Source organism: Archocentrus centrarchus, chromosome 2 (assembly GCF_007364275.1).
Source record: "Archocentrus centrarchus isolate MPI-CPG fArcCen1 chromosome 2, fArcCen1, whole genome shotgun sequence".
Classification (NCBI taxonomy): domain Eukaryota; kingdom Metazoa; phylum Chordata; class Actinopteri; order Cichliformes; family Cichlidae; genus Archocentrus; species Archocentrus centrarchus.
Window position 1 is genome coordinate 9,345,003 of NC_044347.1, and position 72,089 is coordinate 9,417,091.

Genomic DNA, 72,089 nt, shown 5'->3' on the forward strand with positions numbered 1-72,089 from the left:
AAGAGAAACTCTGATTTCCTAAAACAACAATCTCTACAGAAAATCTCATCTGGGTTGTCTGGAAGTTTCTTCAGCTGAAGACCACAGTGAACTTGTTTTCCATCATCAGACAACAGGATGAGAGCAGATTGCTGTATCAGGATCAAGAGTCACTCCACTGCATACTGCTGGACCCTCTTCAGATCAGCTCAACAGTTCTTCAAACTCTTCCTGAGTGTCTTCTTCAGCTGATCCCAGCTTTACCAAAGCTCTCACCACAGTCCCTTCATATAATGATGGTGGATGCTGACCTTGTCCAGTCCTTGGTGGGTGGAGCAGCTTTCAGGTTGAGAAGCTCTGGAGTGAGGTGAGGTGGTCCTTAGAGTGTGAGACTGCTTCACCTCAGAGCTTCTCTTCATCAGCTCAGAGATTTCCTGTTCCAGATCTTTGATAAACCTTCAGCCTGTTTCTCTGTTGTTTCCTGTTGTCTTCGATCTGCTTTATGAGCTCGTTCAGGCCTCTGTCACAGACTCCTTCAGAGCAGTGAAGACCTGAACACCTCTGCTTTCTCTCTGTCTGCAGCATCTTACTCATCTTCACCGACTCTTGATCTCCTCAATCTTCAGTCGTCTCTTCTGGATCATCTGTTGAATTTCAGCCTCAGTCTTTCCCCAGTTCTGCCTTCTTTCCTTCATATTCTTCTATCAAGGAACAACTCATGAGTCTTGTGGTCTACAACAGAGCAAGCATGCAGACACATGTCTGGTCGCCAGTCTTACAGAACAGCTCCAGAGGTTTATCGGCTTCATGCACACCCTGCCTTCCGTCTTCTCCAGGATCAATCAGAACTGATGTCTTTTCAGCCTTTCATTGTCAGATGAGGCACTCAGGTGAGTGTGACAGTAAGCGAGGTCAACACACCAGGCAGGACTTCAGGGCCTTCAGTTTGGTTCCAGTGCAGACGTCACAGGGAACTTCTCCTGGTTTGCAGCTTGTTGCTCTGAGCTGCTTTTCTTTTCTCTTTTTTTTTTTTTTTGTTGTTCGCTGGCCCTGGCCTTTCTGCTGAGCTTCATGTTTGAACTGAGCAACCATCTCAGAGATGAAAGTGTTGATGTGCAGCTCAGGTCTGGTGTAGAACTCCTTCTTACACAGAGGACACTTGTATGGGAATTTATCCTCCCAGTACTGAGTGATGCATGTTCTGCAGAAGTTGTGTCCACATGGTGTGGTGACTGGAGCAGTGAACACATCCAGACAGATGGAGCACAGAAACTGATCTTCAGATAGAAGACAGCTGGCAGCAGACATGTCTGCACTCTGAGTGAGAAAGAAAAGAAACTGATTTGAGTTCAGATTCAGTTTGAATTCTATTTAAAGTGGACCTATTCTGCTTTCCCTTCTTTCCTGTCACATATCTCCTGTTCCAGTGGTGGATGTTCATGTTAAACATGACCAAAGCTCAGACTGCTCTAAACACTCAGTGTCACACAGAATATGACTCTTTCTCTCTGTGACATCATTGTGAGCAGGATTGTCAGTCTCATGTTTTCCTCCTCAGACTCAGTGGATCCAATCAAACTAATAATACAAACAGTTTAACGTGCCAGAATTAATTCGTCCTTCCTCTCTCAGCTGTTTGGTCAGCTGTGCCATTAACTTCAGTATTTAATGTGGAATCATCTCAAACTTCAACAGCACAAAATGCTGACATTTAAAAATAATAACTATCCCTCTGCAGTAGATTCTAAGTAAACTGTCTGCTTTGATGACTTTGACCCACATCCGTACAAGAAGGAGGAGACTGAGATTTACTGAGATCAGCAGCAGACTTTGAGACTTTGAGTGAATAAATGTGTGAAAATGACTCGGCTCTGTGTTTTACAGCATCTTGGACTTCAGGCTCTAACTGTGAATGACACAAAGAATGACATCAGACTGATCTGCTCACTCAGGAGTGTGGATGTGAATTTTAAGCACTGCATCTTTATATAAACTGCATATTTATATTAAAGAGAGGAGGAGTTTGGACTCTAAAACAGGTGATCGTGATCATCCTTACTCACCAGTGTTGGACAGAAGCTCTGCTGTTGAGGACGAGGATGAGCTCACTTTGATGCTCCTTTGAAGACAAACACATCTCTGAGCTGCAGTTCCTACTTTAACTTTCACTTGTGGGTTTTGAAGCTGAAGTTCTTTCAGATGTTGCTCCGCCTCTTCCTCCAGTGGTTCAGCAGTGACTCTTCACTGTGTGAATTTACCAGGAAACATTCAAACATCGTCTCAGCTGAGTTTCTGCCTCTCCCTCATGGACCTGTATGTGTTTACATTTCAGTCACATTGAGCAGGTTGAAAAGCTGAAGGGAAATCTTTGCCCTCAGTTTGGTTTGACTGCTCAAACACTGTTCTGCTCTAAAGCTGCACCATCAAGTGACTGAAACAACAAGCCAAACAGACTCATTTCTGTTTGGGTTTCATTCTTCAGTTTCCCAGAACAAGAGCAAAGTTAGTCAGACCACAGAGACACATGAAACCTGGAAGGATTTTTAAAATGTTCATGTTTGTGTAACTTCTGCCCCAGTTATTAGAAGACCAAAGACATGCAGAGCATCCTGACTCATGACACCACACCCACACAGGCGGAGATCAACAGGAAACAGAAAGCAGCAGAGACTCAGACCTGAGTCTGTCACTGTTTGTCAAACCAACATTAATAATAATAATAGAAATAAAAGACAGCTCAAAATAAATACATTAATTAATGAATAGTTTGCGTTAAGATGCAACTTTAAGGAAGTCACTGAAAAAATGTGGTCTGAGGACCAGAGACGGCTGATGGAGCGTCTCAATCAGATGCTAATGTTGTGTTTCATCTCTAATAACCTTTGTGGACATGTAATTGTAATTTTCTTGTACAAAGACTGAGTGTGAACAAAAGAATTAAAATGTAAGCCGTGTCCATGATTCAGGTCATTATCATGCTGATGGTGGGAGCTGAAACTCCCCACAGCTAACAGAACAAGATTGTATCCACACTGTGAGCACAAAGGAGCTGTTATTATTTTACCTTTTGTCAGTGCTGAAGCCTGTTCATGCTACATTGATCCCTTTGCAAAGATTTCTTTCAGCAAATATCAGAAAATCAGTTTGTTTCAGAGCTCAACTTATTTTTTTCCAGAACAGTCTTGATGATGAGAGATGAGATTTCTCAGGTGATCTTTTCTGCTTCCATGTTGATCCAGAAAAAATGCAGCTGGACTCAGTGAGTCTGAAAGAGCACTTTAGCTCTGAGTAAATTATTGGGGAGACGAGATCCTGACAGCTGACAATCTAGAGATCGGCTCTCTGAGATTAACGTGTATTTCAGTAAAACGTAAATGCAACAAAAAAAAAAGAGGGAAAAAAGAGAAAATGAAGACGAGGAGAAAGTAAATTAATTAAAAGGAAATAAGTATGTGCTGTTTAATGAAGATTGATTTTGTTTTCTTATCGCAGGACAGAGCAGGAATCAGGGAGAGAAAGTGTGACAGGCAGGGATGAAAAATTATATTAATTAAACGTCTGTGTCAAAATGACAGACCAATGAAAATGAGACACAGCAACACCATCAACATCACCAGACCTACACCAGGGCAGATTTGGCTAAATACTCCACACGTCACCTCCACCAACCCTCAAAAACAAGCTTCAACATCAACCAGCGCACACAAGACACTCCCAGAGAGACGGCACTGACATCAACGTCCCCTCATGTGAACAGATTGGGAAACTCATTTTTCTCCATGGAGGAATGAACAGTTTGGATGACAGCATCACCTCAGTGCTCATGCTTGAGGTCGTGGGTCTCAAAGTTTTGGCTCATTGACCACAAAAACACCCTCCAGACCCCAAAGAGGACAGTGAGGAGTTTGTGGTCCAACTCAAATCTTTTCTGGTGGAATTTAAATCAACAGCAACTGAGATAAAGACTGATTATTTGAAAGTGAGGACAAACCATCTCAACACAAGTCAACAACAAGTGGCCAGACAACGATATCACCCCCAGGCTTACAGGGAGACCAGCAGCATTTACAACCACTGGAATCACGCTGTGTAGCAACTTCACCACCGTGTGGCCACAGAGATTAAACTTTTGTGGAACAGGAAACTGAGGCAGCCATGGACTATTTAAACTGCCTGATGGAAATGCATTCAAAGCATAGATGGAGAGATGCCCCCAGACCACAAACTTCCTGTACACATGCAGTGTGTACAGCTGGACTTGACTAGATCGTCTGAGGCTGAGATTTGCCACACATGGAGCTAAAAGAAGAGACTGAGGAACACAAGAAGACTAAACTGAAGCAACACCCCACATGACCTGAACTCCTGCAGCATGTGGGAGAAGCAGACAGCAGCAGAGAGGAGGGGGAAACGATGATGGATTAAAGATGATCCTTGAATGCAGGAAACTGAGGCTGACTGACTCAGGGTGGAGGCTGAGAAGGGGAAGGGTCCTCGAGCATCACAACAAGATGAAAATAACACACACACACACAGAGAACGCTGTGTAGCCACACACTACACAGGCAATGAAGAGCAGCTTACACTCATAAACACGGCCATATCTCTCATCACTGCTAAAACTGAAAAGCCTGACAGACACACCTGTTACCAAACTCTGAGTTTTTCCACTGCTCACAGACACTAACTCTCCAGGCTGCTGCTTCTGAATCAGTGATCAGTCAATAAGCTCAGTGGTTAATATATTAAAACTAAGCACTGAACAGATTTACAGTGTGAAGACTGAATGGATCTCTGAAGGATGCATGTCTGCTGTAAAACTGTGTATTTATTAACTGCTCATTGGTTATGGTGTCAGATTGCTGTCCTCTCAACTTGTTGGATGCAGATTTATGTGTAAACTAGTTGATTGTGTCGGGGAAAGATTGTTAAACAAGTGAACAAACTGTTGGAAATGTTACGAGTCAGATTCCCTGCTGTATGCATGAGTGGAGACTTCAACAGACCTCTGCATTTAGAGTTTGTGATGAACTGATGAAGCACAACAACACACAGATCTATTTACGTGAAAGAAGACTCACTAAGAGTGCACGTGTTTGAGGGAGCTGATGAAGAGTAGGAAGGAAAGTGGTGCATGGAGAGGCAGAAACTGAAATGGTGTGGATAGATAGTGTATCTGGGACAGAAGATAAATGTGCAGCCTTAGAGATTCTCACTGATGAGCTGCTTTTTTTTAAGCCTCTGTGAGAACATTCCTCATGTTTCTCTTTCAAAGGCTGAACAAGAAGCAAGATGATGTTTAACGGTGCTCTGAAAGAAAACCTTTTATCCCTCCGGAGGAGCCGACATTGTTGCAGATGTTGGTGATTTAATGATCTGCTCTCCTTCTAAGCAGACCTGCAAGACCAACACAAAAGTGCTGTTGAACAGTCACAAGGTGTAACTGACACATTTTATTTTATATCTAATCTTTTCTAGTGTTTCCTTTGGGTTTATTATGTGTAGTACTACCTGTCACCACCAGAGGGTGTAAAAAGGTTAAAAGAAGGCCCGTAGGAGTAATGCTGCAAGATTATGGTCAGTTTGGCAGAGGAGAGAAAAGAGGCTAAAGGGAAGAAATTAAGCCTAATTCCTTTTGTAAACACACAGCCAACGAGGTATGTACCTGCTTTTGTTATTCAATAAGAGTTCATTGTTATTTTGTCTGTTTTATTCAGTTTTCACGTGCTGCATTTTTAATAAATTCATCAGTTTGAGGAAACACTTGTGTCTGGCTGTGCTTCGGGGGAATTACACAAGATGAGCCTCTACAAGTTATGGTGGGCTTCAGAGAAAGTCACCTATCTGGGACACGTGATCATGTCAGACAGTAAGTCCTCTCTCCAAAAGGGTTGCAGTGATTCAATATATTCTAAAACCACAAACAAATAAAAAAATGACTAATTTTTTTGGCATGATGTCACACTGCTGCCGGTGGATACCCGACTATGCTGTGCGAGAGGCTCCACTGTCAGCGATGAAACATGGGAGGGACTGACTGCTGATAACAGACTACAGTGGACTGATGACACAGACAAAACCAACTCTGTGACTACCAAATCCTGACAAACCATTCACCCACACAGTGGACCAAAAGCGTGGATTCATGACCTGTGTTTTGTTCCAGGAGCATATTTCTCATTCTACCTGGACTCAGTAGCAGCAGAGCTTCTTCTTTACCTGTGAGCAGTAACAGCAGCTAAAAGGCCGACCTGCAGCACTCACCGCTGGCTGACTCTGATCTGGTGGTCTTTGTGGATGATTCGGCATCACGCAACCCACCAGTTAAAGTCAAGTAGGATGTGCAGTGGTCACAGAACATAACATTCTAGCATCAGGCTCATTACCACCTCACTATTCAGCTCAAGCTGCTCAACTTGTAGCATTAGCACAAGCATGCAAAATTCCCTTACTACCACACTCACATTTACACTGATTCTAGATATGCACATGGGGTGGTACATGATTTTGGCACATTATGGAAACAACAGTTTTTCACTGATTCAGGCAAATCCACTGCACATCGCAAACCTGTGGCTGCTGTGCTGGATGCCTTTTTACTCACCAAATATCAGTGTGAAACGCACACTAACCCAGACTCTGTTTCTTTAGGCGAGTCCAGATGCAGCAGCAGAGACAGCATCTGAACAGAATGTGGAACCAGACCACAGCAGTAACATCAGAACCACACTAACTTCATCTGCTAACACACATTTACAGCCAGTCCAGAGCAGGGCCACCCCAGAGGAGAAACGGGTATGGAAACACCAGGTGAGGGCTCCTATGGTCCCAGTGATATACCTCCTCTAACATTTCTTTTCACCTCATTATGCTAAACTGACACATGGGAAGGATCAATTTAGGGATGGTACAACAAATATAACCTTATTGGCTCACAAAGGGCTTTCAGACTTACTCAAACATTTTGCAGTTCTTGGTAAGAATCTTGGTACAAGGATTCATGTCTGGAAAAGCTGTTGGATCATCTACAAATAGGTTTCATGGAGCTAAAACCACGTGGAGGTAAAAAGTATTGCTTGATGATTGCTGACATGGGTAGAAGTTTTCCCTCCTAGCAAACAAGATGCAGGTGCAGTGGCCACAGCCTTCCTGTGAGAAATCATTCCAAGGTGGGGAATTCCACAGGTACACAGAACAGTCTCTGTCAACTCATTAACTTTGATATGTGTACAATCATTACAAACAAAAGAAACCTTAAGTTTAGAAAAACAATCATAACTGCCGCACACAGGTACAGGTGTGAGCTAAGGTAAGCTAGCTCCTCCTGTCTTGGCAGCATGTTTCTTAAAGCACACAATAAACATAAATAAATATTCCATTCAGATGAACTACTGATCGGGTTTTACCGTTAATTATTATGCCAAATATATGGAACACGTGTGATTTTTATTATTTACTAACCTGAAAAAAATCAAGAAAGTGATGAGATGGACGAGAGCAGCATGTTTCCCTCTCCCGCTTCTGCAGAGTCTGAGGACGGTAGCTGAAGCCACACTAAACCATCTCACCAGGGTGATGGTGCCTCTTTGTAGCGTAACTTGGGATAGCATTACACTTATCTTAAAAATTACAAAACTAAGTCCCTAATTTAAAAAAATTCTAAACAAAATATGCACAATACCACAACATTAAACCACATGTGACCACACATTATGGTGTGCCACATGCATGAAGCTGTAATCAAAACATTTTCTAATAGCAGATCAGTGATCCACAGGATGTGTTTGAGCATTTATGCAGAGTCACTGTGGACCTTATAAACTAAACACTCTGACCCCACAGATCAGCTGTAATACAGCCAATCAGATCCCAAACATCCACCTCAGAGGGTTTTATCTACAGGAGGAGCTCAGCTGCACACATCTGGCTGCTTCTCGATCTATGACTGACTTTTCAGTCACTGTCAGGAGATCTCAAACATGATGACTCCATGAATTTGGTCTCAATAAAGAACAAGCTGCGCTGGAACTGAAATATGGAAGCAAGTACCTTCTTCCACTCAGTGTGGTTTTTCCTTTTGGGAAATCCATTTGGAATAGCACTCAAATGTTTGTGTGTGAGACCTGAAGGACTGGAGACTTTATAGAGGAGGAGGAGGAGGTCACAGGCCGGAGGATGGAGGAGACGAGGAGGTACGGAACAGCTCAGTTCCTCAGGTCGGGTTTTATTGACCTTCATGTTAGATTAGGGAAGCTTTGATACCATGAGGGAGGTGGTTTGCTGGACTGATGAGGATCCTGTGTACAAACACCTGACGCTACAAAATCACTGAAACAGAGAGCTGTGAATCTAAACTCAGTCCTCCTTACACCAGTTATGCTTCATGTAACTCCCAACGCTGGATCACACTGAAATATAAAACCACAAAAGTCAAATAGACACACACAGACAATCATCAACCACCATCTCTGAAAAAGGCAGGTAGACAACAAGGTAGCTGATATCCAGAAATGGTAAATGAACTAGTTCTTATATAGAGCTTTTCTACTCTGTTTTGAGCACTCAAAGCACTTATACAACATGTTTACATTTATTCCATTCACACCCATTCATACAAGAACTTCCATGATTAACTAAGCTAGGTGCTTTTTATTATCTAACATTCACACTTGCGGTTAAGTATCTTCCCCAAGGATACATTGGCATGCAGCCACTTAATCTGCCCAGCTTTATGTGCAGCTGTGTGCAGATGTACAGAGTCCACATCCAGAGGTGCACAGCCTGAAACCCTGAGCTGAGGGATCCACGGCTGACTCGTCCTGTGGAAGAAAATGACTGTGAGCTCCACAGCGGCCTCACAAACACACACATGCTGATTTTGCTGATTTTGATTTAAAGAGTGATAAAAGAGGAGCAGAGGAAATAAGAACAAAATAAAGCCAACATGTGATGAGAGAGAAGCTGGAATAAAGAGAAACTCTCAGAGTGACACACTGAAGCAGCTCTGATGAGCTCAATAATCACTAATCAAACACACACACCGGTTTAAATGATTTCAATAAAGCACAGCAGAGACTGAGCTGGCCTGGCTCAGAGCGCCCTCTGCTGGATGTTCACTCAAAGTGCTGCATTTACATTTCCAGCAGTCATCTTAATGCAGCTGAACATCAGAGAGGAACCATAATGATAATAATGAACCATCAAAGGAGACAATAAAAGTTCATATTTTTATTTATGTCATTGTGAACAAGCGTGTTGTACATGTTAAAACAGCAGAAACAGTTTCTCCATCCTGTTTCTGATCTTTAACACCAGCTGAATGAAAAGAATCAAATATTAACAGTACATTTGTACTCATATCTGTATACAGTATCTGCTTTAATGTCTGTGCCTTTAAACACTGAAAGAAAAGAAAAGGAGAGTTTCTACTTTCTCACACTGGACTTCCTCAAATGGATCATTTTCTTCAACTTGAAAACACTTTAACAAAACATCAACTAAAGCTCAGCTTACTGCTTGTTCTGCAGCTTCTGACCGTATCTCATGGTCTTCATCAGCAGCTGCAGTTGCTCAATTCTGTTTTTAGGACTTCTTCTCTGTGTCGGCTTAAATGTTGAGATTAATCTGTAATTAATCCAATTTCACCATGGAAACACATCAGACTGATTGATTGACTAGGACAGATGATCAGAGGAGCAGAGTTTTTACCACCAGCATTACCACCTGGACAGAAGAATGGGTGGAGTTTCTTCAGTGAAGGAGCAGCCAGTAAAGGAGTAGATAGAGCTGCATCACCTACATCATAAAAGGAGACCAGACCCTCCTCATAATCCACAAACACCCCCACCTTCTCAGGACGAGACTGAAAGAGAGAGACGGACTTGAGGGTCATCAAAAGCTTCACAATATTTCATTTCCTGCTACAGTCCAGTAAACCATTCTCAGGACTGCGTGTGATGCGTCCTTCCTGTTGACTGACTCTGTGGCCACTCCTAAAAACCATTTAGTCTTTTCTTTAACCTGAACCTCAAAGTAAAATCTGCCTGAAGCGAAACTCTGATTTCCTAAAACACCAAGACGTTTAGAAAATCTCTCTGGGTTGTCTGGAAGATTCTTCTTCTCATCACCACAGTGAACTTGTTTTCCCATCATCAGACAGGATGAGTTTAGGATTTGCTGTATCAGGATCAAGAGTCACATCCACTGCATACTGCTGGATCATCTTCAGCTCAGCCTCAAACAGCTTCTTCATGTTTTCCTGAGTGTCTCCTTCAGCTGATCCACAGCTCTCACCACAGCTTTCACCACAGTCCCCCTCAGTATGATGATGGGTGGATGCTGACCTCTGTCCAGTCTTTGGTGGTGGAGCATCTTTCAGGGATGAGAACTCTGGAGGAGGTGGAGGTGGTCTTTAGAGCGTGAGAGCTGCTCCACCTCAGAGCTTCTCTTCATCAGCTCAGAGATTTCCTGTTCCAGATCTTTGATGAAACCTTCAGCCTGTTTCTCTGTTGTTTCCTGTTTGTCTTCGATCTGCTTTATGAGCTCGTTCAGGCCTCTGTCAACAGACTCCTTCAGAGCAGTGAAGACCTGAACACCTTCTGCTTTCTCTCTGTCTGCAGCATCTTTACTCATCTTCACCGACTCTTTGATCTCCTCAAGCTTCAGTCGTCTCTTCTGGATCATCTGTTGAATTTCAGCCTCAGTCTTCCCCAGTTCTGCCTTCTTTCCTTCATATTCTTCTCTCAGAGGAACAAACTCATGAGTCTTGTGGTCTACAACAGAGCAGAGCACACAGATAAATATCTGGTCGGTCTTACAGAACAGCTCCAGAGGTTATCGTGCTTCATGCACATCCTGCCTTCCAGGTTCTCCTTAGGATTGATCAGCTGATGTCTTTTCAGACCTTTCATTGTCAGATGAGGCTCCAGGTGAGTGTGACAGTAGGAGGGCCAGACACACCAGGCAGGACTTCAGGGCCTTCAGTTTGGTTCCAGTGCAGACGTCACAGGGAACTTCTCCTGGTTTGGCAGCTTGTTGCTCTGAGCTGCTGCTGCTGGCTTTCTGCTGAGCTTCACGTCTGAACTGAGCAACCATCTCAGAGATGAAAGTGTTGATGTGCAGCTCAGGTCTGGTGTAGAACTCCTTCTTACACAGAGGACACCTGTATGGGAATTATCCTCCCAGTACTGAGTGATGCATGTTTTGCAGAAGTTGTGTCCACATGGTGTGGTGACTGGAGCAGTGAACACATCCAGACAGATGGAGCACAGAAACTGATCTTCAGATAGAAGACAGCTGGCAGCAGACATGTCTGCACTCTGAGTGAGAAAGAAAAGAAACTGATTTGAGTTCAGATTCAGTTTGAATTCTATTTAAAGTGGACCTATTCTGCTTTCCCTTCTTTCCTGTCACATATCTCCTGTTCCAGTGGTGGATGTTCATGTTAAACATGACCAAAAGCTCAGACTGCTCTAAACACTCAGTGTCACACAGAATATGACTCTTTCTCTCAGTGACATCATTGTGAGCAGGATTGTCAGTCTCATGTTTTCCTCCTCAGACTAACAACTAACAATACAAACAGTTTAACTTGCCAGAATAAACTCCTCCTTCCTCTCTCAGCTGTTTGTCCAGCTGTACCATTAACTTCTATATTTATGTGGAATCATCTTTAAACTTCAACAGCACAAAATGCTGACATTTAAAAATAATAAACTATCCCTCAGCAGTAGATTCTAAGTAAACTGTCTGCTTTGATGACGAACTTTTTCTTCTTTCCTGTCGAGAGCAGCACTTCGCCCTTTTTGACATACATGGAGCAGGATCCGGATCTGCAGCGTCACAGATCAGGACTGCTGGATGGGAAAGTTTATCAACCGTAACAATACAAACAGTTTAACGTGCCCTCAGGCATGCAAAAGTGTCTGCTTTGAGAGGTGCGGGCAGATTCAGTCTCTTGCAGTCTTTTTTAGACTTCTGCAGGAAATCTACACTGTAACTTATGGCATAACCTGATGTTCACCTCCCCAGAAATGTAACTAACCTGCACAAGAGGTCAGCTTTTTTATGGATGCATGCACATTTGTCACTTCTTTGTTCATTCCCTCTCATCCACTGTGATAGTTCCTGCAATCTCCCTCCATTATGATGCTATGATCATTATATTGAGACAATGGTTGTTATTCTCTCGCTGATATATTTAAAAACAGTAGTGAAAAAGTAGCCATAAATGCAGCGGGTTACACAGTAATAGTAATAGTAATAATCTCCAGAAACTTAACAAATCTGCATAAGTGGATCACTGTCAGGGCCTGTTCGCTTAGATTGGTGCTCTGTTCTCCTTTTCTTGCTCTCTCCCTCTCCTCAGTGGTATGTGTCACGTTGGTGTCCTGCTTGGTGTACCGGAGACGGGGTTCCTGGGAGCTGATTGCACACCTGGAGAGGATGTGCACACCTGTGGCTCATTAGTTCGCTTTGCTGTGGCTTCTTAAGCAGCAGCGAGTCATTCAGTCAGTGCAGGATTGTCAGTCAAGTCACATCAGTAATTGGCTCCTGGTTAACTGCTTGCACTGTAGAACTTATTGCTATCACTCACCTGCTCTTCTGTCTACGATATTCAGCGGCCACCCGTATTGTGTGTGTTTTCCCCTGAGCGAGGCAAGAGTGAGAGGAGTGACCTGTTTGGAGAGCGAACCCCCTCTGGATCTGGAGATTCCCCTGTTCAGCCCTATAACCCGGATCGGACAATAAACTTGTGAACTGCTTTTCAGAATCCTGCGTTTTGAGTCCCACCCATTCACTCAACATTATGACAGCTCACATATTTGCTGGCGTTTTTCCCGTTACTGTGTGGTCGTGTTCCTGGTGTTTTATATGTGGTGCTGGCCAATAGAAACTAAGAAAATGCTGGACTTTTTTGCCTCCTCACTCTTGTTGTGTTGTTGTTGAGTGAAACAACATTTTTGGCTTTTAGCCCAGTTACTGGAACTAAACCCAACCAAGGTTTTCTTCACCTCTAAGGTCTCCCATATTATATCCCCAAATCTAAAAGAAAAATAGTTCTTTTGAAGAACTTATGAGAGCTATAATCCCATGGATCTGGCTCAACAGCATCATCTGTGCTGGCACAGATCAGGACTGATGGAAGTGTCTGATTTTAATGTTGAAAAGAAGAGCGACAATGATTTTGATATTTGTATAAAAAAAAGAATTTAGCAAGAGGTGCAGACTAGAGGTGGGGAAACCCCCACTGCCAGGGGCGGACTGGGAGAAAAAGTGGCCCGGGAGTTCCTGACAGACTGGCCCACTATATATATATATATATATATATATATATATATATATATATATATATATATATATATATCTGTATGTGTGTGTGTGTGTGTGTGTGTGTATACTGTATATGAATCTATACATGGCATGTAGTGTATATGACTTTTATTGTCATATGCACAATATTACTTCCAGCAATAATATGATTACAATAATACAATAATATGACATAACAAAATAACTAACAAACTTAACAACTTGACCCTGACAAAATACAGGGGAAAAACAACTGGAAAGCTACTGAAACCTACATTGTTCACTCAGTGAGTAACCTCTGCAGCAACCGACTCTTTTCTGCTACACCATCTATAATTTTATCACTCTGTAGCATCTTTAGGACATCTGTCTGAGTAGCCATGAGCATGAAGCCTCAAGGTGCTGTTGTGAAAGAGAAAAAGGTCTAATGTCTCTGGTTTGGGTCTGGTGAAATACTCAATCTCTGATTGATGGGCATCTAGGTCTTCCTCTTGAGTCACATCTCTCTCTGTAGAATCATCAGATTCACTTTCAGCCTATAAATAATTAGTAATTGTTAATTGAATTAATAGGCCTAAAGAACAACTACACAATCAGTAATAATACTAATACAAAAGCAATAATTAATGATATTAGTAGCTGGCATTAGTGCATCTTTATGGCAATGCGGACTTATTTTTTCACGTTTCAGTAGTGTCAACAGTGTCGCGGAGGGATCACATGATGAGTTAGACCCCCTCAGCAGTGTCAGTGTGCAACTGTCGTCTCTCTCTTGACTTGTCACTCATGGGATACAAACAGGGAGATGTAATTAATGTGGCATTAGTATGGACAAGGCTTTTCCAGTTCGTGACTACTTGTATTAATAAGTGACACAGCTGCTGTATGTTTTCGTAGTCCGGCCCGGATTTTCTGGGACAAGATTTTTTTTTCTGATCTCCGCTGCATGCCGTCAGCCCGCATCAGCTGGCCGGCATGCTCGTTCATGTGTTTACGGGCTCATTCCGCGGCCGCGCGCTAAGCAGATTTGCCTGACTGGAGCGGGGGAGAGGTAATAGGCACCGTTAAACAGCAGCGTGACTATGGGCCGGGGCCGCAGTGCGCGGCAATGGCTCCTCCACGGACTGAGTTAAACAGCCGGCGGCCCGGCGGCCCACTAACCCATCGGCCCACCGGGGAAATCCCCGGTATGCCAGTCCGCCCCTGCCCACTACCCCACCCCATGTTGAATTGCAGTTTGTTTACAGATTATAAAGAGAGGAGGATCCACATCTGGACTCTAAAACAGGTGATCGTGATCATCTGTACTCACCAGTGTTGGACAGAAGCTCTGCTGTGCTGTTGAGAAAGGCTGGATGAGCTCAGTTTGATGCTCCTTTGAAGACAAACACAGTTTGCAGCTCTCACTTGAAGTTTCACTTCTGGACTCTGACGCTGAAACTGGTTTTTCAAATGTTGCTCCGCCTCTGAGAGGCTGAATTGTCAATACAAAAGCATACAAAAGCATACAATACAAAAGTACCTGAGTTGGAGTTTCGAATAATAGAAGCCAACCTGCCTGCTATCATGGGAGGAGATTCATGGAGGGTCTTACCTACAATACAAAGAGCCTTGAGGCGACTGTTTGTTGTGATTTGGCGCTATATAAATAAAATTGAAAAGAAAAATTGATATTCAAGATGCCACGCAGACACAACCACATCATGAACACATCATCACAACCCATTCATACAAGCACTTCCTTCTACAGCTAAGTGCTTACTAGCTAACATTCACACATACTCATACTCTGACAGTTACATTGGAGAGCAACTCGGGGTTCAGTATCTTGCCCAAGAATACTTTGGCATACAGGCTGGAGCAGCCAGGAATCGAACCACCAGCCTTCTGATTACTTGAGGATGTGCTCTACCTCCTGAGTCACAGCCACCACCATGAAGACAAAATGAAGGCAGCCTAATTATAGCAATAAATCTATGTGAAAGGGCTTAAGCATGATGAGTTCCAGAAACTGAATGCATTACTTCATTAGCATCAGACCAGGCAAAAAATTTGGAGAGCTGACTGCATGATTTGCAGGCTCTTCAGTTTAGCAGTGAAGGCAAAATCCATTCTGAGCTGTCCTTTACGAAGGACTCTGCGTGGGAAGGTGGCAAATGAGCCAATAGCATGCAGAAGAATGTTTACAAGTTCCAGGATCTCCAGTCAATGAAATATCTCATGCCCATGTTGTCTGCCATCACTTCTCTGACAATTTGCCACATCAAAAGGCATCAGTCAAGAACCTGGCAACTAGCTGGAGGGAGAAGTGAGGAGATGTACATCCTAGGGCTGGGCTATATGGACCAAAAGTAATATCTCAATATTTTTTACCTGAATGGCAATATACAATATATATATATCGATATTTTTTCTTCCCATGAGGTATAAACAAAAAAGCACTTCAGAGTCAAAGCTACATGTCTCAAATGTCATAGACATTTTTATTAACATTCAGCTGTAGATGTACATGAGAAATTACTCAAAAATCAACTATTGGTATATTTAAATAATAATGTTCCTCAAATACATTAATGTCTTGTTTCCTCTATAAAAAGACTCACAGCTGTGTGATTAAAATGTAAACAGAAAAGTTACAGAGTAAAAGTAGTAAAAGGTTTACTTATTCTTTACAAAGCCAGTCTGGTGAAGTCTACTTCATTGGAAAGTACTTCCTCCTGTGTGTACTCCTGTACATCCAGTACTGTGACAGAATGAATTAACAAAATTCCATCTGCAGGATTTTACCCATCTCAGTAATCCATAGACATATGCGCTGACAGATCACAGCAGGGTCATTCTCTGAATTCGGTGCACTTTGGGTTCTCAGGTTACTGAAAAATAAACCTCAAAAAATAGAGTTTCTGAACATTGCAACTACTGAAGAACTGTTTGAACCTCTGAGAAAAGATGTTTTCCCACCTTATAAATGAAATCCCAAAGATTATTAGTTATTTCTTTGTTTCTTAGGTTGTTTTAAATTCCACCTGTAACAGGACAATTTCATTCTCGTGTGAGTATAACTCTAAAACATAATCAAACTAATTCTTCCAGTTCCTTTGTTGTCACCTGTCCCTTGTGTAAATTAACTTATTGTAAGTATATTTTATTTGATTCTAAATAATAATAATAATTTGACTGTCAAGTAGAATATGGCAACTTAATGTACAAGCAGTCTTCATAAATCATGAAAATACACTTTAGCATAAACATTAGATCAGACTTTTTTATGTTTTCTACTTGTCCTCTAAATTTTTGCATACAGTTCAACAAATATTAGTCTAATATTTGTTATTACTATCAAAAAATGTATAACAACATATCAAGTAACGGGGTTGAACACACTTTAATTCATTAAAACAAACACGAGGAAAGAAACATAACACTACATATATAATATTTAACATTGTTTTAAAATAACATCACATTTAGATTGAACGGATCTGTCTTGTGAGAAGAAAAAATGAAGGACAGCAAAGACTGAATGCTATACTGTATACAAAATCTGTTCCTCTGGAATCAGTTTAACAATGTAACAACATCACAACACAGTTACACTCTTAACTATAAATGTTAATATAAACATTTTATTAAAATTAATATTATAAAATATCAAATTAATATTTATATGTGCTTGAATCTACCATCTGTGCTATCTGCAGTTAAAAAAAGTGCATTGTTGTCAGCTCTTAAAAATGGCAATTGAGCATTAACTAAACTCTGAACTAATAATAGGTACTTGGATACATTTGAAAGTTGTCAGTTTGATTTAATTTCTAAGCTAAATTGACAGAACTGTTCTCACAGATTATAGAACATTTTAGTTTTGAAAATCAGACCAGGGGTTCACATTCTAGAGGGATTTGAATCCAGCAAATTTGGGGGCAAGTCATTAATTCATTTCAATGGTAAAACAATAAAAAAACTGATTTTATTCTGTGACTTTGAAATAAAATGTGGTACATCTTCAAATAGGCTTTCAGCCACTTTCTTAGCAATTGCACAGGTACCTATTCAATTTGGGATTACATTTACATTATGACCCTGGCATTAGCACATAATCTTGACCTTTAACCTTCAAGGTCACGTGGTCATGACTGTGAAAATTTATTCATGTCTGAAATATAGCAAGTAGTATATCAACATGAAGGGAATTTGACAAAGATTATGAATCTGCAAAGGAGAAAGGCTGATGGAGGCATATTAGCCAGCAATTACTTGTAAAAACCTCCTCCTAGTACAAGTCAAAACTTGAGTCCCATAATTATCAATAAGAACATGAAAATACACCTTTCTCTCTGCATTTGATTTAGCCATCTGATAGCCGCAATCTGAAAATAATAATCATGAAATAACATTTAGAGAAAAGGGGCTGCCTGACTTAAGAACAGCCCAACCCTCAACCCCGTAACAATGATTCAACCCCGTAACAGTGGGGTTTGTTATGGAGTTGAATGTTACAGGGTTGAAGATTTCAGCTAAAAGTAGCCATAAATCCACATTAGATAGGGTATGAAGCAGCATATGGCATGAGGAAAACAAGAAATTAATATTTTTTTCCAAGTCAACTCTTTGCTTTTTCCCAAAACATAGTAAATATCATTCATGCATGTAACAGTGCTGAAAGGCTGAGCTTGACGATGTTAGTGTGTAGATAAAAACAATGAAATGACAGACAGGGACTGCACACAAGGCCCGTGTGTCTACCTCTGAAGTTAAAGACATTTGTGATTTAGTGACAAGGCTATGTGATCAATGGTTTAAAAGGCCCTCTGATTTGTACAGAAGAGCCGTTGAATGCAAACTGTATACACAGGTGTCTGAAAATTCCAGGCTTCTGTTATTATGGAAATAACACATTTTGAGACACTTGATTCCTCCTCTAAGCCTCATGAAGGAACTGTGTTTTCAGAAACTGTGGACACTAAGACTGTCAGCTTTGCATCTGAAAAGCACAGATGGACAGGCCCACTCCTGCACCCGTTCCTGTTCTGCAGGTGGGGGCAGCCAGGTCCAAGCCTTTACACCAGTCTTCGGTGTCATCAGCTTCTCTTTATATATTTATATATAAAGCAAAAACTCGGGTGTGGGAGGAGTTCGGTGAGGCTATGGAAAAAGACTTTCGGACGGCATCGAAGCGATTCTGGCAAACCGTCAGGCGACTCAGGAGGGGAAAGCAGTGCTTCACTCACACTGTTTATAGTGCGGGGGGGGTGCTGCTGACTTCAACTGAGGCTATAGTCGGACGGTGGAAGGAATACTTCGAGGACCTTCTGAATCCCACTGACACGCCTTCTGTAATGGAAGCAGAGTCTGGGGATGAGGGGGATGACTTGACCATCACTGGGGGTGAGGTCACTGAGGTAGTTAAACAACTCCTTGGTGGCAGAGCCCCTGGGGTGGACGAGATTCGCCCTGAGTTCCTGAAGGCTCTGGATGTTGTAGGGCTGTCTTGGTTGACACGCCTCTGCAACATCGCGTGGAGATCTGGGGCAGTGCCATTGGATTGGCAGACCGGGGTGGTGGTCCCCATCTTTAAGAAGGGAGACCGGAGGGTGTGCTCCAACTTTCGGGGGATCACACTCCTCAGCCTCCCCGGTAAGGTCTATGCCAGGGTGCTGGAAAGGAGGGTGCGTCCGTTAGTCGAACCTCGGATTCAGGAGGAACAATGCGGTTTTCGTCCTGGTCGTGGAACCTGGACCAGCTCTTTATCCTCTCAAGGATATTCGAGTGTGCGTGGGAGTTTGCCCAACCAGTCTACATGTGCTTTGTGGACTTGGAGAAGGCATTCGACCGTGTTCCTCGGGGTGTTCTTTGGGAGGTTCTGCGGGAGTATGGGGTGTCTGGCCCATTGTTGCGGGCCATTCAGTCCTTGTACAACCACAGTGAGAGCTTGGTCCGTATAGCCGGTAATAAGTCGGATTTGTTTCCTGTGGGTGTTGGACTCCGTCAGGGCTGCCCTTTGTCACCGATTCTGTTCATAATTTTTATGGACAGAATTTCTAGGCGTAGCCAGGTGGCGGAAGGCTTCTTCCTTGGTGGCCTCAGAGTCACATCTCTGCTTTTTGCAGATGATGCGGTTCTGTTGGCTTCATCACGGGGGGGCCTCCAGCTCGCAGTGGAACGGTTCGCAGCCGAGTGTGAAGCGGCTGGCATGAGAATCAGCACCTCTAAGTCTGAGGCCATGGTCCTCAGCCGGAAAAGGGTGGAGTGCCATCTCCGGCTCAGGAACGAGTTCTTGCCTCAAGTGGAGGAGTTTAAGTATCTCAGGGTCTTGTTCACGAGTGATGGGAGAAGGGAACGGGAGATCGACAGGCGGATCGGGGCTGCTTCTGCAGTGATGCGGACGCTGCACCGGTCCGTCGTGGTGAAGAGGGAGCTTAGCGTAAAAGCGAGGCTCCTGATTTACCGGTCGATCTACGTTCCTACCCTCACCTATGGTCACGAGCTTTGGGTAGTGACCGAAAGAATAAGATCGCGAATACAAGCGGCAGAAATGAGTTTCCTTCGAAGGGTGGCTGGCCTCTCCCTTAGAGATAAGGTGAGGAGTGCGGCCATCCGGGAGGGGCTCGGAGTAGAGCCGCTGCTCCTCCACATCGAAAGGAGCCAGTTGAGGTGGCTCGGGCATCTGATTAGGATGCCTCCTGGCCGCCTCCTGGGTGAGGTGTTCCGGGCATGTCCCACCGGGAGGAGGCCCCGTGGTAGACCCAGGACACGCTGGAGAGATTGTGTATCTCGGCTGGCCTGGGAACGCCTTGGGGTCCCTCCGGATGGGCTGGAGGAGGTGGCTGGGGAGAGGGAAGCTTGGGCTTCTCTGCTTAGGCTTCTGCCCCCGCGACCCGGCCCCGGATAAGCGGAAGAAAATGGATGGATGGATGGATATATATATATATATATATATATATATATTAGGGGTGGGGTTTTAACGCATTTTATTCGCACTTTGCACTGTGGAACATTTCTCAGTGCACGAGTTCCAGGCATACCGATTATATCGATGCACGATGTCAAAAATTCAGGGGCCGCATCCTTCGAAGGACCCGGCCCACGGTCCTTTGCAGCCCACGAAGACCGCAAAGGCCGGAAGTGAGCGGCTAGCCTTCATATCAGCGTCGCCTGCCCTCACCTCTGCGTAGCTCATGTCACCTAGCAACCGTGAGTGTGAAGCACAGCTGTGTAAAAGCAGCTGTTAAACGAAGAATGAACTTTTTCTCCTTTTTGTGGTTTAATTTAAGTTTTTAATTCAAAATAAAATGTTAAAACAAGCATGACACATTTCAACATCAAGGAATACAGCTGAGAGAATGATTAATTTCCAACTATATTAAGTGAGACATTAATGTTATTTTCCCACCAGTCTACTGTGTAGTATACACTGTGTTCCAAATTATTATGCAAAAAGTGTTTAGGAGTGATAAGGTAAGATTTTTTTGTTTGTCAGTTAAAACCATTGATGGTGATGTGTGTCAGGGCTCTTCATATCACTGAAAGCAATTGCAGACACCTGTACTAATTAGTTTGGCAGGTGTGTCCAATTAAAGGCAAGACTACTTAAGAAGGCTGTCCCACATTATTAAGCAGCCTACATTTTCAGCCAAAATGGGAAAGAAAAAGGATGTGTCGGCTGCTGAGAAGCAACAAATTGTGGAGTGTTTAGGTCAAGGCATGACTACAATCAACATTGCCAAGACACTTCATCATGATCGTCGCACAATCAAGAAGTATGTAGCTGATTCAGAGCACACACGTGTGCGTGCTGATAAGGGAAAATTGAGGACTCTTTCGAACAGGCAATTACGTCAGGTTAAAAGAGCAGCTGCAAAAATGCCTTGTGATAGCAGCAGACACGTTTTTGAAGCTGCTGGTGCCTCCAACGTCCCCCGAACAACAAGATGCAGGGTCCTTCAGAGGTTTGCAGCTGTGTGTAAGCCATCCTGTCGACCTCCTCTATCCACTGCACACAAGCAGAAACGGCTCCAGTGGGCCAAACAATACATGAAGACTGACTTCAAAACTGTTTTGTTCACCGATGAGTGCCGTGCAGCGCTCGATGGTCCAGATGGATGGAGTGGAGGATGGCTGGTTGATGGACACCCCATGCAAACAAGGCTATGGCACCAACAAGGAGGAGGTGGAGTAATGTTTTGGGCTGGAATCATGGGGAGAGAGATTGTCGGCCCCTTTAGGATCCTTGAAGGGGTAAAGATGACCTCCATAATGTATGTGGAGTTTCTCAAACAGCACTTCCTGCCATGGTTCAAGAAGAAGAACCGTGCATTCCGCAGCAAGATCATTTTCATGCATGATAATGCACCGTCTCATGCTGCAAAGAACACATCTGCATCTCTGGCTGCTATGGGCATAAAAGGGGACAAACTTATGGTGTGGCCCCCATGCTCCCCTGACCTCAATCCCATTGAGAACCTCTGGAGCATCATCAAAAGGGGTGTCTATGATGGCGGGAGGCAGTTCACATCTAAGCAACAGCTCTGGGAGGGTATTCTGTTCTCATGCAAAACAATAGAAGCAGATACCATCCAAAACCTGACAAATTCAATGGACGAGAGAGTTCAGAAGCTCCTTTCGAACAAGGGGTCCTATGTGCAAATGTAACATCACCTAGAATAAAGTTTTGACTTGAAAACTGTTTGATTTCAGTTTGTAATAACCTGCTAATGCTTATAATTTCACAAATGACCTTTTTTTTTTTTCTTTATACAAATGAAAAGGTTGAAAACTCTGCTGTGCATAATAATTTGTAACATGTATTTTGGGCGCATTTTGAGTGTTTTATTTTTTTAAAAATATACTGTTATCATTGGCAGTTTGTTCAAAAATCTTTCAGTTGTACTCTAATAGTTGATGACTGGAAAATTACAATGACTGCAATTCATATAGGTAATTTTGGAAAATCAGAGACAATATTACTTGCATAATAATTTGGAACGCAGTGTACTGGTGGGAAAATAAACAAAATTTTGAAGTTTAAGCTTTTGTGTATTGATTCATTCGTCAACCAAATTTAAATTAATATTTATCATGTTAAATATCCTTCAACGTAACCTGACGTGAGCCTCCGGAGAAATCAAACTACATGTCGGGTCCACACAGCCCACACCTGTTCAGTGCTTGTGCGTTTCTGGCTGCTTTTTGCTGCAGTGTTTGAATTTATCAGTGAGAGAATAACAATCAGGAATAATAATCAAATTATCAATATAAGGACTCAAAAATGTCCGAAAATTCCTGGAGGGAGACTGCTGAGACTGTCGGAATGGATGTGAGCAAATGAAGAAACTGGAAAAACAGGGACAAATATGTTTGCAGCCAAAAAACTGAGCACAAAGAGCGAGGACCAAAAAAGTCCCAGCCAGCACCGCATATAAAACACCAGCACGCGACCGCAAGGTAATTAACACACACAATCCAGCTACACAAGCATATATATATATATATATATATATATATGTCACATTAAATAGTTGCACTTCCGGACCTTGACCTCATGAAATTTTGTCTGACTGGACCTCTTTAAATTTTATTTGAATACCCCTGCCTTAAGGTGTGACTTGGTTTGAAGTATACTGGGATGTCATGGTTGGAGAAAATTCTTCTGAGTTTTGCTGACAAGCTTGCCACATAAGGGATGACAGTGTTCTTCCTCTTGTCATTCTCTCTAGTTTCTGTTTGACTTTCTTTCCTGTGCATCTTGGCTGATTTGATGAAAGTCCAGTCATCTTTTTTCAAGCTCCAGAGACAAGGAAGTTGTCCGCATTTGCTCGCACAAGGAAGGACCAAGGAGCATGTTTATACCCATGATTACATGCACATGCCCATAAATAACAGAAGGAATGCAGATAAGGAGGAAGCTGGCAGTTGATACACTTTCACCAGCTGCAAGTAGTCCTTGGTTAAGTACAGTCTGTTCAAGGCAACTTGGTGTTTTCCTCCTCCTCATTTAAGCATTGTCTGCTCAACAACAAGAATCCTGAAAAACAACTTATACATAAACATGATTAATGTAAATATGTGATTTATTATAGGAGCACTAAACTTATTTTCCTAACACCTGAGGAAGGAGAATGAGTGATCTTCCTAGAGAAGCTCTCACCACCCTTCAGCTACTGTGGCATGGATTGTTTTGGCCCATTTATGACTAAACGGGCATAAGGAACAAAAACGATAGGTATTGTGTTTGCTCTTGTGCCATCCATATTGAGATGTTACACGATTGGTCAACTGATGTTCTCATCAGTGGTCTGCGTTGCTTTATTGCATTGCTGGGCTCAGTAAGACAAATTATTGTGACCAAAGAACCAATTTTGTAGTTGCCAAAAACGAACTGAATGCAGCTCCACAGGAAGTTGACACTGAAAGAGTGGTAACCTTCCTTACAGGAAACCAATGTGATTTCGCTTTTAACACAACTCATGCAAGTAACACTTTATCTTGGTGTACAGACTGGAATCAGCTGAGCTGCTGTTCTGATATTCACTGATCTTTGAGGATTTTGCCATTGGAGAAATGACCAAAGGAGACAATAAAAGTTCATATTTTTATTCATGTCATTGTGAACAAGCGTGTTGTACATGTTAAAACAGCAGAACAGTTTCTCCATCCTGTTTCTGATCTTTAACACCAGCTGAATGAAAAGAATCAAATATTAACAGTACATTTGTACTCATATCCGTATACAGTATCTGCTTTAATGTCTGTGCCTTTAAACACTGAAAGAAAAGAAAAGGAGAGTTTCTACTTTCTCACACTGGACTTCCTCAAATGGATCATTTTCTTCAACTTGAAAACACTTTAACAAAACATCAACTAAAGCTCAGCTTACTGGCTTGTTCTGCAGCTTCTGACCGTATCTCATGGTCTTCATCAGCAGGTGCAGTTTGCTCGCTGCTGTTTTTAGGACTTCTTCTCTGTGTCGGCTTAAATGTTGAGATTAATCTGTAATTAATCCAGTTTCACCATGGAAACAGATCAGACTGATTGATTGACAGGACAGATGATCAGAGGTGCAGCGTTTTTACCACCATCATTAACACCAGGATAGAAGAATGGGTGGAGTTTCTCAGTGAAGGAGCAGCCAGTAAAGCAGTAGATAAGAGCTGCATCACCTACATCATAAAAGAAGACCAGACCCCCCTCATAATCCACAAACACCCCCACCTTCTCAGGTCCAAATGGCTGAGGGAGGAGGACTTGAGGGTCATCAAAAGCTACATGAATATTTTCATATAATGCTAAAGTGCAGAGTCCATTCTCAGGACTGCGTGTGATGCGTTTCTTTCTGTTCACTGACTCTGTGACCACTCCTAAAAGCCAGCTGGACTTTCCTTTAACCTGAACCTCAAAGTAAAATCTGCCTGAAGAGAAACTCTGATTTCCTAAAACACCAAGACGTTTAGAAAATCTCTCTGGGTTGTCTGGAAGTTTCTTCTCCTCATCACTACAGTGAACTTGTTTTCCATCATCAGACAGGATGAGAGCAGGATGTGCTGTATCAGGATCAAGAGTCACATCCACTGCATACTGCTGGACCCTCTTCAGCTCAGCCTCAAACAGCTTCTTCATGTCTTTCCTGAGTATCTTCTTCAGCTGATCCACAGCTCTCACCACAGTCCCCTCATATGATGGTGGGTGGATACTGACTGCTGTCCAGTCCTTGGTGGGTGGAGCATCTTTCAGGGATGAGAAGCTCTGGAGGAGGTGGAGGTGGTCTTTAGAGCGTGAGAGCTGCTCCACCTCAGAGCTTCTCTTCATCAGCTCAGAGATTTCCTGTTCCAGATCTTTGATGAAACCTTCAGCCTGTTTCTTTGTTGTTTCCTGTTTGTCTTCGATCTGCTTTATGAGCTCGTTCAGGCCTCTGTCAACAGACTTCTTCAGAGCCGTGAAGACCTGAACACCTTCTGCTTTCTCTCTGTCTGCAGCATCTTTACTCATCTTCACCGACTCTTTGATCTCCTCAATTTTCAGTCGTCTCTTCTGGATCATCTGTTGAATTTCAGCCTCAGTCTTCCCCAGTTCTGCCTTCTTTCCTTCATATTCTTCTCTCAGAGGAACAAACTCATGAGTCTTGTGGTCTACAACAGAGCAGAGCATGCAGACACATGTCTGGTCGGTCTTACAGAACAGCTCCAGAGGTTTATCGTGCTTCATGCACATCCTGCCTTCCAGGTTCTTCTCAGGATCAATCAGCTGATGTCTTTTCAGACCTTTCATTGTCAGATGAGGCTCCAGGTGAGTGTGACAGTAGGAGGTCAGACACACCAGGCAGGACTTCAGGGCCTTCACTTTGGTTCCAGTGCAGACGTCACAGGGAACTTCTCCTGGTTTAGCAGCTTGTTGTTCTGAGCTGCTGCTGCTGGCTTTCTGCTGAGCTTCACATCTGAACTGAGCAACCATCTCAGAAGTGTTGATGTGCAGTTTAGGTCTTCCACTGAACACCTTGTTACACAGGGGACAATTGTATTGGAAATTATCTTTCCAGTGCTGAGTGATGCATTTTTTGCAGAAGTTGTGTCCACATGGTGTGGTGACTGGATCAGTGAACACATCCAGACAGATGGAGCACCGAAACTGATCTTCAGATAGAAGACAGCTGGCAGCAGACATGTCTGCACTCTGAGTGAGAAAGGAAAGAAACTGATTTGAGTTCAGATTCAGTTTGAATTCTATTTAAAGTGGACCTATTCTGCTTTCCCTTCTTTCCTGTCACATATCTCCTGTTCCAGTGGTGGATGTTCATGTTAAACATGACCAAAGGTTCAAAAAATAAGCTCAGTGTATGTAAAAGTAATCCCTGTGAGCCAAAAGCTCAGACTGCAGACTGCTCTAAACACTCAGTTTCACACATTATTTTTCTACTCTTAGACCTGTATGATCACAAACCCAGCCGTGGGTGTGAGACAGGCTCATGAGTTTGAAATTGATGTTGAATGTCTTCAGTGTGTCTGCTTCACAGCTTGGATGCCAGTTAGACAAGAAAGAAGAAATCTGACCTAAGTTGGATGAAGTGATCGAGAGTGGTGATGGGAGCTGACTTCAGCTGACATGTAGGTGAAGGAAACAGAGGTGATGAGGGGTTGTTGGGTATATATGCATGTAAAGAGAGAAATTAAAAACACATGGTGGATTTAGTGAAAAGGATGAAACTCTCCCCAAACCTCTTCTTTTTTCAGTAAGAGGTTTGGAGACAGTGACACTGACAACAAGACAGGTGGCAGATTGAAAGATGCTAAGATTTTCACTGGGAGTCACCAGTAGGGCTGGGCAATATGGAACAAAAAGAATATCTCAATATTTTTTAGCTAAATGGATATATATGACATATATCTCGATATTTTTTCTTCCCAAAAGGTATAAACAAAAAGGCACTTCTGAGTCCCAAATGTCACAGGGGCACTTTTATTAACATTCAGCTGTAGATATACATGAAAAACTGCCCAAAAATCAACTATTGGCATATTTAAATAATAATGCTCCTCAAATAAATTAATGCTTTTTTCCTCCATAACAAACGACTCGCAGCTGTTATTAAAATGTAAACAGAAAAGATACAGAGCAAAAACAGCAAAAAGCTGACTTTTTGCTGTTTTTGCTCCAATTACTAGTTGGTTCTTATATTGCATTTTACACAACATGTCTTCATTCAGCCAAACACTTTTTTCCCTACATCTAAGTTCTTTCTATCTAACATTCACACATCAATGAACTTATTGGGAGCACCTGAGTAACTTGAGTATCTTACCCAAGGATACTCTGGCATGCAGACTGGAGCAGCCAGGTATCGAACCATTCTTCCAATTAGTAGATGACCTGCTCTGTTTCCTGAGCTACAGCCTTCCTCTGATATTAGAAATGAGTTTATCAGATTGCACCATTTGGAGACAAAGTTAGAGAGGTGAGGCTGAGATGGTTTGGACATGTGCAGAATAGGGATAGTGGGTATATTGGACAAAGGATGTCAAAGACGGAGCTGCCAAGTAGGAGAACAAGAGGAAGACCACAGAGGAGATTTATGGATCAAATGAAGGAGGACATGCAGAGGGTTGGTGTGACAGAAGACAGGGTGAGATGGAGGTAGATGATCAGTGGTGGCAGCCTCTAAAGGTAGCAGCTGAAAAAAAAAAGGATCTGCATGATGACACAGAAAGCAGATATCCTTAAAATGGTCATCTCTGGGACAGAAGCCCCACCCTCTCTTTAAATTGTGTTAAAGGTGGAGGAGCTAAAACAGCTTGTTTCTGTAATGAACCGCTGCGTGGTCCTTGGCCGCCCATGCTCGGGATGGGGCTCAGGAGCTGCCACTGTTGGCTCGGGGTGGGGCTCTGGACGGGGCCGTTCGGACTGGCGAGCTGCTGCTGTGGGCTCGGGACGGGGCGCGGGCTCAGACTTTGGTTTGGACTGGGGAGCTGCTGCAGCTGCTGACTCAGGTGGGAGAAAACCTAGGGTGGTTACCAAGAAGCCCTTCACCAACCTGTGCAAGTAACCCAGCAGCAAAGGAAAGCTAGCCGCCAGTCCTTGAAGCTTGGCTGTGATGGCTCCTTCCTCTTCCTCGTATGGGCCACATAACAGTTGGTAACACAAGGTGTCCACTCTACGAACGATCACTGTCCTCACCTCATCAGAGGGGAATAGAGTCTGTGTCCCCAGGCTGTTGTGGCTGCGATGGAGCGGAAGTCTGCGGTGGTGGCGTGAGAGTGAGACAGTCAGCCGGGTTCATTCATTCATGCCTGTACAGTTTTGGCCTGGTTACAGCCAACAGTAACCGCTGAATTATAAATAAAGGCAACTTTTGCTGGCAGTTTCTCACCAAACCTTTCATCCTCACTGACACTGCCATATCAAGATTATCGCGAAGTGTATGTACTAATATTGAAAAGTTTTGCGAGATCTCGCAAAAGTTTTGCGAGATATGCAAAACTGACTTTTTTTTTTGTCCTCCCATGTTTTTTTTCCCCCATGTTCCACAGAATGAATCCGTGCATCTAATAAAATTAGACGCACACAACTGATAGAGCACAAAGCCCATTTGATTTATAATACTGTAAATATGGTCATTAATTCACAGTATTTGTGTGAACCCGAATCCTGATGATAAAAATAACACAAATATGAATCTAGACAGTTTGGACAAATGTTGGTGGATGGCGCAGTGTTGCCAGATTGGGCAGCTTGTGAACACATTGGGCTGGAAAATTATACAGATATAGCTATATAATTGTAATATTATATAGATATATAATTTTACAATAAAAACTTCCTAAAAACCTACCAAATATGGTGAAAAGCAGCCAAAATTTTAGCAACTCACCCAAAGGTCTGTATATTTACCTCCGCCAAGGAGGTTATGTTTCGGTAGCGTTTGTTTGTTTGTCTGTCTGTTTGTCAGCAGGATTACTCCAAAAGTTATGAACGGATTTTGCTGAAATTTTGTGGAGTGGTTGGAAATGACTAGAAGAAGAACTGATTAAATTTTGGCAGTGATCCGAATCACGATCTGGATCCAGGAATTTTTTTAATGATTCTTCAGTATTGTAGGGTACAGGCAGAGCCTTCCACTTTAAGAATGTAGCCTTATTAGGCTGAAAGACACCACCCACTTTCTCTGCCCCATGTGTGTGTATGCGGGCTAGCGCAGGAGACGAGCGCGAGGGAAAAAGTGTGTCCGGTGGTGGTGGAAAAAGGAATAAAAGTTCTGTTGCTAAAATCCTTCGACTTGCTGCATTTCTCCGCCTTGCTGTAGCTGACCCACATGGATGAGCAAGTTAGTTACCAGCCACGAGCCAAGCGAAGTAGAAACCAGAGGTCTCCCTGCTACGGTTAGGAGCCACGATCTGGTCGAGGTAACACACTATTGTGGGATAGGAGGTCACACCCGTCGCTATGGGCGGGCCCTAGGGGGCCGTGCCCGCCCACTGATACGCTTGGGCCCGCCCTGGCCCGCCCACCCAAGCCAGATCACTAATCAAGCTAATAATAGTCTCTGGAGCTTGAAAAAGGCGACTGGACTTCTTTTTGTTTCTTGAAGACGTTTCACCTCTCATCCGAAAGGCTTCTTCAGTTCTCAACCAAATGGTGGAGAGACCCAGGTATTTAAACCCCTGTGGGCGTAGTCCCCTGGAGGTGGTTATGACCCTCTATTGATCATGTGCGTGAACACATGTGCCCAGGTGTGAAGGGGGCGTGGGTCATATTTAATCAGTGGTTTCAGTTGAAACCAATTTAGGACTCCGCTCCATTGTTTCCTGTGGCCTATTGAGGTCACTGGAACAAAGGTGTGAATGGGGGTTGAGACGTCTGGGAAGGGAGCTCAGGACAGCACTGTAAGCGGGGGAAAGTTGGTGACGTAATCCACCTCCTCTGTTCAATGATGGTTGTTCACAGTGGACATAGATGGCTTCTTTCACTCCTCTTTCAAACCATCTGTTTTCCCTGTCCAAAATGTGAACATTGGCATCCTCAAAAGAGTGCCCTTTTTCCTTCAGATGCAGATGTACTGCTGAATCTTGTCCTGTCGAGGTGGCTCTTCTATGTTGTGCCATTCGTTTGTGAAGAGGCTGTTTGGTTTCACCAATGTAGAGGTCCGAGCACTCTTCACTGCACTGAACAGCATACACTACATCGCTGATCTTGTGTTTGGGGGGTTTGTCCTTGGGATGAACCAGTTTTTGTCTTAGGGTGTGACTTGGTTTGAAGTATACTGAGATGTCATGCTTGGAGAAAATTCTTCTGAGTTTCTCTGACAAGCCTGACACATATGGGATGACAATGTCGTTCCTCTTGTCCTTCCCATTCTCTGTAGTTTGTGTTTGGCCTTCATTCCTGTGCATCTTAGCTGATTTGATGAAGGCCCAGTTGGGGTAACCGCATGTTTTGAGGGCTTTCTTAATGTGTGTGTGTTCCTTATGCTTCCCTTCTGCCTTAGAGGGAACACTTTCCGCACGGTGTTGTAGGGTCCTGATCACCCCAAGTTTGTGTTCCAGAGGGTGGTGGGAGTCAAAGAGGAGATACTGGTCTGTGTGTGTGGGCTTCCGGTAAACTTCAATGTTGAGGCTTCCATCTTCCTCGATAAGCACCGCACAGTCCAAGCTAATAATAGTGGTGCCCCCCTGTTGGATTTCATAAGCCCCCCTTAAGACTGAGATCTGGCGACGGGACTGTAGGAGGTTATTGTTGTCTGGGAAAGATAAAAAATTATTTCACAGTATTTAGATACACGTATTACAGCGTCAGTGACCCTATGGCTTTGGCAGAGGTTTGCGCTCTCTGAGTGCTTCTAGTTAAATATATATCACACCTGGTGCTATTAACATGAGATTCAATGGAGGTTTTGTTGTGTTGGGCTGGCAACTGTCAGTCAGATCTGACAACCCTGGGGATGGGCGGTGGTGATAACTTATTCCGCTTCAGTGCGAATTACGGCAGATGGAAAGGAAAAGGTCAAAGCCATCAGGTGCACAGTTTAGGGAAAAGAGAAAAGAATAACAGGAGAAACAAGCAAAGATGAAGGTAAGCATCTGTGTAATATTTCAGTTTCTTCCATGTTTTTTCAAATAAAATTTAAAAGAAATTCTGAGTGTGCCTGTGATGGTGGAGGGACCTTCTGTTAAAACCTGTCTGTCAGACCATGGCAGAAAGCTACATGCACCACACAGCAGGTGCTCATTACCCCCCAAATGGAGTAGTGCGGTAGGCGCTGCTGCGGCGATCGCTATGGGGGGTTGGGGGGGTGCTGGCGGGGATGCTCGCCCAGGGCGCCAAACAGGCTAGGACCACCACTGAGGACTCACAAATGTCAGAAAATTCCTGGAGGGAGACTGCTGAGACTGTCGGAATGGATGTGAAGAAATGAAGAAACTGGAAAAACAGGGACAAATATGTTTGCAGCCAAAAAACTGAGCACAAAGAGTGAGGACCAAAAAAGTCCCAACCAGCACCGCATATAAAACACCGGCACGCGACCGCAAGGTAATTAACACACACAATCCAGCTACACAAGCATATATATATATATATATGTCACATTAAATAGTTGCACTTCCGGACCTTGACCTCATGAAATTTTGTCTGAGTGGACCTCCTTAAATTTTATTTGAATACCCCTGCCTTAAGGTGTGACTTGGTTTGAAGTATACTGGGATGTCATGGTTGGAGAAAATTCTTCTGAGTTTTGCTGACAAGCTTGCCACATAAGGGATGACAGTGTTCTTCCTCTTGTCATTCTCTCTAGTTTCTGTTTGACTTTCTTTCCTGTGCATCTTGGCTGATTTGATGAAAGTCCAGTCATCTTTTTTTCAAGCTCCAGAGACAAGGAAGTTGTCCGCATTTGCTCGCACAAGGAACGCCCAAGGAGCATGTTTATACCCATGATTACATGCACATGCCCATAAATAACAGAAGGAATGCAGATAAGGAGGAAGCTGGCAGTTGATACACTTTCACCAGCTGCAAGTAGTCTGTTCAAGGCAACTTGGTGTTTTCCTCCTCCTCATTTAAGCATTGTCTGCTCAACAACAAGAATCCTGAAAAACAACTTATACATAAACATGATTAATGTAAATATGTGATTTATTATAGGAGCACTAAACTTATTTTCCTAACACCTGAGGAAGGAGAATGAGTGATCTTCCTAGAGAAGCTCTCACCACCCTTCAGCTACTGTGGCATGGATTGTTTTGGCCCGTTTATGACTAAACGGGCATAAGGAACAAAAATGATAGGTATTGTGTTAGCTCTTGTGCCATCCATATTGACATGTTACACGATTGGTCAACTGATGTTCTCATCAGTGGTCTGCGTTGCTTTATTGCATTGCTGGGCTCAGTAAGACAAATTATTGTGACCAAAGAACCAATTTTGTAGTTGCCAAAAACGAACTGAATGCAGCTCCACAGGAAGTTGACACTGAAAGAGTGGTAACCTTCCTTACAGGAAACCAATGTGATTTCGCTTTTAACACAACTCATGCAAGTAACACTTTATCTTGGTGTACAGACTGGAATCAGCTGAGCTGCTGTTCTGATATTCACTGATCTTTGAGGATTTAGCCATTGGAGAAATGACCAAAGGAGACAATAAAAGTTCATATTTTTATTCATGTCATTGTGAACAAGCGTGTTGTACATGTTAAAACAGCAGAACAGTTTCTCCATCCTGTTTCTGATCTTTAACACCAGCTGAATGAAAAGAATCAAATATTAACAGTACATTTGTACTCATATCCGTATACAGTATCTGCTTTAATGTCTGTGCCTTTAAACACTGAAAGAAAAGAAAAGGAGAGTTTCTACTTTCTCACACTGGACTTCCTCAAATGGATCATTTTCTTCAACTTGAAAACACTTTAACAAAACATCAACTAAAGCTCAGCTTACTGGCTTGTTCTGCAGCTTCTGACCGTATCTCATGGTCTTCATCAGCAGGTGCAGTTTGCTCGCTGCTGTTTTTAGGACTTCTTCTCTGTGTCGGCTTAAATGTTGAGATTAATCTGTAATTAATCCAGTTTCACCATGGAAACAGATCAGACTGATTGATTGATAGGACAGATGATCAGAGGTGCAGAGTTTTTAACACCATCATTAACATCAGGACAGAAGAATGGGTGGAGTTTCTCAGTGAAGCAGCAGCCAGTAAAGGAGTAGATAAGAGTTGCATCACCTACATCATAAAAGGAGACCAGACCCTCCTCATAATCCACAAACACCCCCACCTTCTCAGGACGAGACTGAAGAGAGAGACAGACTGGAGGATCATCAAAAGCTACATGAATATTTTCATATAATGCTAAAGTGCAGAGGCCATTTTCAGGACTTGGTGTGATGGCGCGTGGGGGGGCTCTGCCGGGTGTCGGGCTGCTCTCGGGCGCTTGGGGCCTCGGGGGCCGCATGCCTGGCTCGTGCTGGGGGTGCCGGCCTGCCGGGGGGGTGAGCTGCCCGTTGCCTCTGGCTCTCTGGACTCTAGCCCCTGGATTGTGGGGGTTCCGTCTGTAGCCTCCCTCCTTCCTCTTCTGGGGAGTGTACGTGGTTGCCATCGGGATGTGTGGCCCCAAGTCTTCTGAGCTCCTGTGCTGTGGATGGCCTGGGTCCCCTGGGTCCTTCCCTATCTGCCTCTGGATCGCGGGGGGCATGGTTGCAGTTTCTCGCCCTCATTATCGAATACATTGCATGACAAAGGCGCATACACACACATTACTACAAACAATAAACTTGTGTGTGTGTATGTGTGTATATGTAGGTGCATATGGGTGTGTGTATGGGTGTGTGTGTGTGTGTGTGTGTGTGTGTGTGTGTGTGTGTGTGTGTGTGTGTGAGTATATCAACCCCTTTTATTTATTGATTTATTTATTTTTTCTCTCTATCTCCTTTCTTCCCCCCCCCCACCTCTTGTTCTTGCCCCTTCCTTGTTGCCTGTCAGACTTGGCATGAATAACTAAATAAAAAGATAAATAAATAAAAATAAAATTGCAAACATTAACAAGAAGAGCCTCTAGGAAACATATAGAGCTGTTCTTGTCAAAGCAAATATGTTTGGTACATCAGTGCATTCGGATCATCATTCCGATTGTGAAAGATGCCAGACATGACAGGCTAAAAAAAAAAAAAAAAAAATGTTGAGATTAATCTGTAATTAATCCAATTTCACCATGGAAACAGATCAGACTGATTGATTGATAGGACAGATGATCAGAGGTGCAGCGTTTTTACCACCATCATTAACTCCAGGACAGAAGAATGGGTGGAGTTTCTCAGTGAAGGAGCAGCCAGTAAAGGAGTAGATAAGAGCTGCATCACCTACATCATAAAAGGAGACCAGACCCTCCTCATAATCCACAAACACCCCCACCTTCTCAGGATCAGACTGAAGAGAGAGACGGACTGGAGGATCATCAGAAGCTTCACAAATATTTTCATATACCACTACAGTCCAGTAACCATTCTCAGTACTCCCTGTGATGACCTCCTTCCTGTTGACTGACTCTCCGACAACTCCTAAAGCCCAGCCGGTCTTTTCTTTAACCTGAACCTCAAAGTAAAATCTGCCTGAAAAGAAACTCTGATTTCCTAAAACAAGAGCATGTTCAGAAAATCTCTCTGGGTTGTCTGGAAGATTCTTCTTCTCATCACCAAAGTGAACTTGTTTTCCATCATCAGACAGGATGAGATAAGGATTTGCTGTATCAGGATCAAGAGTCACATCCACTGCATACTGCTGGACCCTCTTCAGATCAGCCTCAAACAGCTTCTTCATGTCTTTCCTGAGTGTCTCCTTCAGCTGATCCACAGCTCTCATCACAGCTCTCACCACAGTCCCCTCATATGATGGTGGGTGGATACTGACCTCTGTCCAGTCCTTGGTGGGTGGAGCATCTTTCAGAGATGAGAAGCTCTGGAGGAGGTGGAGGTGGTCTTTAGAGCGTGAGAGCTGCTCCACCTCAGAGCTTCTCTTCATCAGCTCAGAGATTTCCTGTTCCAGATCTTTGATGAAACCTTCAGCCTGTTTCTTTGTTGTTTCCTGTTTGTCTTTGATCTGCTTTATGAGCTCGTTCAGGCCTCTGTCAACAGACTTCTTCAGAGCAGTGAAGACCTGAACACCTTCTGCTTTCTCTCTGTCTGCAGCATCTTTACTCATCTTCACCGACTCTTTGATCTCCTCAATCTTCAGTCGTCTCTTCTGGATCATCTGTTGAATTTCAGCCTCAGTCTTCCCCAGTTCTGCCTTCTTTCCTTCATATTCTTCTCTCAGAGGAACAAACTCATGAGTCTTGTGGTCTACAACAGAGCAGAGCACACAGACACATGTCTGGTCGGTCTTACAGAACAGCTCCAGAGGTTTATCGTGCTTCATACACATCCTGCCTTCCAGGTTCTCCTCAGGATCAGTCAGCTGATGTCTTTTCAGACCTTTCATTGTCAGATGAGGCTCCAGGTGAGTGTGACAGTAGGAGGTCAGACACACCAGGCAGGACTTCAGGGCCTTCAGTTTGGTTCCAGTGCAGACGTCACAGGGAACTTCTCCTGGTTTGGCAGCTTGTTGCTCTGAGCTGCTGCTGCTGGCTTTCTGCTGAGCTTCACGTCTGAACTGAGCAACCATCTCAGAGATGAAAGTGTTGATGTGCAGCTCAGGTCTGGTGTAGAACTCCTTCTTACACAGAGGACACCTGTATGGAAATTTATCGTCCCAGTACTGAGTGATGCATGTTTTGCAGAAGTTGTGTCCACATGGTGTGGTGACTGGATCAGTGAACACATCCAGACAGATGGAGCACATAAACTGATCTTCAGATAGAAGACAGCTGGCAGCAGACATGTCTGCACTCTGAGTGAGAAAGAAAAGAAACTGATTTGAGTTCAGATTCAGTTTGAATTCTATTTAAAGTGGACCTATTCTGCTTTCCCTTCTTTCCTGTCACATATCTCCTGTTCCAGTGGTGGATGTTCATGTTAAACATGACCAAAGGTTCTGACTGCTCTAAACACTCAGTTTCACACAGAATATGACTCTTTCTCTCAGTGACATCATTGTGAGCAGGATTGTCAGTCTCATGATGAAGCAGACAAGTGTTTGACACAAATCAGGAATCTTTCTGGGATTTTTTTTTTGTTTCTTTCTTTTTTGACACTGAATCTGTTTCATTTCTTTTTACTTTCACTACAGTTTTGTCTCTGAACTGGAGCAGGATCCTCCCCCCAAGCGACGTCATCTCAGCTGTCACAGATCAGGACTAAAGTGAAACTTTAGGATTTTAATGCTTGGGCACCGCTAAAATTCGAAGGGAGGGTGATTTTATATTTGTATATATAAATAATTTAGCAGAAGTGTCGACCAGAGGTGGGGAAATCTCTACCGCCCCCACGGTGAATCGCAGCGTGTTTACAGGTTATAAAGAGTCTGGACTCTAAAACAGGTGATCGTGATCATCTGTACTCACCAGTGTTGGACAGAAGCTCTGCTGTGCTGTTGAGAAAGGCTGGATGAGCTCAGTTTGATGCTCCTTTGAAGACAAACACAGTTTGCAGCTCTCACTTTCAGTTTCACTTCTGGACTCTGACGCTGAAACTCGCTTTTCAGGTGTTGCTCCGCCTCTGAGAGGCGGTGGCTCAGCACTGAATGTTTCTCAGTAAACCTGATCAGTGCTTCCGTTCAATCATCACCTATTTTATCTTTTTGGAAAATGGAAAAAGGCAAAATCTTAATGGCTAAACGCTTGCACAGAGCGTCCTGGTTGAAAAGCAGACAAGAGGAGGAGCAGCCGCACCTGAAGGACGCTCTGAAGACCACGCCCACACAGGTGGAGAGCAGGAGGAGCGAAGAAGCAGCAGGGAAGATTATTAAAGTTTGACAGAGTAACAGATTAAATGAATCACAGAGTTATTAGTTTGGATCGTCCTTCAGGCTGTCAGAGCATCACTTACAGCACGTGTCAAACTAAAGGCCCCTATAAGGAAATAATTTCATGTGGCTGTTATTAATAGCCCTCCCATCGCTTATACTACAAACCCCACAATGCACTGCAATAGATGCCGGCAGCTCAAGACCTGTGCGTTAACCCGTTTTCCCCCATTGCCAATGACACATTGATCAGAAGTCAAAAGTATCAGTCAGCACTTTTTACAGTGACAGGTTAACATTATTGTGCAGGCAGAGGACCTGATCGCTGACATCCGAGGTAAACCGTGTTTCTTTTCTTCGCCTGCGATGTGCGGGGAAAAGCGCGGATTGGTGGGACAGATAGGGAGAAGATGCAGAGGGAGACCTGCACAGGTGAGTGTATCACTGCGTCACACGGCAGGAAACGCTGTGCAGTCAAAGTACTGCGGTCAAGTGAGCCGTCAATTCTGAGCCGCAGATCAGTTGCCGCTTAAATTTTCTTGCGCTTCTACTCTAAGCTTTATGGTAATGTTCCTGTTCCAGTGGTGGATGTTCATGTTAAACACGACCAAAGGTTCAAAGAATGAGCTCAGTGTATGTAAAAGTAATCCCTGTGAGCCAAAAGCTCAGACTGCTCTAAACACTCAGTTTCACACAGTTGTTTCTGCTCATAAATTTAAAAAAATAAATAAATAAAATAAAAAGTTATTGTTATTATACAGACAAAAGATCATGGGTTTGAAGCTAGAAACTGAAGGCCTACAACTCCGGCCTTGCCTCTGGGAACATGGAGGACTACAAGGTTGCATCATACAACGTCCGCAGAGCGGTGAAAGAGGCCAAACATCGCTACGGCCGCAGACTGGAACAGCAACTACAACAGTCTGACTCCAGGGGACTGTGGCAGGGACTACGCACCATCCCAGACTACAAAGCCCCCCCCCCCCCCGGTGAGTGCCGATGCTTCTCTGACTGATGAACTTAATTTCTTTGCGCGCTTCGAGTCAGGAAGCCGACAGCCCGCTGCGCTCCCGGCCGGAGGGGCGGAGACACTCATAGTTTAGACGTGTAAACACCAGGAAAGCGGCTGGACCAGACGGTATTAGTGGACGTGTCCTTAAGACCTGCGCTGACCAGCTGGCACCTGTGTTTACACTGATATTCAACCTCTCACTGAAACTGTGTGTGATTCCCACCTGCTTTAAAAAGTCCATCATAGTCCCAAAGAAACCACACCCCAGCAGCCCCAATGACTTCAGGCCCATAGCGCTCACCTCTGTGGTGATGAAGTGTTTTGAGAGACTCATCAAGACATTCATCGCCTCCTCACTGCCCACCACCCTCGACCCACTACAGTTCGCATACCGGCCAGACAGATCCACAGACGACGCCATATCCTTCCTCCTCCACAAGACCCTTTCACACATAGACACTGGTAAGGGGAACTATGTGAGAGTGCTGTTTGTAGATTACAGCTCAGCATTCAACACCATAGTTCCCTCCAGGCTGGTCTCTAAGCTGCTGGACCTGGGCCTGGGCCCATCCCTGTGCAGGTGGGTTCACAGCTTCCTGACCAGCAGACCACAGGTGGTACGAGTGGGTCACCTCACCCCATCCTCCCTCACCCTCAACCCTGGATCCCCCCAAGGCTGTGTGCTCAGCCCTCTGCTGTACTCACTGTACACCCATGACTGCGTGGCCACGTCAGAGTCCAATGTCATCATCAAGTTTGCTGACGACACTGCTGTTGTTGGACTAATCTCCCACAATGAGGAGACAGCCTACAGGAGAGAGGTCTCCCGCCTGGAGAACTGGTGCCAGGAGAACCACCTCCTGCTCAGCGTCAGCAAAACAAAGGAACTAATCGTGGACTTCAGCAGGAAGCAGCAGAGGGACTACCATCCACTTGTCATCAGTGGTGCTGAGGTGGAAAGAGTGGACACTTTCAAATACCTGGGAGTGACCATCTCACAGGACCTGTCCTGGACTCATCACATTAACATCACTGTGAAGAAGGCCAGACAGCGTCTCTACCTCCTCAGGCGGCTGAGAGACTTCAAGCTCCCACTCAAGGTGCTCAAGCAGTGCCGGCTGAGGGCCATGAAGATCCTTAAACAGCCCAGCCACCCCGGACACTCTCTCTTCTCCCGGCTGGCTTTACCACTGCCTGAGGACTAAGAGTGAAAGGTTGAAGAAGAGTTTTTACCCACAAGCCCTCCATCTGCTCAACTTTGAGTCCTAGCTGGACTATTATTGCACAATGTAAATATTATAATATTCTATAATTCAATGTAAAGTGTGTATAGTGCATAGTGTGAATTATTTTTATTCTTCTTATTTATATGTTTGTGCACATATGGCTGCAGGTACAAAATACATTTCACTGTGCATTGTACTGTGTATAACTGCACATGTGACAAATAAACACTATCTTATCTTATCAGCTGCAGACCAACACAGTGGAGTTGGAGTGTGTTGAACCACGGGATGAGAGATAGTGGGGATCACCACAACAGCAACGTGAACAGCTACTGGTACAGCATTTCCAAACCAGTAAGAACTGGAATCAAACTGGTTGGAAAACAATGATATCTACAATGCTGAGCGTTTAAAACACCAGCACCCTGGAGCTGTGATGGCAGCTCTGGATGGGTACATTAGTGCGTTGCTGATACCTGTTAATGTTTGTACAGTAATGTTTCTGTTAGTTTGTCTGTCAGAAACAAGGTCTCATGGATGATGTTTGCTAAGGGCCGCCATTTCAGTTATGTTAGCTAACGAGTGAAGGACAATAGGAGCAGCTACGTTTTGGACGGAAAAAGCTTTCTGATTTAATTTGAAGCCTTATTTGAACTTTTGGACAGTGGCTATTTTTATGCATTAGCACATTATATTTTCATATAAAAATAAAAATTGCATTCACATTAATATGAATTTGTTTGATATTCATTGTGATGCTCACATTAATGTTAAAATACACTGGATTAGTTTCAAACTTGTATTTTTATGGCTCATTGTTTTTTTTTTTTTTTTTTTTTTTTTTTTTTTTTTTTTTTAGCCTGTCATGTCTGGTAGATCTTGCAAGCAGAACTGTGATCTGAATGCGTTGTTGTCCCAAACATGTTTGCTATTTCAAGATGAGCTCTATAGGTTCTCAATAGGCTCTTCTTGTTGTTGTTTTAACCCTTTATTTTATTTATCTGAGTTATTTTTCCACATACTATGTAACAGCCAGAGCTGACAGGCTGAAGAAGAGGAAAATAAAGAGAAGAAAAAGGGAGAGAGAAAGGGAGCAAAAAAAAAAAAAAAAAAAAGGGGAAAGAGCACAAGTCTATTAATCAGATACTTCATCACTTTAACATATAAAAAAATACTATCAATACTTGCAAAAATAAATTTGTGTGTGAAAAACAAAACTAACAAAGCATGTTACGCACACCAACAATTTTGTTGAGTTGTGATTGAGTGGGCGTTTGTGTCTGTGTCATGTTTGTGTCTGTGTCATGGAACGTACTTACCAATGAGGGCAAAACGCTGCAGCTCCACCCATCAGAAGCCAGAGGCAGGTACGGAAAGCCCCCGGAACCCCAGGCCACCAGCAGCCCACCAAGAGCCAGGAAGACCCTCGGCCACTCAGTCCAAAGACAACCGCACACCTACCCCAGCAGACGGGAGAGGGTGGTCTCAGACGGAGCCCCCCCAGTCGAGGAGCGAGGGCTCCAGGGAACCCAAGGCGATGAGAAGCCAGCCCCCCCCCAGCGGCCAGCCCCCTGCACTGGCCGGCGGCAGGGCTCCCGGGCCCACGGCACCCAAGGACCGCCCGACCCTCCACAGAGCCCCCCCCCACGCCGAAGAAGCCAACGCAGCCCCGCACCGCACCCCCAAGGGGGGCAGGCCAGTACCCACGCCAGAACACCCAGCCCCACCCAGGAACCCCGAGGCACCCCCATCCCAGGGGGGTAGGGGGGAGGAGGCAACCAGCAAGGAGTGGCCAGGAGGCAAGGCACAAGGCCCAGACCCAGGTCCAGCCATACATACAAACACACCCAGACACCCGTGTACACATTTATACACAGATACTCATACATGCCCATACATACTTACCCACACACAGATATGCCATACATACACATTCACTCACCCACCCATACTCACGGAGACGGTGACAAATACACAAAGACACACATTCATCCATAGCTACCCACCCTCTGAAGGCGGGGCAAGTGTAAACCACCCCAGGGCCAACAGCGACCCCAGGACGCCACCAGCCCGGTCCCCAAGGAACCACCCGATCCCTACCCCGGGCGAGACGCAAGAACTCGGGGTGTAAGATGACCCATCCACCCCTCCTCCTCCCCAACTTGTAGGTCTATGTGTTAATGTTTGTGAGTGAATGAGGTGTATAGGGTGCAGTTAAAATTGAGGGGACAGTTATGCCACAAGCGCCAACTGTTGGTCGTCAGCGCTTGCCCACACTGCCCCCCCAAAACCCTCCATGTCTAAAGTGCAAATAAAATTTGGAGACAGACAGTGACGAGGATCCGAGTGGGGCCACCTCAGCGGCCCATCTCATCAACCTCTGAGTAACATGCCTGCCCCAAAGGTCCTATGTGTATCAGGGTGTAAGTGTGTATGTGTTGTGAGTTATAATGACTAAAGTGCAATTAAAACGGAGAGGCAAGTGGTGGTGCAGCTCTCCACGTGGCCTCTCCATCCTACATCTGTGAGTGATGTGTATTCTGTGTGTGTGTGTGTGTGTGTTTGTGTATGGGGAGGGGGAGGGGGGGGGGGGCATATGACCAGGAAAAATCCTGGAAGAAGAGAGCCAGCTGGCCGCTGGCTCAATAGGCACCCCGACCTCCCACACCCCAGCACAGGGCAGGGGGAGGTGAGCCCGGGGCCGCGGTGACAGCATCCCGGAGCACTGCAGCACCCGAGGTTGGCGCCCTCGCCCCCACCGCAGAGGGCAGCCCGCTCCTCCTAGATGCCCATTCACTCAACAATAGACACAAACAGGCGACAGGACATACTGGCCTGGGCATGGAAATGCAGTGCCCAGTCCCCCCCAACCACCCCACCGCGGCCCCATCCCCCACCCCACCCCCCTGCAATGCAGGCACCCCAGGGCCCCAAAAGCGTAGACCGGACATCCCGACGTCAGGCCAACCCACCCCACCCGGCGGCGCGGCCGGGACAGCAGAGGCCCCCCCCGCGTCAGGGGGGGCCCACCGGGAGCCGGCGCGGCCCCAGTGTCGGGGCCCCAGACCCCAGCCCCCAAGCCATACAGGGAAGACCAGCCAACCGACCGAGGGCCGGCACCACCCCCCCAAGCACCCCGCCCACACCCCAGGACCGAAGGCAGCACCATCCAAGCCCCCACCACCATCAACCAGGACAGGCACACAGACATCACCAGAAGGTCGCCCCAGGACCCCAGCCTCAGGAGGCTACCAGCTACCCAGGCCCCCGGAGTCCCCCCCCACCCCCCCACAAAGCACATCAGGAGCAGAGCCCGCAGCCCACCACCCCCACTAAGTAATGGAGCTGAGCAGTGGGAACCAAAGAGAGTCAAATTCCTCCAATTTGTTTTTAGAAGAAGCAGACATTCTCTCTAAACTAACATGATCTACTAATAAATTTCTGTACTGAGTAATACATAGTTTATTTTTTGTCTTCCAGTTCATGAGGATCATCTTCTTAGCGATGCACAAGGCAGTAAAAACTATGTGTGATATATTTAACTCCATAATTAATTCACTGACATCACCTAAGATGCATAGTCTGGGGGAAGTTGGGATATGACAGCTAAACCATGTGGATAGATCTTCACAAATCCTCTGCCAAAATCTCTGAACTGGTACACAAGACCACAGAGCGTGTAGATGATTATCCTCTGAATTGCTTGTACAGTGGGTGCATATGTTTGAGTGTGTAAGGCCCATTTGGAACATCCTTTGTCCAGTGTAGTATGTTCTATGGAGAATCTTATATTGTACAAGTTGTATTTGGGGTCTTTTAGTCATTTTGAAGATATTTAAACATATTTCTGTCCATAAATTTTGATCCAGGTTGACAGAAAGATCACGCTCCCATTTTGTAATTGGGAGGGAAACTGAATCATCAGTTTTTATTAATAATTTATATAATTTTGATAACAATTTTGGGGTACAGAGGTTAAGAAATTCTGTTACCCAAGTAGGCATTTCTAGATTCAATTGATTAAGGTTAAATCTTCCCTGTAGGACGGACTTAACTTGTTGATATTCCAGAAATCTACCGTTGCCAATTCTATATTTTGATATAAGTTCTTGGAACGTGATAAAATTTCCATCTTGGATAATATGTTCTAAGTTATTTATACCCTTATCACGCCATAACGGAAAATTCAGCATTTTCTTTTTCTGACAAATATCTGGATTGTTCCAAATGGGTGTTAGTTTACAGGGGATGAGTGAAGACTTAGTTATTTTTAAAAATTCCCACCAGGCTGTCAGAGAGGTATTTATACTAAGGACTTTATAGCAGTTATGATGTTTAATACTGGAACTAATGAAAGGTAAATCTGAGATTTTTATTTTTCCACAAAACGCCTGTTCTAGATCCAGCCATGGGTTGTCTAATGAATTGGATTTGATCCACTTTGAAATATACTGCAATCTACTGCTTAAGAAATAGTAATAAAAGTTTGGTAATTCTAGACCTCCACTGTGTTTTGGCTTTTGTAAAGTTTTTAAGCTTATTCTTGACGGTTTGTTTTTCCATAAAAATTTTGAGATGTTTGAATCTAGTGACTTGAACCAAGGAATAGAAGGTTTATTAGGGATCAATGAAAATAGATAATTAATTTTTGGTAAAACCATCATTTTAATGGCAGCAACTCTCCCCATGAGTGATATAGGTAAACTGTTCCAACGTGTGAGATCATCCTCTATTGTTTTTAATAAGGGGATATGATTTAATCGTACCAAGTCTGAGAGCCTGGCGGAAAAATTTATGCCTAAATATCTAATATTTCCTGACTTTAGTGGGGTCCTAGAGGTTCTCTGGAAATTACAATTCAGAGGCAAAACTGTTGATTTACTCCAATTGATAGAGTAATCAGATATAGATGAGAACTTATCTATCAGTGTGATAGTCTTCAAAAGAGAGCCTTGTGAATTCCCAAGGAAAAGTAATACATCATCAGCATAAAGGCTAAGTTTATGGTCCATATTTTCAGTTTGAATCCCTTTAATATTTGCATTTTGACGGATTGCTGCTGCTAGCGGCTCAATGAAAATTACAAAAAGAGAGGGAGAGAGTGGGCAGCCCTGCCTAGTGCCCCTCTGCAGACTGAAACTTTGTGAAATGAGATCATTTGTCCTAACACGCGCATTCGGAGAGCTGTGTAGTGTTCTGATCCAGTTTATAAAGGATGAACCGAATCCAAATTTTTGCAGAACTGCTAGTAAGAATTTCCAATTTACCCGATCAAATGCCTTCTCTGCATCTAAAGACACGATTGTCGTCTCTAATTTGTTAATAGAACAATAGTCTATTATATTTATCAGTCGACGTGTATTATTGGCTGAGTGCCGACCCTTGATAAAGCCTGTTTGATCTGGATGTACAATAAATGGAGTAATACTTTCTAATCTTTTGGCAAGGGCTTTGCAAATTATTTTAAGATCTACATTAATGAGAGAGATTGGCCTGTAGCTGGATGGGAGTGTGGGGTCTTTGCCTGGTTTAAGAAGCAGGCTAATGTTAGCAGAGTTTAAGGTTGGAGATAAGATGTGGTCATTCTGAATCTGAGTTACCATTCTGAAAAAAATGGGAGCTAGCTCAGACCAAAATTCTTTATAAAACTCGGCTGGAAAACCATCTGGGCCTGGGGCTTTATTATTTGGGAGATGCTGTAGGGCTTCACTAAGTTCAGACAATGAAAGAGGTAAATCCAGAGCTGCAGCCTGGCTGTCATTTAGTTTTGGTAGATTTATATTATTAAGAAATTCTTCAATTTCAGTATCAGATGGGTTAATCTGTGGTGAATATAAGGCTTCATAGAAGTCTCTGAAAGAGTTATTTATTTGTTGTGGGTCATGAGTAATAATACCAGTCGAGTCTTTAATAGAAAAAATAGCTGTTTTTTCTTTATTCAGTTTTAATTGCTTGGCCAGGAATTTTCCAGATTTATTTCCATGCTCAAAGTTTTCCAAACGCAGCCTCTGCAACATAAATTGTGTCCTTTTATCAATTATTTCATTTAGCTCCAGTTTCAGTTTCCTCAGGCTGATAATTGTATGTTCTTGTGGTGAAGCGGCATAAGCAGTTTCTAAAGATTTAATTTTTTGTTCTAATTCTAACACAAGTGCTTTTTCTTTATTTTTCCTATGCGAGCAGTAAGATATTATTTTGCCCCACATTACTGCCTTTCCTGCTTCCCAAAGAACACATGGTGATATTCCTGGAATATCATTATATTCTAAGTATGCTGACCATTCCTTTTTGAAATAATTAATAAAATCTTCTTCTTTAAGTAATGATGTATTAAATCTCCAGTTCCTGATTGGTGGTGTGACTCTTTTCTGTGTCAGAGACATAGACACCGGTGCATGATCGCTAATAGTGATAGGGTGAATCTGAGTGTCTGTGATATCCATCATTATGGAGCTGCTAACTAAAAAGTAATCTAAGCGGGAATGAGATTTGTGTACTGGTGAGAAATAACTATAATCTCTCAAAGTAGGGTGATGTGAACGCCAAGCATCGCAATGGCTCATTGTTTTAATTGTGATAAGAGAAAACAAGTTGATGTTAACAGATGGGCAGGCTTGAACAGGTGAGGTAAGATTGAAATAATCGTTGACTAATCAATAAAAAAATTGACAGATTATTCGACTACTAAAATCATCTTTAGTTGCAGCTCTAATGTCTTTGTTTCAGTGTCCTGTTAAAATGTGACCTTTTTATTTTGTCTTGTTGTAACTTCAGTGCTAATTGGGACCACAATAAAACAAACCAACAGCAGCTGATGAAGTCACACAGTTTCAATAATAGTGTAACACTGATATTTTTCTCACCTGTTGTGTTGAACTCATTGTTTCCTCTCTAGAGGCTGAAAATGTTCCTCTGCTGCTCCGTCAGACTCCTCCTCCTCCTGATAATCAGCTGCAGGAGAACAGATCTTTATTAGAAGATAGAACACTGCACCGTGTGGGGGAATGAACCCTTTAAGGCTGGATTTGGATTTAGAGACTTGTGTGGGATACGGGCATTTCTAGCCTGCTATGTTAGGGTGGGCATCTAAAAACAGTAGGTGGGAAACTTGATTGAAACAAAGACAGAAGGTCTGAACAGCCGACAAGTAACCCACAGGTTTGTTATTGGAGTCCTTGTTCAGGTGCTGACATCTCTGAGACGACTGTTTGTATTTGATCTCTGACAAAAAGAAGCAGAGCAAACAAAAACCCGAGCAAAGCAACATTTAGAAGATTCATTTGTTCCAGCAGCTACAGGATGGTTTCTACAGGCTGAAGAACAGCAGTCAGTGCACGAATCAACATCTGCACATTGATTTTCTATTAGAGGACCAAAGTGAATGCAGACGCACACAGAGACAGCCTCTCTCCAAAGCCTCAGAACAAAAGCTGTCCAGCTTTGTACCTCCACTGACTGAGTAACAGCAGTTTGGAGATCCATTTGAACTTCGTGAGACTTTGTGCCCAAAGTGAAAAACAACAGAGAATCAGCATCATCGTTCCTGGAAGGAGAGCTGATAGTTTGGATTCTACTCTGCTGGGAACAAAGACAACTGGAGACACCACAGCTGAGAAGCTCCTCCTCTTCTGCTTCATCAGGTTCACCACCTGGGGTGCATGTGTAGTTGCTGCATCCTGATCTAAAGTCTCTGTGGAGGAGTCAGTGCCGTCATAACAAACTGGCAGGCGCACACAGACTTACACTGACCGTCTGATGATGCCACATCTTCAGCTCGACTCAGATCACTTGGAAACCTGGCAGAGTAGGTGCTGAAAAAGCACCTGGTACCAGGTACTACCACCCAATGGAAAACCCTAAAAACCGAGCAGAGCCGAGCTGAGTAGGTACTAATGGAAAATGGCCAACGGATACACAAACTACAACCTGCTTCACAGTGGATTCACACTGCTGTGTTAAACTTGTACTGTAGGTATATGGTAACTGCAAACCCTTCTGAAACACTACACCGTAACCTGACATGCACCTTCCTAGAAATGTAATTACATTTAGATTGTAAACAAATATAACTATATATCTATAACCTTTACAACCTATTTTATTGTTACAGTGTTTGTACTTGTAGCCTCCAGTAGAGGTGCTCAATTATGGGAAACAATAAAAAAATAAAAAATCAAGAAATATTTTGGTCAATACTGAAATCACGATTATTTAAGACAATTTCGCACTGACTTTGTAAACACACTGTATTTATTGACCTGAAACAGGTAAATATAGTGCACTTCTACAGTCTCTTGAAATTAAAATACAGAATATATCAATAAAAAATAAACTATATATAAATAAACTGGAATATAAATAACTACATTATAAACTAAACTAAATTATAAATAGAAAAGTAATGCTATTTATCACGTCTAATAATACTAGGATCATATAGGACCAAGTCATTCACTCACATTTTAGAGCCACATCAAATTTGCACTCAACCCAGGAAGGACAAACTAGCCTGTGAGTTTTCTTTACTTCCAATAGAAGTTATGTAAACAATGTCAGCAGGGAGAAAGAGAAAAGCTGATGTATGGACACGTTTGTCCTTTGACGTTGTGACAAACAAAACGATGTGTAAACCATGTGGGGCGACTATCTCGGGTAAAAACACGACAAACAACATCTGCAAAGCAGTCACCCAGATCTCCATGCAAAGGTCAGCATTTTAATGTCATGCAGGGTAAAGTGTTTTTCCCAGTTTGTGTTTAGAGAAAATCTCCACACTGCGGTGGATTAGCCTTTATAATCTTAGTCCTGAACACTGCCCTGTACCTTTCAGAGCGTGTCCTGAAACTCGTATTATCTCAGTAAGGTGGTGTTAATGATCAGGTGTGTGGGAAGCAGGTGAAACGCTAATGTTAATATTATTAATAATATTGCACAACTTTTAATTAGGGGTGGGACTCGATTAAAAAAATTAATCGAATTAATTACAAGCTTTGTAATTAATTAATCGAAATTAATCGCATTTTAATCGCATTTCAATATTTGACATGAGAAATATTAATTTAAGTTTAGTTGATGAATGAATCAATATACATAAGCTTAAACTTCATAATTTTATTTTCCCACCAGTCTACTACACAGACCAACAAAGGGTGGAAGTGCTCCTGTGATAAACTCCTGAATTTAAAGTTCAGCATCATAACTGAATAGTTTTATTTAACATTAATGTCTCACTTAATATAGTTGGAAATTAATCATTCGCTCAGCTGTATTCCTTGATGTTGAAATGTGTTATGCTTGTTTTAACAGCTTATTTTGAATTAAAGACTTAAAATTAAACCACAAAAAGGAGAAAAAGTTCGTTCTCCGTTTAACCAGCTGCTTTACACAGCTGTGCTTCACACTCACGGTTGCTAGGCGACATGAGCTACGCAGAGGTGACGGCAGCTGATATGAAGGCTAGCCGCTCACTTCCGGCCTTTGTGGCGTTCGTGGGCTGCAAAAGACGTGGGCCGGGTCCTTCGAACGATGCTGCACCTAATTTGGACATTGTGCGTCGATATAATCTGTATGCCGGGAACTCGCGCACTGAGAAACGTTCCACGGTGCAAAGTGCGATTAAAATGCATTAAAATTTTTAACGAGTTAATTTCCCCATAATTAATTAATCGAAATTAACGCGTTAAAGTCCCACCCCTACTTTTAATAAATGTTTAATTTTATGTAAGTGTGTATAAAGACTAATTCAAGGGAACTGAAGAAAAAGTACGTCTGTGTAGATTCTCAGTCATCCAAGTCATAGTAGTCTCTGGAGCTTGAAAAAGGCGACTGGACTTCTTTTTGTTTCTTGAAGACGTTTCACCTCTCATCCGAAAGGCTTCTTCAGTTCTCAACCAAATGGTGGAGAGACCCAGGTATTTAAACCCCTGTGGGCGTAGTCCCCTGGAGGTGGTTATGACCCTCTATTGATCATGTGCGTGAACACATGTGCCCAGGTGTGAAGGGGGCGTGGGTCATATTTAATCAGTGGTTTCAGTTGAAACCAATTTAGGACTCCGCTCCATTGTTTCCTGTGGCCTATTGAGGTCACTGGAACAAAGGTGTGAATGGGGGTTGAGACGTCTGGGAAGGGAGCTCAGGACAGCACTGTAAGCGGGGGAAAGTTGGTGACGTAATCCACCTCCTCTGTTCAATGATGGTTGTTCACAGTGGACATAGATGGCTTCTTTCACTCCTCTTTCAAACCATCTGTTTTCCCTGTCCAAAATGTGAACATTGGCATCCTCAAAAGAGTGCCCTTTTTCCTTCAGATGCAGATGTACTGCTGAATCTTGTCCTGTCGAGGTGGCTCTTCTATGTTGTGCCATTCGTTTGTGAAGAGGCTGTTTGGTTTCACCAATGTAGAGGTCCGAGCACTCTTCACTGCACTGAACAGCATACACTACATCGCTGATCTTGTGTTTGGCGGGTTTGTCCTTGGGATGAACCAGTTTTTGTCTTAGGGTGTGACTTGGTTTGAAGTATACTGAGATGTCATGCTTGGAGAAAATTCTTCTGAGTTTCTCTGACAAGCCTGACACATATGGGATGACAATGTTGTTCCTCTTGTCCTTCCCATTCTCTGTAGTTTGTGTTTGGCCTTCATTCCTGTGCATCTTAGCTGATTTGATGAAGGCCCAGTTGGGGTAACCGCATGTTTTGAGGGCTTTCTTAATGTGTGTGTGTTCCTTATGCTTCCCTTCTGCCTTAGAGGGAACACTTTCCGCACGGTGTTGTAGGGTCCTGATCACCCCAAGTTTGTGTTCCAGAGGGTGGTGGGAGTCAAAGAGGAGATACTGGTCTGTGTGTGTGGGCTTCCGGTAAACTTCAATGTTGAGGCTTCCATCTTCCTCGATAAGCACCGCACAGTCCAGGAATGGTAACTTGTTATCTCTGGTGTCCTCCCTGGTAAAACGTATGTATTTATCCACTGAGTTAATGTGACGAGTGAAGGCTTCTACTTCTTGGGTTTTGATTTTGACCCAGGTGTCATCTACATATCTGTACCAGTGGCTAGGTGCCATCCCTTTGAAAGAACCAAGAGCTTTACTTTCCACTTCCTCCATGTAAAGGTTGGCTACAATGGGAGACACTGGGGAGCCCATGGCACATCCATGCTTCTGTCTGTAGAATCCATCATTGTATTTAAAATATGTTGTGGTAAGGCAGAGATCTAAAAGTGCACAAATCTGATCTGGGGTGAAGCTGGTTCTGTTCAGTAAGGAATCGTCTTCCTGTGGTCGTCTTCTGACGGTCTCCACTGCCTCAGTTGTGGGTATGCAAGTGAAAAGTGAAACCACATCAAAGGACACCATGGTTTCATCTGGATCCAGTACAAGATTCTGGACCTTGTTAGTAAAATCTGTAGAGTTTTCAATGTGGTGGGGTGTGATGCCAACAAGCGGTGATAAGATGGTGGCGAGGTGTTTGGAAATGTTGTAGGTGACCGAGTTTATACTGCTGATAATGGGTCGAAGTGGGACTCCTTCTTTGTGGATCTTTGGGAGTCCATAAATGCATGGAGTGGCTTCTCCAGGGTACAGGCGGTAGTAAGTGGGGCGGTCAATGGCTTTTTCCTTTTCAAGTTGTTGCAGGCAGCAAATGACTTTTTTCTTGTAGTTGCTTGTGGGATCACATCTCAAGACCTCATAAGTATTGTTGTCACTGAGGAGTGTAGTAATTTTGTTGTGGTAATCCGATGAATTCAGCACAACCGTGCACCTCCCCTTGTCGGCTGGCAGTATGGTGATGTTTTGATCCTTGCTTAGGGCTGTGATGGCCTTCTTCTCCTGAATGGTGAGGTTGGATGGAGGAAGTCTTGCACTGGAGAGAGTGGCTGAAACTTTCATCCTGATCTGTTCTGCTTCAGGATGAGAAAGTTTGTTATTTCTTATAGCGGTTTCTGTTGCTGTGATGAGGTCTATTATAGGAAGCTGTTGTGGGGCTATGGCAAAGTTGAGTCCTTTGGCTAGCACATTTTCTTCTGGTTTGGTGAGGACCGTGTCTGATAGGTTCTTCACCCACTTTCCTTGGTTTCCATTGCTTATCGTGTCGTCCTGTTTGTTAACAGATGAATGGTATGCCTTGGTTTGCAGAGTTTGAAATTTACGTAGTTCTCTTTCCTTGCCTTTGATGTGTTGTGCGAGCTGGGCTTTGTCCACAAATGTAAAAACTTCTTCTGCGATGGTGTGAGGTAAGAGTGATGAGAGTTTCTGCTGAGTCTGGTGGATTTTGTTCTGGAGTGCATCTATGGTGAAATGGACCTGTCTTATCCTTTCACTCAAAAGGTGGTTCTGTGCTCTCCATAGAATTTGGTCAGCTCTATGTGTTCACGCACATGATCAATAGAGGGTCATAACCACCTCCAGGGGACTACGCCCACAGGGGTTTAAATACCTGGGTCTCTCCACCATTTGGTTGAGAACTGAAGAAGCCTTTCGGATGAGAGGTGAAACGTCTTCAAGAAACAAAAAGAAGTCCAGTCGCCTTTTTCAAGCTCCAGAGACAAAAAGTACTTACATTTTACACCTTTTATATTTTAGTCGAATAAATCGACTGTAGATTTAGTCGACTATGTTCTTACGATAATTTCGTCGACTAAAACTAGACTAAAACTAAAACTATTCAGATGACTAAATTATGACTTAAGCTAAATCAAAATTTGCTGTCAAATTTAACACTGCTCCGAGCATGCTAAGCTAATGATTAGCTGGTGTTTGTCTCCAAACACTCTCACTCTCCTCTCAGCGTGTTCACAATAAACTGAACAGACTCCGAGGAGAGCAGCAGAAGACCTCATTCAGGAGCTCAGCTCCAGATTAATGAACTCACTTTAAACTTAGCTCCTGCTTACCTTTAGAAGACAAACTGCAGGATGAAGCTGCAACTCTCTCCAAATACTCAAAGACATCAGCGAGCACAGACGCGCGCGCTTAACGGCAGGCCCATCCCACTTCCGGGTAATCCCACCGAACACGAAGTGGCTGCAATTGAGGCGGAAGCGCAGCAGGGGGCGCTCCAGAGTCGAGTCTGAGCCGCCAAAGAAATGAGTCCAGATCCGTCATTCCTCCTTTTCCTGATCACTTTACCTTCATGTGGATGGAAAACGTCACGAGGTGAAGGAAAGGAGAGAAGGAGAGTTGATAAGGAGCTAGGAGCCTCAGACTGCTGTGACACTGATTAATAATGTGATGGAGGATGACACGAGTCTGCTGGGTGGAAACTCCAAAGTCCTGAAGATGGACTCTTAGATGTTTGTCCAGCGTGTTGTTGCAGTGTTGTTTCCTGCAGCTCATATAAAAGCAGAGCAGCAGCAGGAACATCTGCCTTCATCACTGAGGCTGTCATTGGAGAGAAAAAGGAGCAGAAAGCCCATAAAGTCACATTCAGTGTTGGTTACATTGTGAGTTGCTGCTCATTCTGTGCGCTCATATTTCCTCTTCCTGTTGCAGAGATGATCCAGTGTAACTCCTCCTTTATGAAGACTTTCTGTGACTCAGTCACATTCATTCATGATGATCCTCAAGGCTGCAACACACACAACTAATGCAGCCTGAATGAACGCACACTGATGCTTTGAGTAAAAATGTGATGTGATTGCAGCAGTTTGATGTTCAGAGTTCAGCTGTGGCTTTAACTCACTCTGAAGGTTCAAACATGTCAGCAGGTTATGGCATCAAATGGAAAACACAGTGTTAATGAACATTTCCATCATCTGTGTCCCTCCTCAGTTCCTCAGTTAGTTTCTTCTTTCCTTGGATGAAGGAAGCTCCCGTGTGTCCTCTGATAAAGGCAGGAATAAAGGAAGCACTGAAGCAGCTTTCCTCAGTATTCACAGGATCTGAGCAGCTCTCATTGTGGCTGCATGCACACACCTGAGGCTCACTTCTACTGAGCAAACTTCCAAAGCATCTTTCACTGGTCCAGCAGCTATTTAACACTCACTAGCCACTTTATTAGGTACATCTGTCCAGCTGTGAAGGTCAGGCTGCTTTGAAGTGGGTTACAGCAGCAGAAGACCACAGCGGGTGCCCCTGCTGTCAGCTGGGAACAGGAAACTGAGGATCCAGTTCACACAGGCTCAGCAGACGTGGACAGCAGAAGATAAAGAACACCTGGAAACACGTCACCTGTCTGATGAGTGTCAGTTTGTGCTGCAACATTCAGATGGTCAGAATCTGCCATCAACAACATGATGGTGTGGGAGGTTTTCATGGCACACTGTGGGCCCCTCAGTACCAGCTGAGCATCATTGAAACAGCACAGCCTACCTGAGTGTTGTTGCTGAGCACGTCCATCCCTTTAGGAGCTCAGTGCTCCATCTTCTGATGCTGCTTTCCTCAACATTACAGTGAGTTCACTGCACTGAAACGGCCTCCACAGTCAGCAGAGCTCCAGCAGAGCACCTTTGGGATGTGGGGAACAGGAGATTCACACCATGGATGTGCAGCTGACAGATCTGCAGCAGCTGTGTGATGCTGTCATGTCAGGATGGACCAAAGTCACTTTTACACAGAGCTAAAAACAAAACAAAACAAAAGTCCTGTTGAAACTCACAAGAAGCAAATTTATGGAAAAAGTTCCAAAGTTGCAGGAAAACTGTGAGAGAAGATGAACAAAGGAAAAACAAACGTCCAAAACTTTAGCATCTTTAATCTTTAGCATTTCAGAAACAGTTTGATTTGCAGCTTTGTACAAACACAGCTGTGAAATGAAGAGAGCAGCTATTATTCTTAATGAAGAGTCTTTGACTGTCTTTGTCTCAGCAGCTGAGCCTGAGATGTCATTTAGATTCAGACCTCCCAGAAACCCCTGCAGCAGTGGCTCCTCAGGCTGCTGCTGTTCACTCATTTGCAGTAAATCTAATGGAGCACTAGATGGAGACAAACACACACAGATGAACACAGAGCAGTCACTAGTTTGTGACTGCAGATCAAATGTATTCATAAATGTCTTACTGGATAGATTTGACACAAAGGACCATATTTCATATTCCTGCTGAATCTTAAAGACATCAGAGTTCCTACAAAGATCAGCTGTGCAGCTTCTTCTTTCTTCTTGTTGGGCTGCAGCTCTGCACCGAGGCTGCTGTCTGAGACATCCTGCAGTTATGAAGGAGTCTCTAAAGAAATGACGCACACAGTTTGTTGGCTTTGCAGCTGATGGTGACAGAGAGCATCCACACTCCTGAGTGAGCAGATCAGTCCTGAACTGATGTCATTCTTTGCATCATTCACAGTTAGAGGTTGTGGTCCACGATGCTGTAAAACACAGAGCCGAGTCATTTTCACACATTTATTCACTCTCAATGTCTCAAAGTCTGCTGCTGATCTCAGTAAATCTCAGTCTCCTCCTTCCTGTACTGATGTGGGTCAAACTCATCAAAGCAGACTGTTTTCTTAGGAATCCACTGCAGCAGCTCTGAGTTGATTAACAGTAAATGTACGATGGGTTCGACGGCTCTTCTGTTTATTGATTTATTGATTTTTTGGATAGTTGACAATAAACTAACTTCTTAATGACTTGAACCACATCTCTGTCTGAGGTATAACAGATCTAAGTGATTGTGATTCAACCCAAAATTGCAGTCGTCTCCATGTTGAAGAGACAACCTGCTGTGGTCTGTATCTGTGTGTGTCTCTGTGCATGTGTGCTTGAGTTATTGATTGGACAGCTTAGTGGAGAAGGGTATACTGTTCAGGGTTCATTTGTTTGGTATTGCAACATGTTGAGCTCTTGCCAAAATACAATATAATCCAGGTCAGGAAAAAATAGCCCAACATTACAGCTTTTCTGGGAAAACACAACCATGAAGGAGAAATCAAGAAAGGACAAAGACAACCTGAGTGAATACATACAAACATAAAGAAACAAACTAGAATACAGAACCATAATTAAAAGATATAAAACTAGAGAAAGACTAAAATCAAAGCCTTGAGTCCAAGACCGAGGGACGAGGTACCGTGATAGTATGTTTACTGGTAAACAGTCACAGTAAAAACACACTGCTTAGCCACCACCTCTCATCTGCTTGTAGAGGTGGAGCAACACTTGAAAGACGAGAGCTTCAGCTTCAGAGTCCAGAAGTGAAACTTAAAGCTGCAGCTTAGCAAACTCGGAGTTTCTTCAGAGGAGCATCAGACTGAGCTCATCCAGCCTTTCTCAACAGCACAGCAGAGCTTCTGTCCAACACTGGTGAGTACAGAAGATCACGATCACTTTAAAGTCCAGACAAATGTGGATCTTCCTCTGTGTGTGTCACATAACTGTAACGCTGCTAAAGCTGCTGTGTTTTTACACTTTTATCTCTAATCTCAGAGTCTGGAAAACTCACCTGTTGGTGTCTGACACACCTGCAGGGAGAGGCGGGATTCAGCCGAGTCCATCAGGTTTTCCTCAACAACACAGCAGAGTCTCTACAAACAGAGGTGAATGCAGCTGATCACATTCACTGTTTCAGCACAAATCTTCACTTAATGCTGACTCGTCACAGTCACATTGGTTCCTGTAGAAATGTGCTCATTCATCCACAGATCCACTGTGGAAACATTTAGCTGTGTCACTTCTCTGGACTTTGGAACTGAATCTGAGTGCTTTGGACTGCAGTCTCATCCACCCTGCTTGCTTTCATTTACTGATTATTTCTTGCACTCACAGGGTTACTTTAGCACAATAAAGGCAAAGCAGAGGAATGCTTTTATTGTCACAGCTGATTATTTGGTATAGATGTATTTACTTTTTTAAGTGGCCGCTGGGTTAAATATAGTTGTAGTACCAAGCTTTTCTCTACACAGGCCATCTATTTACAAAATCATGGAAATCATTATGAAACAGTCATTTGTGTTAAAGAACCTAATAGTCAAAATTGTTATTGTTTTTGTAAAAGCAGTGAGTGTCATGCATCAGGTTACAACATTAGATCTAAAATTCAATCACAACGTCTGGATGACTCATTAAGAAGAGTAACAAGTAAAATAAGACGGTCTAAATATCTAGACACAAAAATAAAAGTACAAAAAAAAAAGAAATACCAGGAAGATGGTGTTTTCAATGAAATTTGTCAACAAAAAAATACATTGAATTTTAAATCTAAATATCGACAGCAAAAAGAGTATAAATTAATGTGTATAAAGAAGAGTAAGGAAAAATATCACAATGATTTGGCACATAAAGAAACAGTGAAACTAATGAGCAAAGAAAAATATAGAACCAATTGCTCACATAGAGAAAAACTGAAAGCATTAATCAGAGACAAATATAAAAGAAATGACTCTTATAAAGAGAAAATGAAAGCATTAATCAGAGACAAATATAAAAGAAATGACTCTTATAAAGAGAAAATGAAAGCATTAAGTATTGAAAAGAATTGTAAAAATGACTCGCATAAACAAAAAATGAAAGCCTTACTGAGACAGAAATATCAAAACAATGACTCTTATAAAGAAAAAGAAAGCATTAAGTAAAGAAAAATATCAAACTAGTGATTCACACAGGCAAAACATTAAAGAACACAATGTAAAACAATATAAAAATACAAGTTTCGGGGCAAAAGTTAAAGAATTTAAAAAAACTAAATATCATAAAAACCGTGAATACAGAAAGGACATACGTGAAAAAGGGAAACTGAGAAGGACCCAATTCAAAAATGAATTGAAGAACTTTGAAGTTGTAATGAGGCACTTTCTAGAAAAAGTGGAAACTGGAACGGAATTTGTTTGTTGTGTGTGTTATAGGCTTTTTTTCAAGAAGCAAGTGTTGAAATGTAATAAAGACTGTTACAGAGGTAAACAGGAAACCTCAGAGATAGCAGATAAATGTATTAGTGATAAATATTTACATAAATGTAATATGGAATGCAATATGCCATGTGAAATATTAGCTACAGCAAGAGGGGAGCTGTGGATTTGTTACTCTTGTCATTATAAGATTAAAAAAGCTCACATGCCCCCTGAATATTACATTAACAATTTGGAATTAGATGATATCCCAGAAGATTTGAGGTGCTTAAATAGTTTAGAGCAACATTTGATTGCACCCCATATTGCATTTATGAAACTTCTTGCTTTACCCAAAGGTGGTCAAAATGGTGTACATGGTCCAATTACATGCGTTCCCGCAAATGTGGCACAAACAACAAACTTGCTGCCACGTTTGGACATGGATGGTTCATTGTTGCGTGTTAAGTTAAAACGAAAGTTAACTTATAAAGGGTATTACAAATATCAATTTGTAGAATTCTTTTATTGTGAAACTGTGAGAAAAAGCACAGTGTGTATTTTGACTGAGTAAGCTAACTTTGTTAGCAGAGCTGTTATTCAGTTTGTGTTGTTTTATCAGCAAAACTTGAACCTGTTTCACCGCTCATCACTCTGACTTCTAACTAGAGTCCAAACTCTGTCACAGCGTCTTCGATTCAAAATGACTGAAAATCACATGGTAAGAGTAAAAAAAAAAAGTGTTTTTCTTCTTAAAGTGGACCTTGGCTCATTTCAGCTCCATGATTTAATTCATGGACTCTCCTAGAGTAGCTTTGCATGATTCACAGTTTAAAATGATCCTTCTTTGTCTGATACTGAGCCTTGGTGCAGCTCCTCAGTTCATCCTCAGTCTGAAACAAGCTGTTTTAGGTTCCTTCACCTTTAAGACAACTTAAAGAGAGGGTTCATCACACCAACCTTCTGCATGTCCTCTGTCACTACAGCCATAAACCTTCTCTGAGGTCTTTCTCTTTTCCTCCTGCCTGACAGCTCCAGCTCAGCCTTGTCTCTCTAACTTTGTCTCCAAATTGCTAAACCTGAGTTGTCCCTCAGATCTACTCATTTCTAATGTTATCCATCTTGGTCACTCTGAAGGAAGATCTTAAGATCTTCCTCTCTGCTTCATGTCTTTTCTTCGCTGTCACAATCTCCAAACCTCTTCTTGAAATATGTGTTCAACAGAGCCATTTCCATTTTTTTCCTCAAATCTTTGGCCATGTGTCCTTCTGAATTTTTCTGCTTAACACTGTATCTACCCAACAGCTCCTTATCACCTGTTTCCTTCACTTATGTGTCCACTGAAGTCTGCTGCAATCACCACTCTATCACTTCATCCAAATTATTCCTCTTTGTCTTCATCCAGTCTGTGGAGCGTACACACTGACAACATTTAACACAAGTTCTTCAGTTTCTAGCTTCAAACCCATGATTTTTTGTCTGTATGATAACAATAACTTGTTTTTTTCTTTTTTTTATTTATGAGCAGAAACAACTGTGTGAAACTGAGTGTTTAGAGCAGTCTGAGCTTTTGGCTCACAGGGATTACTTTTACATACACTGAGCTCATTCTTTGAACCTTTGGTCGTGTTTAACATGAACATCCACCACTGGAACAGGAACATTACCATAAAGCTCAGAGTAGAAGCGCAAGAAAATTTAAGCGGCGGCTGATCTGCGGCTCAGAATTGACGGCTCACTTGACCGCAGTACTTTGACTGCACAGCGTTTCCTGCCGTGTGACGCAGTGATACACTCACCTGTGCAGGTCTCCCTCTGCATCTTCTCCCTATCTGTCCTACCAATCCGCGCTTTTCCCCGCACATCGCAGGCGAAGAAAAGAACCTCGGATGTCAGCGATCAGGTCCTCTGCCTGCACAATACAGTGTTAACCTGTCACTGTAAAAAGTGCTGACTGATACTTTTAACCGCTGACTTCTGATCAATGCGTCATTGGCAATGGGGGAAAACAGGTTACTGCACAGGTCTTGAGCTGCCGGCATCTATTGCAGTGCATTGTGGGGTTTGTAGTATAAGCGATGGGAGGGCTATTAATAACAGCCACATGAAATTATTTCCGTATAGGGGCCTTTAGTTTGACACGTGCTGTAAGTGATGCTCTGACAGCCTGAAGGACGATCCAAACTAATAACTCTGTGATTCATTTAATCTGTTACTAAAAAGGAGAGGTTTGCGTTGTCTCCTAATGTTCTGGTTTAGAGCGGCAAGATATGGGGGGTGCGTTTAAGTTAAAGAACGGCGGATGCAGATTCCAGTTTGAATTGTTTATTGAGGTTCACAGTTCCTTTCCATCCGGTTCGAATACATATGCATTGTTATAAACTGTCAATTGTGAATCTGGATTGTGGATTGTGGTCTGAAAATATAATAAACAATCATCAGTACAATAATCATTATAACCCATAACTGAATGACAACAGCAAAACTACAAATAGAGAACTGTCTTCAGTTAACAGAATATCTCCAAAAGTCACATAACCTTGTATATGCAGCTCTCAATCAGCGCTAATGAGCACACTGAATCATACATCGCTCTAGTAAAGGAAAACATCAACGCATACAATTAAATACGTTCAGAAGGACTCAAACTACTTAATAAAGTTATCAAACTCACCTTCTGGCATTTACACACGATAAAACTAAGGAATACAGGTGAACCCGTTCTCCATGTTACTGCACCGAGGGAGAAGGACAACGGAAGAAATGTCTGCTCTGCATCGCACCTGTGGTGCATTCAAAGGACTCATGTAAAGCTACAATGAGTTAAATAACAGAGGAAATTCCAAACTCACGATAAACCAAACACAATGCTACATATCAACCAAACTAACAATGTGTGCTTTCTAACAGTTACTCTGTCAAACCTTAATAATAAAATATTCCCACATGATCTGATTCAGTTTGTCCTCCTTTCAGGTTTGATTCCTGCGGTACAAACATATTTAAAAACATCAGTAATAATCAGTGACAGCAGTCCAAGCAGCAGGAAGCAGATCCTGTGTCATCAGTTCCCAGCAAACATCTGGAGTCAGAGCTCCATGAGCATCTGCTTCTTCTGAGCCTCAAACTGCTCTGCTTTGCTTCTGATCACTTTGATGAGCAGCGTCAGACTCGGTCCGTCTGCTTCTTTGCTGTTTCAGCGTCTGACGCGTTTTCTCGTATCTTTCCTGCTGCTTCTTCGCTCCTCCTGCTCTCCACCTGTGTGGGCGTGGTCTTCAGAGCGTCCTTCAGGTGCGGCTGCTCCTCCTCTTGTCTGCCTTTCAACCAGGACGCTCTGTGCAAGCGTTTAGCCATTAAGATTTTGCCTTTTTCCATTTTCCAAAAAGATAAAATAGGTGATGATTGAACGGAAGCACTGATCAGGAACTGCAATTCACCGTGGGTGGGGCAGCAGGGATTCCTCCACCCACCAAGGACTGGACAGAGGTCAGTATCCACCCACCATCATATGAGGGGACTGTGGTGAGAACTGTGGATCAGATGAAGAAGACACTCAGGAAAGACATGAAGAAGCTGTTTGAGGCTGAGCTGAAGAGGATCCAGCAGTATGCAGTGGATGTGACTCTTGATCCTGCTGGAGGAAAGGCTTCAACAACCTTTACCAGACATCTCAAAGTCAGAAGCAGGAACATCCAAAGCAGAGTTCAGTCTGACTCTGACAGGAAGAGTCACTGCAGCAGGATATGCTGGTTCCTCAGAGCTGATGGTAGCCTCAGGTCTGCTCTCTGAAGCAGGATTAGAGCCTTAGCGAGCAAATCCTGCTCTCATCCTGTCTGATGATGGAAAACAAGTTCACTGTGGAGACAAGAGGAAGAATCTTCCAGACAACCCAGAGAGATTTTCTAAACATGTTTGTGTTTTAGGAAATCAGAGTTTCTCTTCAGGCAGATTTTACTTTGAGGTTCAGGTGAAAGACAAGACCGACTGGTTTTTAGGAGTGGTCAGAGAGTCAGTCAACAGGAAGGAAGCGATTACACCAAGTCCTGAGAATGGTTACTGGACTGGAGGGTTATATGAAAATATTCATGTAGCTTTTGATGACCATCGTGTTCGTCTCTCTCTTCAATCTCATCCTGAGAAGGTGGGGGTGTTTGTGGATTATGAGGAGGGTCTGGTCTCCTTTTATAATGTAGGTGATGCAGCTCTTATTTACTCCTTTACTGGCTGCTCCTTCATGGAGAAACTCCACCCATTTTTCTCTCCTTGTCTTAATTATGATGGTAAAAACTCTGGACCTCTGATCATCTGTCCTGTCAATCAATCAGTCTGAGATAAGCATAGAGAGAGAGTAAGTGCTTGTTTGCAGAGTGGATTTTGCTTGGAGAGTGTCCCAACCAGCACCTGAGCCTCAACTAGCAGAACTGGGCCTGTTTTTGATATTTGCTTAATTAACTTGGTCTAAATAAACTTGTGAATGTTTCCCTCAGTCTGTACCTGAGTCTCCTCTACACCACTAACCATGACAGAACGGCTGCAAAGTGCCAAACTTCTTTTGATTGTTGAAGCATTCAAGAAATGATGCAGTGCATGCACAATGTTGAATGGAGGTTCTAATTGTTTTTTTGCTAATTTAAATTACATTAAAACAAACTCACTTGAGCATTGCAACAGTGTCTGGGCAGGAGTCCAACCCAACAACAAAGAGGCACCACAAAAGTCTGGATGGACAACATTCCAATAATTACCAGATGAAGCTAAATGTTTGTGTTACAGCAGAGTTTCGTTTCAGATGAATCAGTGTCTCTTCAAAGGAAAATTAAATTGAGCTCGTCAAGCCTTTCTCAACAGCAGAGGAGAGCTTCTGTCCGCCACTGGTGAGTACAGACGAACATGATCAAGTTTTAAATTCCAAAAAAAGACACAAAAGTTTACAGTTAAATATCTAATCTCAGGACCTGAAAACCTGCAGGGAGAAGCAACTGAGTCCATCACGTTTTTCATCAACAGCACGGCAGAGCCTCTACAGTGGTGAGTGGAGATGATCATCTTCATTTTGTCAAAACAAATCCTCAGGTCACTCTATATCATAGCATAAGCAGAGCATGTAGGATTCAAAATTACCGATAACATGTTTTTATGATAACAGATTTTTTTCCCTTTTGAATTGCGCTTATTCTGCTTGTTTTATGTAGCTAAATTGGGGCCATAAAGTTTGTTTGAAAAAAAAAATTTGAAACTGAAAAATTAGTTTGAACCCGAAAAAAAAAAATCAAACAGGAAAAAGAAAAGTTTTGCAACTGAAAAGAAAAAGATGTGAAACTAAAATTTTTTTTTTCAAAACTACATTTCAGATTAAAGGTTTTTTTTTGCACTTTCAGATTTTTTTTTTTGGCAGTTTCAAATTTTTTTTTCGAGTTCAAACTTTTGGCCCTGTTTTGGCGTGGGGGGCGGAGCCTCAGATGACCGGGGTTGGAATCATGACTGACAGCTCAGCACAGTGGCTGAACAACATAGTGTCAGCTGTTGCATTCAGGGACCGTGGGAACTGGAAAGGTCTTCAATGCATCATCGATACTCTATATGTATGTGATTGGTTTTGAAAGATAACATGCTTCACTGATACAAGCAGCTTATATAAATACATGACTCGAATCTCAGAGGGAAAAATATGATCTTGACAGATTTGCACAGCATTTTAAGTCCGTGTAGGAGATTTCCCATGCTCCCAAAGTAAAGCAGAAGCCTTGTTTTCATAGACATATGGTCGTCTTCATCAGCCGGCGCTAGCAGTGATCAGGTAATAAAAAGAGATGGAGCGACAACAGACACATTCACTGTTGATACCTGAGCAGTTTACAGAAACAGCATATGTTTGAGTGTGTTTGAGTGTGTAAGGCCCATTTGGAACATCCTTTGTCCATTATAGTGCGTTCTATGGAGAATTTTATACTGTATAAGTTGTAATTGGGAACTTTTAGTTATTTTGAAGATATTTAAACATATTTCTGTCCAGAAGTTTTGATCCAGGCTGATAGAAAGATCACACTCCCATTTTGCAATCGGGAGGGAGACTGAATAATCAGTTTTTAGTAATAATTTATATAATTTTGACAACAGTTTTGGGGTACAGAGGTTTAGATGTTCTGATACCCATGTAGGTATTTCTAAATTCAGTTGACTGAGATTAAATCTTCCCTGCAGGATAGATTTCAGTTGTTGATATTCCAGAAATCTACTGTTGCCCATTCCATATTTTAATATAAATTCATGGAATGTCATAAGGTTTCCATCTTGGATAATAACTTATTTATCCCCTTATCACGCCATAATGGAAAATTCAGCATTTTCTTTTTCTGACAAATATCTGGATTGTTCCAAATGGGCGTTAGTTTACAGGGGATAAGTGAAGACTTAGTTATTTTTAAAAATTCCCACCAGACTCACAGAGAGGTGTTAATACTAAGGCTTTTAAAGCAGTTATGATGCTTAATACTGGGCCTAATGAAAGGTAGATCTGAGATTTTTACTTTTCTGCAAAGTGCCTGTTCTAGATCCAACCATGGGTTGTCTAATGAATTTGATTTGATCCACTTTGAAATATGCTGCAATCTGCTCCCTAAGAAATAGAAATAAAACTTTGGTAGTTCTAGACGACCAACTGTGTTTTGGCTTTTGTAAAGTTTTCAAACTAATTCATGATGGTTTGTTTTTCCATAGGAATTTTGAGATGTTTGAGTCTAGTGACTTAAACCGAGCAACAGAAGGTTTATTAGGGATCAGTGAGAATAGATAATTAATTTTTGGTAAAACCATCATTTTAATGGCAGCAACTCTCCCCATGAGTGATATAGGTAAACTATTCCAACGTGTGAGATCATTCTCTATTGTTTTTAACAGGGGGATATGATTTAATCGTACCAAGTCTGAGAGCCTGGCGGAAAAATTGATGCCTAAATATTTAATATTACCTGATTTTAGTGGAGTCCTGGAGGTGTTCTGAAAATTACAATTCAAAGGCAAAACTGTTGATTTAGCCCAATTAATAGGGTAATCTGATATAAATGAAAACTTATCTATCAGTGTGATTGTTTTCAGAAGAGAAGCTTGTGAATTCCCAAGGAAAAGTAATACATCATCAGCATAAAGGCTTATTTGATGATCTGTGTTTTCAGTTTGAACCCCTTTAATATTTGCATGTTGACAGATTGCTGCTGCTGCCAGTGGCTCAATGAAAATGACAAAAAGTGAGGGAGAGAGTGGACAGCCCTGTCTGGTACCCCTCTGCAGACCGAAGCTTTGGGAAATAATATCATTTGTCCTAACACGTGCATTTGGGGAGCTGTATAGTGTTATGATCCAGTTTATAAAGGATGAACCAAATCCAAATTTGTGTAGGACTGCTAATAAAAATTTCCAGTTTACCCAGTCAAATGCTTTCTCTGCAACTAAAGATATAATTGTGGTTTCTAATTTGTTAATGGAACAATAATCTATTACGTTTATTAGTGTGCGTGTATTATTGGCTGAATGTCGACCCTTGGTAAAAGCTGTTTGGTCTGGATATATTATAAGTGGAGTAATATTTTCCAATCTTCTGGCCAGGACCTTGCAATTATTTTAAGATCTACATTAATAAGAGAGATTGGGCGGTAGCTGGATGGGAGTGTGGGGTCTTTGCCTGGTTTAAGAAGTAGGCTAATGTTAGCAGAGTTTGTATTTGGAGATAGTGTTTGATCATTCTGAATCTGAGTCACCATTCTGAAAAAAATGGGAGCTAGCTCAGACCAAACTTCTTTATAAAACTCGGCTGGAAAACCATCTGGGCCTGGGGCTTTATTATTTGGGAGATGCTTTAAGGCTTCCTGGAATTCAGACATTGAAAGAGGTGAATCCAGAGCTGTAACCTGTTCATCATTTAGTTTAGGTAGATTTATATTGTTAAGAAATTCTTCAAATATCTGTAATGATTATAAAGCAACATTCCTCTTTCTTCCCTTTCCACTGTTTAATACCTCTGTCTTCCTTTGCTCATTCTTCTTGATGTCCAAAGTCTACACACACTATGTCTACACATATGTTGCTGCCTAGCTAGATTCTTACCTGGCGCCCCCTACTGCCTCCTATTTCTTTCAGATTGCATCTTCTGCTCTGTGGGCCTGTGTGTATTTTCCTTTGATTTGATACAGACTTAAGGAACTATTGTCTTGTGCAATCATCACTCTCAATCACTTTATCCAACGTACTCCAGAATTCTTGTTTGTTTTCTGAAATCTAAACCAGTGGAGCATTTGCAAAAAGTTAATCATGAGTGATTTGATTTCCAGCATCAAAGTCATGATCCTAACTGACACCTTTGGTTTTGTTTGTCATCATAAAGGAATACGAGTAGTCTGTGGAGGACTCAACTGAGTATTTAGAGCAGTCTGCAGTCTGAGCTTTTGGCTCACAGGGATTACTTTTACATACACTGAGCTCATGTTTAACATGAACATCCACCACTGGAACAGGAGATATGTGACAGGAAAGAAGGGAAAGCAGAATAGGTCCACTTTAAATAGAATTCAAACTGAATCTGAACTCAAATCAGTTTCTTTTCTTTCTCACTCAGAGTGCAGACATGTCTGCTGCCAGCTGTCTTCTATCTGAAGATCAGTTTCTGTGCTCCATCTGTCTGGATGTGTTCACTGATCCAGTCACCACACCATGTGGACACAACTTCTGCAAAACATGCATCACTCAGCACTGGGATATCACTGAGAGGTACCAGTGTCCCATCTGCAAAAAGGTGATTGAGACCAGACCTGAGCTGCACATCAACACTTTCATCTCTGAGATGGTTGCTCAGTTCAGACATGAAGCTCGGCAGAAAGCCAGCAGCAGCAGCTCAGAGCAACAAGCTGCCAAACCAGGAGAAGTTCCCTGTGACGTCTGCACTGGAACCAAACTGAAGGCCCTGAAGTCCTGCCTGGTGTGTCTGACCTCCTACTGTCACACTCACCTGGAACCTCATCTGACAGCTTCACGTCTGAAAAGACATCAGCTGATTGATCCTGAGGAGAACCTGGAAGGCAGGATGTGCATGAAGCACGATAAACCTCTGGAGCTGTTCTGTAAGACTGACCAGACATGTGTCTGTGTGCTCTGCTCTGTTGTAGACCACAAGACTCATGAGTTTGTTCCTCTGACAGAAGAATATGAAGGAAAGAAGGCAGAACTGGGGAAGACTGAGGCTGAAATTCAACAAATGATCAAGAAGAGACGACTGAAGATTGAGGAGATCAAAGAGTCGGTGAAGATGAGTAAAGATGCTGCAGACAGAGAGAAAGCAGAAGGTGTTCAGGTCTTCACTGCTCTGAAGAAGTCTGTTGACAGAGGCCTGAACGAGCTCATAAAGCAGATTGAAGACAAACAGGAAACAACAGAGAAACAGGCTGAAGGTTTCATCAAAGATCTGGACCAGGAAATCTCTGAGCTGATGAAGAGAAGCTCTGAGGTGGAGCAGCTCTCACGCTCTAAAGACCACCTCCACCTCCTCCAGAGCTTCTCATCCCTGAAAGATGCTCCACCCACCAAGGACTGGACAGAGGTCAGTATCCGCCCATCAGTATATGAGGGGACTGTGGTGAAAGCTGTGATGAGAGCTGTGGATCAGCTGAAGGAGACACTCAGGAAAGACATGAAGAAGCTGTTTGAGGCTGAGCTGAAGAGGATCCAGCAGTATGCAGTGGATGTGACTCTTGATCCTGATACAGCAAATCCTCAACTCATCCTGTCTGATGATGGAAAACAAGTTCACTGTGGTGATGAGAAGAAGAGTCTTCCAGACAACCCAGAGAGATTTTCTAAACGTCTTGGTGTTTTAGGAAATCAGAGTTTCGCTTCAGGCAGATTTTACTTTGAGGTTCAGGTTAAAGAAAAGACTAAATGGTTTTTAGGAGTGGCCACAGAGTCACTCAACAGGAAGGAACGCATCACACGCAGTCCTGAGAATGGTTACTGGACTGTAGCAGGAAATGAAAATATTTGTGAAGCTTCTGATGATCCTCCAGTTCGTCTCTCTCTTCAGTCTGATCCTGAGAAGGTGGGGGTGTTTGTGGATTATGAGGAGGGTCTGGTCTCCTTTTATGATGTAGGTGATGCAGCTCTTATCTACTCCTTTACTGGCTGCTCCTTCACTGAGAAACTCCACCCATTCTTCTGTCCTGGTTTTAATGCTGGTGGTAAAAACTCTGCACCTCTGATCATCTGTCCTATCAATCAGTCAGTCTGATCTGTTTCCATGGTGAAACTGGATTAATTACAGATTAAGCTCAACATTTAAGCCGACACAGAGAAGAAGTCCTAAAAACAGAAGCGAGCAAACTGCAGCTGCTGATGAAGACCATGAGATACGGTCAGAAGCTGCAGAACAAGCCAGTAAGCTGAGCTTTAGTTGATGTTTTGTTAAAGTGTTTTCAAGTTGAAGAAAATGATCCATTTGAGGAAGTCCAGTGTGAGAAAGTAGAAACTCTCCTTTTCTTTTCTTTCAGTGTTTAAAGGCACAGACATTAAAGCAGATACTGTATACGGATATGAGTACAAATGTACTGTTAATATTTGATTCTTTTCATTCAGCTGGTGTTAAAGATCAGAAACAGGATGGAGAAACTGTTCTGCTGTTTTAACATGTACAACACGCTTGTTCACAATGACATGAATAAAAATATGAACGTTTATTGTCTCCTTTGATGGTTCATTATTATCATTATGTTTCCTCTCTGATGTTCAGCCTGCATTAAGATGACAGCTGGAAATGTAAATGCAGCACTTTGAGTGAACATCCAGCAGAGGGCGCTCTGAGCCAGGCCAGCTCAGTCTCTGCTGCTGTGCTTTATTGAAATCATTTAAACCGGTGTGTGTGTTTGATTAGTGATTATTGAGCTCATCAGAGCTGCTTCAGTGTGTCACTCTGAGAGTTTCTCTTTATTCCAGCGTCAATTTTATTAGAAGCATCCATCTTTGATTTAAGGTTACTCATTAATAGGAAGGTTTGTATAAGTCAAAGCTGTAAATTCCCAGTCAAATCTAAGACCTTAAACACCACACACTGGTCTCAGTCTCAGCTGTCTGCTGAATATCTGACAGGAACAGGAGAAATAAACTCACACAGTTATACAGAGAAATAAATGATCTGAAGAAGAAAAGAAGAGAATAAAAGAACAAAATGATCTAAAATAAACATGTGAGAGGAGAACATGAAGACAGGAGTGTGCCCACATTAACTGAAGTATTTATGTAACTAAATACACATCCTCTAAATATCTTCTATAACAAAGGGAGTCCATAATCTGCCAGAGTTTAGTACAGATTCATGGATATCAGCTGATACTCACCTTGTTGTCTACCTGCTTCTTTCACAGATGGAGGTCGATGTTTGTCTGCTGTGTCGCGTCCATTTCATGCTCCTCATGTCTGATTAATTTGTGTGATGTCATCTGTTCTCATTCAGATTCATTGATCACATCAGTACATATGTATGCCCACAGTAAAACTGCTATGTTACCATGGTTAAAGAGCATGTTAACATTGTTTATTGATTTCTTTTTAAATAAAGCTCTTAAACATTATCAAGTGCAACCTTTCTGCACTCTGAGGGATCTTCCAGGGATGGTGATGCTATTTTCCAGAGATCTGATTGGTTTCTCCTCTGGAGCAGGTTAGGTCTGCAGTGCAGGGAGTGATGCACCTTCATAGCTCTGAAAGCTCAGGGTTAAACTGTTAGCTTGATATGGTTCTGATCCTGCTTCAGAGGGCAGACCTGAGGCTACCATCAGCTCTGAGGAACCAGCATATCCTGCTGCAGTGACTCTTCCATCAGTCACACAGGGACATGACTTCAGTGTAAACAGTGGGAACTGTGTCCAGGTTCAGTGTCTAAAGAGACTCCAGTTGACCTTCATATTAAACAGCAGGTGGTGCCCTTATGCGGGTGTGGTCTTTAGAGCATCCTCCAGGTGGCGCTGCTCTGAGAAACAGCGACGTTGCTAGGAACTCCAAAATTTGGGAGTGTAACCCAACCCTAAAAACCTTTGGACTTTCCCTCAATAACAGCAACGTTGTAAATGTTTTTTTTCTTTCTATATTTAATAGTAAAACTGATATAAAATGTCAGACACTGTGCGCTACCTGAAGGTTGAAGTCAGGTGTGTGTGGCTGTCTTTCACAGACTGACGCTGAAATGAACGCTCAGTGCAATCTGAGGTCTTCAGCTTTGTTACTTTTTCTGTTAGTGTTTTTTAAACAGCAGAATAAAAGCCACCATGTTGATGAAGCAGTCATATGCAGGACTGTGTTGATATGTTGATGGGTTATTTCAGTTTTTAAACTTTTCCAGCTGCTTCTATTGAGCCATAACGGCTCCTTTAAAACTGGGTCGCGTCTGTCTCGTGTCCAGTCTTGCTTCAGGGTCAGAGTCCAGAAGTGAAACTGAAAGTGAAAGCTGTAAACTCTGTTTGTCTTCAAGGAGCATCAAACTGAGCCACGCAGCCTTTATCAGCAGCACAGCGGAGCTGCCGTCTAACACTGGTGAGTACAGATCATCACGATCAGCTGTTTTAGAGTCCAGATATAGATCCTCCTCTTTATAACCTATAAAAAGGCTGCGATTTGTTAAAATATTTTTAAATCCAAAGTGAGGTTCTAAAATATAGAAAAAATATAATCACACTAATAATCAGATGCAGATAAATATGATTATTTATATTGCATTATATTTTATATGCCAACTTGGGATATACAAATTGTAAGATTAATAATGGGAGCTGATTTTTCGCTCTGCGCAAGAACTAAAATCAGAAACTTTCACTTTCAGCTGTGCTAATCTGTGACACTGCTCGGTGGGAAGATCCCAATCCTGTTCCAAGGCTGTTTCCATGAAGCGGAGTCACAGCGTCAAAAAAATAAAATGACTCATAAAATCCCATAAATATTCCTGCTGTGTGTCAAACACTTGTCTGATCGCTGAGTGTGCAGTAATATTTAGGTCAAAAGTCACGCGCGAGAAAAAACATAATCAGCGCAAATAAATTCAACAACAAACAGAACTCAGCGAGTGTCTGCTGTGCGCGCGCTGCTGCAGGTTCACGCTCTCGTGAAGAAACTTTAGAGCGCGTTACACCGTAACAGAGCTTTTTTAAACCGTATTTGCTCACAGTCTGGAGAATAAAGTTGGCCGAATTAACTGTGGGTAGTTATTGTTTTGTGTGCAGCAGCGGAAATACTGCCAACTGTCAGTGGATTACTTTGATGCTGAATAAATCTTTAAAACCGAAGGATTCAAAGGCAGGTTCTGAAGCCTCTGCACTGCTGTCCCGTTAATCTGTTGTACAGCATCACATAATATCATCATAATGAGGAGCACACATCATTCTAAGAAAAAGAAAATATAGCGTTATTTATAGCAGAGGTCCCCAACCCTCGGTCTACAGACCATTTGGTACCAGGCCACACTGAAAATAAATAACTTACATTATTACTGTTTTATTTATTATCTGATTCTAAACAATGTTTTACTTTGAAAAATGTATGGATTCACTCAGTTACATCCATCTCACTCACTCTTTTTCTTTTTTTGCCTGTCATGTCTGACAGTTTTTACAATCAGAATGATGATCTGAATGCACTGGTGTACCAGACATATTTGCTTTTACAAAAACAGCTCTATAAGTTTTCTATAGGCTACTCTTGTTGTATATGCGTGTACATATACACACATACAGACAATCTTGATATCGTTTGTAGTAATGTGTGTGTGTTCCTCTGTCATGGAACATACTCAGTAATGAGGGCAAGAAGCTGCAACCATGCCCCTCAGGGTCCAGAGGCAAACAGGGAAGGACAGAGGGGACCCGGTCCATTCACAGCCCACCAGGAGCTCAGAAGACCAGAGGCCACACATCCAGATGGCAACTGTCCACCCACCCCAGAGGAGGAAGGAGGGAGACCCCAGACAGAGCCCCCATGGTCAAAGGGCAAGAGCCCAGAGAGCCAGAGGCAATGAGCTTTGACCGTCCTTTCCAGCACCCTGGCATAGACCTAACCGGGGAGGCTGAGGAGTGTGATCTCCCAATAGTTGGAGCACAACCTCCGGTCTCCCTTCTTAATGATGGGGACCACCACCCTGGTCTGCCAATCCAGAGGTACTGCGTGTCAACCAAGACAGCCCTACAACATCCAAAGCCTTCAGGAACTCATGGTGAATCTCATCCACACCAGCGGCCCTGCCACCAAGGAGTTGTTTAACCACCTCAGTGACCTCACCCCCAGTGATGGACGAGTCATCCTCCTCTTCCCCAGACTCTTGCTTCCAATACAGAAGGCATTTCGGTGGGATTAAGTCCTCGAAGTACTCCTTCCACCACCTGACTATAGCCTCAGTTGAAGTCAGCAGCACCCACCTGCACCTTAGACCGTCTGAGTAGAGCACCACTTTCTCCTCCTGAGTCACCTGACAGTTTGCCAGAATTACTTCAAGGCTGTCTGAAAGTCTTTTTTCCATGGCCTCACCGAACTCTTCCCACACCCGATTTTTTTGCCTCAGCCACTGCCTGAGCTGCGTTCCACTTGGCCTGTCGGTACTGTCAGCTGCCTCCGGAGTCCCACAAGCTAACCAAGCCTTACGGGACTCCTTCAACTTGATGGCTCCCTTCACCTCCGGTGACCACCATCTGGTTTGGGGGTTACCACCACCACAGGCAACCACAGCTCTGAGCAACAGCCTCAATAATTAAGGCGTGGAACATTGTCCATTTGAACTGAGTAGCTGTTTCCAAATTCAGGGCCACATTCTTCAAAGGACCTGGCCTACGTAGACCGGGTCCTTCATAGTCCACAAAGACTGCAAAGGCTGGAAGTGAGCGGCTGTGAAATTGGACAGTCTAGCCTTCATATCAACATCACCTGCCCTCACCTCATCTAGGTGTAGATGAGGTTATTGTGGTGCTCCGTTATTGTGGTTTAATTTTAAATTCTTGAATTCAAAATACGCTGTTAAAACAAGCATAACACATTTCAACATCAAGGAAAACAGCTGAGTGAATGATTAACTTCCTATTAATCACTCACTCAGCTGAATGATTAACTGGATAGGTTTATTCAACATTAATGTTGAATAAACCTATCCAGTTATGAAGCTGAACTTTAATCTCAGTCAAACCATTTTGCTCTGGAACAAATGAACCACTGAAATAAACCAAACATGACCCATTAGAGATCACCTGAGTGAATTAAATCTGTGTTTAACTTTCAGTCAGCAGCAAAAGCCAGTGGGGGTTTGAAAAGGATGTGCTGGTGAATCACACATTCTCTCCGGGTATAGCGAGCCTCGATATCCCAGTTTGCCGCTGGTAGAACAGCGGCAATGGATGTCGGCTTGGAAAACGTTGGAGCACTTTTTGC

The 72,089-nt window shown here is 43.0% G+C and overlaps 3 protein-coding genes and 1 long non-coding RNA gene across 5 annotated transcripts; 1 reads left to right on the plus strand and 3 right to left on the minus strand.

Moving 5' to 3' along the window:
• Positions 1-1,046: 1,046 nt before the first annotated feature.
• On the minus strand, positions 1,047-8,357 carry LOC115796923 (uncharacterized). Its single transcript, XR_004021364.1, has 4 exons — positions 8,029-8,357; positions 7,441-7,576; positions 2,043-2,290; positions 1,047-1,296 (listed from the first exon to the last, which is right to left on the minus strand). It is a non-coding gene; the product is annotated as an uncharacterized LOC115796923 (long non-coding RNA).
• Positions 8,358-23,879: 15,522 nt separating this feature from the next.
• On the minus strand, positions 23,880-25,947 carry LOC115796518 (E3 ubiquitin-protein ligase TRIM21-like). The gene has a single exon (XM_030752948.1). The coding sequence runs from the start codon at positions 25,945-25,947 to the stop codon at positions 24,313-24,315; it is 1,635 nt and encodes a 544-aa protein (XP_030608808.1). The 3' UTR covers positions 23,880-24,312.
• Positions 25,948-33,880: 7,933 nt separating this feature from the next.
• Positions 33,881-37,557, minus strand: LOC115796476 (E3 ubiquitin-protein ligase TRIM21-like). Of its 2 annotated transcripts, XM_030752909.1 has the most exons (3): positions 36,593-37,557; positions 36,266-36,497; positions 33,881-35,652 (listed from the first exon to the last, which is right to left on the minus strand). In XM_030752909.1, exon 3 carries the CDS (start codon positions 35,641-35,643, stop codon positions 33,991-33,993), a length of 1,653 nt encoding a protein of 550 aa, XP_030608769.1. In that variant the 5' UTR covers positions 35,644-35,652; positions 36,266-36,497; positions 36,593-37,557; the 3' UTR covers positions 33,881-33,990. The 2 variants fall into 2 exon arrangements, with proteins under 2 accessions (XP_030608769.1, XP_030608762.1); XM_030752902.1 differs by having other exon boundaries at positions 36,266-37,557.
• Positions 37,558-54,993: 17,436 nt separating this feature from the next.
• On the plus strand, positions 54,994-67,358 carry LOC115796467 (E3 ubiquitin-protein ligase TRIM21-like). Its single transcript, XM_030752892.1, has 5 exons — positions 54,994-55,134; positions 55,258-55,367; positions 61,444-61,528; positions 61,607-61,682; positions 65,263-67,358. Exon 5 carries the CDS (start codon positions 65,272-65,274, stop codon positions 66,922-66,924), a length of 1,653 nt encoding a protein of 550 aa, XP_030608752.1. The 5' UTR covers positions 54,994-55,134; positions 55,258-55,367; positions 61,444-61,528; positions 61,607-61,682; positions 65,263-65,271; the 3' UTR covers positions 66,925-67,358.
• The last annotated feature ends 4,731 nt before the right edge of the window (positions 67,359-72,089 follow it).

Excerpts from the sequence above, each read along its gene's own strand:
- LOC115796518 (XM_030752948.1), bottom strand. The coding sequence starts at position 25,947 with ATGTCTGCTGCCAGCTGTCTTCTATCTGAAGATCAGTTTCGGTGCTCC.
- LOC115796476 (XM_030752909.1), bottom strand. The coding sequence starts at position 35,643 with ATGTCTGCTGCCAGCTGTCTTCTATCTGAAGATCAGTTTATGTGCTCC.
- LOC115796467 (XM_030752892.1), top strand. The coding sequence starts at position 65,272 with ATGTCTGCTGCCAGCTGTCTTCTATCTGAAGATCAGTTTCTGTGCTCC.